This window comes from Lepus europaeus, chromosome 5 (assembly GCF_033115175.1).
Source record: "Lepus europaeus isolate LE1 chromosome 5, mLepTim1.pri, whole genome shotgun sequence".
Classification (NCBI taxonomy): Eukaryota; Metazoa; Chordata; class Mammalia; order Lagomorpha; family Leporidae; genus Lepus; species Lepus europaeus.
Window position 1 is genome coordinate 118,025,805 of NC_084831.1, and position 71,271 is coordinate 118,097,075.

Below are 71,271 nucleotides of genomic sequence, written 5' to 3' on the forward strand. Positions count from 1 at the left end.
AATGGCTGGAGCTGAGCTGATCCAAAGCTGGGAGCCAGGAGCTTCTTCTGGATCTCCTACGTGGGTGCAGGGGCCCAAGCACTTGGGCCATCTACTGCTTTCCCAGGTCATAGCAGAGAGCTGGATCAGAAGTGGAGCAGGGGCCAGCGTTACACACAGAGAGAAGGAGAGGCAGAGAGAGAGAGAGAGAGAGAGAGAGAAGAGGTCTTCCATCTGCTGATTCACTCCCCAGTTGGCTGCAGTGGCCAGAGCTGTGCTGACCTGAAGCCAGGAGCTTCTTCTGGGTCTCCCATATGGGTGCAGGGGTCCAAGGACTTGGGCCATCTTCTACTGCTTTCCCAGGCCATAGCAGAGAGCTGGATTGGAAGTGGAGCAGCTGGGACTCAAATCGGGGCCCATGTGGGATGATGGCACTGCAGGCCACGTCTTTACCCACTATGTCACAGCGCTGGCCCCAATAAATAAATCTTTTTTAAAAAGATAAAAAAATTAGTTTTTTTTTAAATTAAAGTAGCAATCACACATAATTTAGTCACTCCCCCATGGAAGCAAAAAATCAAGCCCAGTCCCTCCACCCTGCTCCATCTTCCACTCCCACAGAGTCAATCATGTTAAACTGGTTTCTTCAGCTTTTACAAATGTGCTTAAAGAGCCCCTTTTTGATTTTGTCAGTACTAGGCTTAGACTTGACAGAGCACACAGTTTCCTTTCCCTTACTACCAATTCCACATTTTTATCTTGAATCAAACCTAGGAAACTTCAAATTAGACACACCAGAAGTAGGAGTTTTGTAAAAAGTCATGTGTTCTGTGATTAAATGCTTCAGAGTTTTATTATATATTGGAGCAAATGCTTCCTTGAGGAGCATTGCAACTCAATCCCAGCACTGGGGGGCCTTAATCCTGGCCTTCCAAACTCTGGGTCTTCCATTTGGAGATTTATTTATTGCCAACTTTTTTTTTTTTAAAGATTTATTTATTTACTTGAAAGGCAGAGTTACAGAGAGAGAGGTCTTCCACCCACTGGTTCATGCCCCAAATGGCCAGAATGGCCAGAGCTGGACTGATCCGAAGCCAGGAGCCAGGAGTTTGGGCCATTTTCCACTGCTTTCCCAGACCATAGCAGAGAGCTGGATGTGAAGAGGAGCAGCTGGGACTCAAACCGGTGCTCATATGGGATGCTGGCGCTGCAGGTGGCTGCTTTACTTGCTACATCACTGCGCCGGCCCCTTATTGCCAGTTTTTCATGCCTGGTGTTTTTTGTTTTTTTTTTTAAGATTTAAATATTTATTTGAAAGTCAGAGTTACACACAGAGGAGAGGTGTTACCGGAGAACTGCGAGGGTCCTTGTCTTTTCGCAAGAAAGAATTCAGGCGTGAGACAGAGTTAAGTGGAAAGCAAATAGCAAGGTTTATTAGGGCAGGGACATCCGTAGGAACAGATGGGCACCTCTCCAGACAGAACCTGGGAGAGAGTGCCCAGTCGCTCAGACGGGGGGAGAGCGAGGTTACATGGTTGAGTGGAGAGAGTACACCTGGCCAGGCCGGGCAGGCGGCTCAGCAGAGGCAGAGGGCTGAGTGCGCAGTCCAGTTGAGGCCGGGGGCTTTTAAGGGGATGGGCCTTGCCTCCCCGCCTCTGCTCCTCCTGGAACAAGGGAGTTTTTGGATGTAAATACAAAAAATTTCTATCTGAGTTTTCCTTCTGAAGTTATCAGACAGCAGGAAGCCTGGCTGGTGTCGCCCCTGTTAGAGGAAGGATGGGCGGGACCCCCTGGAAGATCCATAGGATGTTTGGGCTGCACCTGGAAGGTTATCAGGCAGAAGGGGCGAGGACCCCCACCTGGCAGGTTATCAGGATGACTTTGAGATGCATATGCTGGGCCTAGATGTCAACTCTTTAGGCCTTTGTCACACACACACAAGCTCATATCTGACTTCCTAACTAGCATTGTCAGAGAGAGAGAGAAGTCTTCCATCTTCTATCTGCTGGTTCACTCCTCAGTTGGCTGCAACGGCCAGAGCTGTGCCGACATGAAGCCAGGAGCCAGGAGCTTCTTCTGGGTCTCCCACGTGGGTGCAGGGGCCCAAGGACTTGGGCCATCTTCTACTGCTTTCCCAGGCCGTAGCAGAGAGCTGGATTGGAAGTGGAACAGCTGGGACTAGAAACGTGCTCATATGGGATGCCGGCACTGCAGGAAGCAGCTTTACCTACTATGCCACAGTGCCGGCCCCTGGTGGTTTTGTTTAACAGTATCCTGGATTTTTTTTTTTTTTAATCACAAATAAATACAGTGTGCACTCAGGAAACAGGAGTCTCTCTTAGTTCAATAATGTTACTTTCGCTAACATCTTCAAGCACTACCTGCCTGGCACACCAGTCACTTACGGGGTTGCCTTGTTTGGGATCAGCTGTGCCACTGGCATCGTAATCCCCAGCCCTCCCTGCCTGCTGTTCACTGCTACATTACAAAGTAACCCAGATTCCAGGAGTTGAAAGTCTATCCTCTCACACCATCTCTGAAGGTCAAGACTCTGGGGAGAGGGTCATGGTGGCTCTGGCTCCGGGGCCCCTCGAGTGGTTGCAGGAGCTGCTTGTAGGGGCTGCTTTTCCTGCAGGCTCCCCGGGGCTGAAAACCAGTTCCAGCCAGGCGGATCCCTGCACTGGGCTGCGGGTGATAGACTTCTCCAAGACAAACTGTGTGTGTGTGTGGGGGGGGGGGGGGCAGAGAGGGAAACATCAGGATGGAAGCCATGGTCTTCCCGTAACACAATCTGATTTGGGAAGTGGCAGCCCATCACTTCTGCCATATTTTATTTGTTAGAGGTGAGTCATTATATCTCGCTCACACTCAAGGGGAGAGCAATTAAGCTCCGCCTTTTAAGGGGATGAACATCACATGATGTGTAGGCTTAAACACATCCACATTTCCCAACTCAATTGTTGAAAACTACCGCCTTTGGGCCAACCCTGTTTCTATCAATCAAGTTTTATTGGAACACAGCCAGACCTATTTATGTGGCTATTTCTGTGCTACGGTGCCCCAGCTGAATAACTGCGACAGAGACACGGTGTCCCCAGGTCTAAAATATTTTTATATTTACATAAGTTTCATATTTAAATAAGTTTAAATAAGTAGCACAGGGCTGGTGTTGTGGCGTAGCAGGTTAAGTCTTTGCCTGTCATGCCAGCATCCCATATGGGTGCTGGTTCATGTCCTGGCTGCTCCACTTCCCATCCAGCTCCCTTGGATGGGATGCCTGGAAAAGCAGCAGCAGATGGCCCAAGTGCTTGGGCCCCTGAACCCTCATAGGAGACCTGGATGGAGTTCCAGGGTCCTGGCTTTGGCCTCACCCAGTCTTTGATGCTGGGGAGTGAACCAGTGGATGGACGATCTATCTCTCTCTGTCTCTCCCTCTGTAATTCGCTTTTCAAATAAATAAGTAAATCTTAAAAATATATTTAAAAAACCCCAGCAGAACTGACTAGATAGAGTTGTGTAAGATATCTAAAAACTCTCCCAAAGTATTTCCTTCTTCATTTCATTCGAGGAAACAGTTGAGGCTGTATTAAGTGTTTGAGGGTAAGGCACGAATGGGGAAAGCGCCTGGTTCCTCAGGAGTGTGCCAAATACTTGGCTGTTGGTAAGAGTCAGGCCACAGTACCGAAAGGTTCTGAGAGTTCAAGTGAGAGGAGTTTGCAGCAGTAACAGGGACTGCCTGTGTAGCTCAGGGGGCCCCGATAAGGCAAGAATGGAAGAAAAGGAAACCTACTCAAGGTCTGCTCGCCACTGAGCTTTTGCTAAGCACTGAAACAGACGTGATCTACAAGCATGTCATCACAAATGCAAGATTGACACATTTCCCAGACCCCTTACTTTTTTTTTTTAACAACTATAATAGTTTTGTTTAATATCAATACAAATATCTGTTTTTGCTTTCAACAGAAAAGCTGCATACATACTGGTGTTTTAGGAGACATCACTGAATCTGGACATGTCAGGCCTTCCTGTACACTGGTACCATGGCTGACAAAGGACTTCTGGCGCTAAGAGTGTTAGTTCGGCCACTTGCTGGCTGTTTGCTACTATTTGCATTTTTCATTTTTTTACAAACAGATTTTTTGATGGAAAATGAATAAACTCACACATTTAAAATGGACAATTCAGGGGCTGGCCCTGTGGCGGAGCAGGTAAAGCTGCTGCCTGCAGTGCCAGCATCCCACATGCGCGCTGGTTCGAGTCTTGGCTGCTCCTCTTCCGATCCAGCTCTCTACTATGGCCTGGGAAAGCAGTGGAAGATGGCCCAAGCGCTTGGGTCCCTGCACCCATGTGAGAGACCTGGAAGAAACTCCTGGCTCCTGGCTTCGGCCTGGTCTAGCCTGGCTCTTGCTGTCATCTGGAAAGTGAACAAGCGAATGGAAGATCAATCTCTCTGTCTCTCCCTCTCTGTAACTCTTTCAAATGAATAAATAAATAAACCTTTAAGAAATAGAGTGTGCACTTCAGTGGTTATTGGTGTATTATGATGGCTTTTAGAAGTTGAGGTAAAATATACATACCGCATGATCACCTATCTCAACCACAGAGTGTAGGACTAAGTGGCATTAATTATACTCACGAAGTTGTGCCTCTATTACCCCTGTTTCCAGAACATTCCAGAGGCGCTGGACCTGTCACATCCACTTCCTGTTCCCCTCTCTCTCTGCAGCCCCTGGCAAGCTCTAAGCTGTTTTCTGTTTCTGTACATTTGCCTATTCTAGATATTTCTCATAAGTGGGCTAACACGGCCTTTGTCCTTTACTGTCATGTGCACTTCACTTAGGAGTTTTCCAGGCTTGCTCACATGTAGCAGGTATCAGAGCTTCTGCTCCTTTCGTGTGGTGTGTGTATGTGTGGTGTATGTATGGTGTGTGTGGTGTGTGTATGTATGGTGTGTGTATGTATGGTGTGTGTGTATATGTATGTATGGTGTGTGTGTGTGTGGTGTGTATGTATGGTGTGTGTGTGTATGTGTGCTGTGTGTGTGTGGTATGTGTATGTATGGTGTGTGTGTGTGGTGTGTATGTATGGTGTGTGTGTGTGGTGTGTATGTATGGTGTGTGTGTGTGTGTGTGCTGTGTATGTATGGTGTATGTGTGTCTGGTGTGTGTATTATGGTGTGTGTGTGTATTATGGTGTGTGTGTGTCACATTTGTTATCCTGTTCATCTGCTGATGGACATTTGGGCCGTCATGGACAACGCGCAGTAAACATTGGCATCCAGTGTCTGAGCCCCACCTTTCAGTTCCTTCGGCTCCATGGCCATGTAATTCTGTTGAGCTTTCTGAAAAACCACCAGGGCATTTGCACCATTTTACATTTCCACTGATTCGCCACATTCCTGCCAACTCTTATTTCCTATTTTGTCTTTTGCTTCAGTGGTAACCTTCCTGGTGTATGGTGCGTTTTCCATTGCTGTAACAAAATCCGCAAGGCTGGCTACTGTGCAAGGAAAGAGGTCTATTCGGCTCACAGTTTTCAGGTCTGGAAGTCGGAGAGTAGGTGGCTCCATTGGCTCAGCCTCTGCTACCGCTCTCGTGGTGGGAACATGCATGGTGAGACCGGAAGCCAGGGAGCTCCAGGAACCAGGCGGGCTCGCTCTCAGGGGCAAACAGGGGTGCCCTGTGCATCCCACCAAGGGCAGCACTCCTGCTGACCTAATCACCCTCCTCTGAACACTTCCCTGCTTTAAAGGTTGCTGCACTGAGACCAAACTGCCAGCAGGAACATCTGGGGGACAAACCATACAACACTGGGGGCCGGCGCTGTGGCATAGTGGGTAGAGCCACTGCCTGCAGTGCCAGCATCCCACATGGGCACCAGTTCGAGTACCGGCTGCTCCACTTCTGATCCAGCTCTCTGCTGTGGCCTGGAAAGCAGCAGAAGATGGCCCAAGTCCTTGGGCCCCTGCACCTGCATGGGAGACCTGGAAGCTCCTGGCTCCTGGCTTCGGATCAGCACAGCTCCAGCCATGGCGGCCATCTGGGGAGTGAACTAGTGGATGGAAGACTTCTCTCTCAGTTTTTCTGCCTCTGGCTCTCTGTAACTCTGCCTTTCAAATAAATCAATAAATCTTAAAAACAAAAGCAGAAACAAAAGCAAAAACGCAACTGGAAGAAGTAGAGTGGCATCTCAGCATCTCATTCTGGATCATTTTTGTAAAAATTCAGGTGAAATTTGTGTAACATACAACTAATGATTTTAAAGTGTACAACTCCTTGGCACTTAGTGCACAGTGTTGTGCAAACACCACTTTTTTTCCAGTTTCAACACGTTCACATCACCCAAGAACAGCACTGTTAGGAACCACTGTTCTGTCCCCTCCCTGCCACCCCTGGCAACCACTACCCTGCCTTCTGTCCCTATGGATTTGCTTATTTTGAATATCACCTTTTTGGGTTAATCTAATGTTTCTGAGGTCATCCAAGTTGCAGTGTTTCATTCCTTTTCAATGGCTGGATAACAGTCATTGTCTATATCCCACAATGTGCTTCTTCACCCTTCTATTAATGGACATCCAGGTTGTTTACAGATATTGGTTACTATGAGTGCTGCTGCTGCAATTTTTTATGCATAGACTTGGTTTCAACTCTCCTGGATTTATACCTACTAGAGGAACTGCTGGGTTATATGCTAATTCTAGGTTTAACTTTTCCAGTGGCTGCATTTTATATCTACCCAATTCCTATTTTTTCTACGTTCTCACTGACACTTGTTTTCTGCTTAAAAAATTATAGCCAGTTTAGTGGGTGTGAAGTGGTATTTCATCGTAGTTTGATTTTCATTTTCCTTGTGATTAGTAATGTTAAACAACTCCTCATGTTTTTGTGGGCCATTTGCATATCTTCTTTGGAAAAATGTCTACTTAAGTCCTTTGCCCACTTAAAAACTGGATTGCCTTCTTGTTTTTGAGTTGTAAGAATTTTTTATATATTGTGAACATAAAATATATTATTTATAATAATATAAACCTTTATTGGATATGTGATTTGCAAATACTCCATTCTGCATCAAGATTACCATGTGTTTTTTTCCCTTTTGTTCTATTAATGTGCTGTTATCACACTGATTGATTTTCTTATGTTGAAGTACTCTTGTATTTTTGTGATAAATCCCACTGGCTCTTATTGTGTACTATTTTTTTAAAAAATTTATTTATTTATTTGAAAGGCAGAGTTACAGAGAGGCAGAGACAAAGGCAGAGGCAGAGAGACAGAGATAGAGATGATGGAGATAGAGATAGAGATAGAGATAGAGATAGAGATAGAGATAGATAGAGATAGAGAAAGGTCTTCCATCTTCTGGTTTAACCCCAAATGGCTGCAATGGCTGGAGCTGGGCGGATCCAAAGCCAGGAGCCAGGAGCCAGAAGCTTCCCTCAGGTCTCCCACATGGGTGCAGGGGCTCAAGGACTTGGGCCACCTTCTACTGCCTTCCCAGGCGCATTAGCAGGGAACTGGATCAGAACTGGAGCATCCAGGACTTGAACCAGTGCCCATATGGGATGCCAGCACTGCAGGTAGCAGCCTTACCCGCTGCACCACAGCGCTGGCCCCTCCTTACTTACTCTTAATGAGCTGTTGGGAGTTGGTTTGCTAGTATGTTGTTGAGGATTTCTGCATTCATATTTATAAGGGATATTGGTCTGTAGTTTTTTTTTCCTTTGAGGTATCTTTGCCTGAAACCTCTCTAATTTTAAATCCATAATTAAGATGAGGAATAAGCCAATTCTTCATTTCTAAACTGGCCACAGTAGTGGGAGACTAAGAATACTATCAAAAAATTTTAAACCTGAGACATAAAATCTATGACTCATTTTCACTGACTTAAATTCAAGAGATTTCTCTGTTGTCTCCACCATAGAGATTTTTGTTAAGATTTATTTATTTATTTATTTAAAGTCAGAGAGTGAGAGAGAGCACAAGAGAGATCTTCCATCTGCTGGTTCACTCCCCCAAGTGGCCACAATGGCCAGGGCTCAGCCAGGCATAGCCAGGAGCTTCATCCAGATCTCTCACATGGGTGGCAGGGGCCCAAGTACTTGGGCCATCTTCCAATGCTTTCCCCAGTCCATTAGCAGGGAGCTGGATCTGAAGTGGAGCAGCTGGGATTCAAATAGGCTTTCATATGTTGGCATTGCAGACTCTGGCTTCACCCACTAGGCTGGGCCCTAACTTAGAGAATACTGTATATTGGTACTGAAAGTTATGCGTGGGGCTGGTATTGTGGGGCAGCAGGTTAAACCTCTGCCTGTGACACCAGCATCCCACAACGGAACGCTGCTTCAAGTCCTGGCTGCCCTAGTTCTAATCCCGCTCTCTGCGAACGCACCTGGGGAAGCAGCAGCAGATGGCTCAAGCCCTACACCCACGTGGAGACCCAGATGGAGTTTCAGGCCCCTGACTTTGGCCTGGCTCAGACCCAGCTGTTGTGGCCATTTGGGGAGTGAACCAGGGATGGATGATCTCTCTCTCCATTCCCTAGCACTGTACCTTACAAGTAAATAAAACAAATCTTAAAAAAAAATTATGCTTGCCTAGAGTTCTATGATGGCGAGTTAATAGGTAGAACAATAATTTGGGTTTAAAATCCCCAGGAGGGAAGATCGGAGTATTTAGAAGGGGTGGAGGTGGGGAGGGATGTAGGAACCTGGCAGGCATGAGCTTCCTTAATACAGTGGAAACATTTTTCTTGACTTCATTTTGTTTCATTTCACCTTCCCACTAGAGAAAAAACTTTATTTTACATTATTTTCAGTTCTTCCAACAATGTATTTTTGTACATGACTGTCGTTATTGTGTTCCTTAGGTATTTAGAAACCTGGCAGTAAGAGTGAAAACCCACTACCTAGTTATGTTTGCACTGATAGCTCAAAAGTATTTTAACACTAACCATGAATTCCTAATCTTCACTCAAAATACTGCTTCCCATCCAGTGTAGAGCAGGGAAAACAGGCAGTGAGGAACAGTCACATCGGGTCAGCAGGGCTAGAGGGAGTTGGCAGCAACTCTGACTACTCCTTCCTCTTGACTGTTCACCTTCTGTACAAATACAACCAAAGAAACCATTACTCCTCCCTGATGACGGGGAGACTGCGTTACCAGCACCTGGGCTTCTCTCTTAGCTGGTCTTGTGTGGTCTCGCTTACGTGCTGCAATGCCCTCTGGGCGAGATCAGGCTTGGGTGAGAACTGGAACTGTACAAGTAGGTAAAAAAGGGAAAAATACGGATAGGGAGGTGTGAGCATCTTTAGAAGGAAGAAAAACTGGTCATCTGGCATTCTTTCAGTTAGGTTCTTTTATGTGGGGGAGGCCAGGTGTGCTAGAATAGTTTTGCACGCCCACTGGGATGGCAAATCAAATACGGAGGCTGAAGTACCCTCACTACATGAACTTACTTTTCTACAAACCAGACAGCAGGGCTGGCTCATTCCTTCAGTTCGTGTTTCTTAACATGCCTGGCTTCCATGAAAAGTGAGCTGTGAGTTACAGCCGTCTTAGGAGCCTGCTTGAAGGGAGACAGGGTTAAGGGGAGGTTATTTCCAGTTGTGAGAGCTCAGCCATCTCCCAAGGGCACTTTCCTAAGCTCTAAGCAGGGAGAAGGATCTGCCAGTTTCACTTCTGTAGCATTTCCCCCACCCCCACCTGCTGCACCCTTTCTTGTGGTTTAGGAACTGTAGGGGGCGATAAAGACAAAGTTCCCAGGAACTCGATTCCTCCTCTGACCTGGTCATTCTAGAGGAGGTTGGTTCTGGCAGTGGAGGACTCCAGCTGACCTTTTGGCTATGGAAGTGTTAGGTAGGAAGTCATATATGAGCTTATGTGCGTGTAACAGGTCTAAAGAGAAGACATTTATGTCCAGCATATGCATCTGCATCTCAAAGTCATCTTGATAATGTTTCAGGGGTAGCCAGGTATTCGCATCCTGCCCTACCCCCTTCTACCTGATAACCTGCCAGGTGGAGGTCCCCACCCCTTCTGCCTGACAATCTTCCACAATCTCCCAGATACAACCCAGTAGCTGTATTTCAAACACCTTGCTCCGGATCCCCATTCTCTAGGGGTTCCTCCTCTGAACCCAGGATGGCGCCAGCTAGCCTTCCTCTGGTCTGATACCTTCATGGGAAAACTCAGATAGGAGCTTCTTAATATTTACAGCCATAAAATCCTTTGTTTCAGGAGGAAATGTGTGAAGACAGAGACCCATCTCCTTAAAAACCCCGGCCTAAATATAGACCGGGCACTCTCTCTCAGGTCCTGTCTGGAGAGGTGCCCATCCGTTCTTGCAGATGTCCCTGCCCTAATAAACTTTGCTACTTTTTACTTCCCACAACAACACCCCATGTTTTAGTCCACTAACTGCAGCTTCCTTTGCTGCCACGTACTTCTTCAAATGCACACTACTGAAAATTCCCAACTTAGCGTACACCACTTCTCTGGGTGCCTCCCTCCCACAGGGGGGATATACTTTGTCTGTGGGACTCTTGCTTACCAATGCTTACCTTCTAACTGGACAGGGCTCTGTACCCTGGCCTATGTCCTGTCTACTATATCTATTGCTAATGCTTCAGCCCCCATACCGATTCCCTTACACACTACTTCTCGACTCTCCAAGAGGATTCCCCCTCAGATCCCCATCCTGGTAGGGATCAGCACGGTGGCTGGAGTGGCAGGAGTTGCTACAGGCACAACAGGGGCAGTATCAGCAAACAACATGTATACTAGCTTCTCCTCCAAACTGGCTGGTCTTAACACCCAGATAGCAGCATCTCTCTTCACTCTCCAAAATCAGATCAACTCTTTGGCTGCAGTTGTTCTCCAAAACAGACGAGCGTTGGACATGCTAACTGCCGCTCAGGGAGGTGTCTGTGCCATGCTCCAGGAAGAATGTTGTTTCTGGGTCAATCAGACTGGACAGGTACAAACCCAAATTCGTATTTTCCTGGACAAAGCCAAGCACCTCCAGGAACAGGCCAAGCAGGGCTGGGATTTCTGGCCTGACATCTGGTCATGGAAATCTTGGCTATTTCCTCTCCTTAGCCAAATAACTTCTGTAATCTTGCTGCTTTTCTTTGGACCGTGTGTTTTTAATGCCCTTGTTCATTTTGTCTCTAACAGAATAAAAGCTGTCGAACTCCAAATGGTCATCAGACAAGGCTTCCAGCCCATTCCATTGGACGAACTGAGCAGACCTCTGGACCGAGCAGGACAGTCTTTCCAAGGCCACTGTTGCACACCATAAGACAGATGGCAAGAGGAGATACCCAAATCCTCTGCGACGCCCACATGCCAGCTTTGAAGAAGTTACAGAAAACGGAACTCCACCCATAATCCCAAAGAAGAATTTTGAGTATTTGCCTCTTGAGGGGGGAATGTTAGGTAGGAAGTTAGATATGAGCTTATGTGTGTGTAACAGGCCTAAAGAGAAGACTATGTCCAGCATATGCATCTGCATCTCAAAGTCATCCTGATAATGTTTCAGGGGCAGCCAAGTATTCGCATCCTGCCCTGCCCCCTTCTACCTGATAACTTGCCAGGTGGGGGGTCCCCACCCCTTCTGCCTGACAAATCTTTCACAATCTCCCAGATGCAGCCCAGTATCTGTATTTCAAACACCCTGCTCCGGATCCTGATTCTCTAGGGGGTCCTGCTCACCCTTCCTCCTGATACCTTCAAGGGAAAACTCAGAGAGGAGGAAATGTACCTTCAAGGGAAAACTCAGAGGAGCTTCTTAACATTAACATCCATAAAATCCTTTGTTTCAGGAGGAGATGTGTGAAGACAAAGACCCATCTCCTTAAAAACCCCCGGCCTCAACTGGACTGTGCACTCAGCCCTCTGCCTCTCTGCTGAGCCATCTGCCTGGCCTGGTCAGGTGCAGTCTCTCTACTCAACCATGTAACCTCGCTCCCCACCCCTTCCAGTCCCAGCAACTGGGCACTATCAGGTCCTGTCTGGAGAGGTGCCCATCTGTTCTTACGGATGTCCCTACCCTAATAAACTTTGCTACTTTTTACTTTCCACTACTCTGTCTCACGCCTGAATTCTTTCTTGCACAAAGACAAGAACCCTAGAAGGAAATCTAGGTAGGGTGATACAGGCTATCCCTAAGTTATGAGGTTGAAACAGTAAACTGTTGATGTTCAATCATCCCACACTTCAAAAACGGCAATTTCACATGGTTCAGCCTAAACGTCTCATCGGGGAAAGAAAACCAAGAAAGGAAGCCCAAAGAATCTACTGCCTGGGGCTGGTGCTGTGGTGTAGCCGGCTAAGCCTCTGCCTGCAGTGCGGGCATCCCGTAAGAGCGCTGGTTTGTTTCCTGGCTGCTCCGCTTCCAATTCAGCCCTCTGTTTGTGGCCTAAGAAAGCAGTGGAAGATCGCTTAAGTGTGTTCTTGGGCCCCTGCACCCACGTGGAAGAGCCAGGAGCTGATAACCCAGCTCTGGCTATTGCAGCCACTTGGGGAGTGAACCAGCAGATGGAAGACCTCTCTCTGTAACTCTACCTCTGAAATAAATAAAAAATAAAAAAAGAGACACTTAAAGAAAATAATCTAGTGCCTACATTAGCAAACAGAATGTTTTCCAGAATATTAATCTTCCAATTAATTTTTAGTCTTGTCTGAGGCTCTTCTGTGGGCTGAAATATGTTCCTTCCAAAAGGATAGGATGATGTCTTTATTTCCAGGACCTTGTAATGTGACCATATTTGGAAACAGGGTCTTTACACAGGTAGTCGAGGTCATTCAGATAGACTGCACAATATGACTGGTGTTCTTCTAAGAAGGAGAACTCTGGACACAGAGGCAGATATGCACCAAGGAAAGACAATGTCAAGTCACACAGACTGTCACACAAGATGCCAGATTGCAGTGATATTATCTACAAACCAAGGCATGCCTGCGGCTATCCCAGCTGGGAGAGAATGGAACAGATCCTCCTCCAGCACCTTCAGAGGGAGCACAGCCTTGTTAAGTCCTTGATTTTGATCTGGCTTTCATAATTATGGAGTTTTTGTTGGTGTAAGCCATCCTGTGTAGGGTACTTTGTTACAGAGCACTTCCACTGATGAGAGACTATATAGATGGGGAGATAGGACAGCACAGCCTATGTTAAGAATGGCAGTTTTTTTTTTTTTTTAAAGATTTATCTGAAAGAGTTACACGGAGAGAGAAGGAGAGACAGAGGTCTTCCATCTGCTGGTTCACTCCCCAGTTAGCCACAAATGATGGAGCTGTGCCAGGAACCAGAGCTTCTTCCGGGTCTCTCACATGGGGGCAGGGGTCCAAGGACTGGATCGGAACTGTTAGGTAGGAAGTCAGAAATTTAGTCTATGTGTGTGTGAAACAGGCCTGAAGATCAGCACCTACTGTGGAAGCTCCAGAAGCCCAGCATTTTGTACTTCAAAGTCCTGCCCAGACCTTGATAACCTCCCAGGTGGTCCCAGCCCGTCCCCAAGGAAAGCTCCCAGGAATTCTCTCTCCTCAGGACCAAAGGGGTTACCTGACCTGATAACATGGGGCAATAAAACCTTCACAGATACCCTAATGGTAACCCCTTTGCCCAGGCCCAGGAAATCTGGGGAGGAATTTGCTAATTTTCACCCAACAAACCCTTCTGCGAGGACTTGGCCATCCTTTGTCCTGGAGGAGAAGGTGAAGTGGGTAAACGGACTCCCTTAAAAACCTAGGGAGTCCAAACAGTCTGCCGCTCACCTCTCTGCCTCTCTGCCGAGCGGTCCACCTGGCCTGCCCAGGTGCATTCTCACCATTCAACCATGTAACCTTGCTCTCCCACAGTCTGAGTGACTGGGCACAGTCTCTGTCCCTATTCCCAATTAAGCCTTATCACTTCGCTCTGTCTCATGCCTGAACTCTTTATTGTGTGAAGACAAGAACCCCATGGCTTCCATGGCCTTTCCTCTGGTGACAGAACTGGCGCCCATATGGGATGCTGGCACTGCAGGATTACCTGCTACGTCACAATGCTGGCCCTGAATGGCAGTAGTTTAATTCCTAGAAACCCGGAGAACAGACTTGAGGCATCCATGTCTATAGGAACTGTTTCCTACTCTGGCCAAAAGGACTTGTTCAGATAACCAAAGCCAGCTTTGTAGCTTTCAACGTGTGTGCATATGCCATACTCACTGCACTCCCATATATTTGCTCCTTCATTTGGTTTTCTAGCATTTCCAAATTGTTGTAAAAGTTTCAATACAATCCTTTCTTCAGTCTGCGGTGGGGCAGATGTCCCTCTTGCACAGCTTCGAGGAGCCCGCACACATCTCAGCAGTCTTTCTGGTGGAAAGTGAGCTCCTCCTGTCATATTCAGAAGTCTGTTCAGGAAGGCCAGTGTTGGCAGGCTTCCTCCTGGGGGTTCAGCAGAGGGTGAGCAGGCAAGAGTGGGGGCATCAGTTTCATCTGAAAGAGGGAAGGCCTGATGCACAAAAGTGTGGAATTCACCAAGAAGATTTTTTTAAAAAAGATTTATTTATTTGAAAGGCAGAGTTACAGAGAGAGGCAGAGGCAGAGAGAGTCTTCCATCCGCTGGTTCACTTTCCAAATGGCTGCAACAGACGGAGCTGGGCTGATCTGCAGCCAGGATCCAGGAGCTTCTTCCGTGTCTCATATGTGGGTGCAAAGGTCCAGGACTTGGGCCATCTTCTGCTGCTTTCCCAGGCCATAGCAGGGAGCTGGGTTGGAAGTGGAGCATCCAGGACTTGAATCGGTGCCCATAAAGGATGTTGACACTGCAGGCAGCAGCTCTACCTTCTATGCCACAATGCCAGCCCCCACCAGAAGATTTTTTATTTCAGGCTTTGTTAGGATCCAGCTTTATAAATAAGCCTAAGCAAACAAAATAACATAAGATTATGAGTCAGGTGGCCTCAGTCTGGTGGAGCACTCCAAATACACACAAAGGGGGCTTTAAATTCATATCTGTGTCTTCAGTCTATCTTCCCACTCTTGTTCCGGGCACATTAAGAATCAATGCTTGACTGTCACATAGTGTATTACTCCCCCTAGGGGAGGAGACCAGGACCAGGCAACCAGATCCTCTACTTGGCCATTTCACGGTTCATTAATTAGCACTTCCATTAGAGATAGCAGGGAAATGAAAAGGAGTAAAACGACAACCAAGCCATCTGGTACCTTTGTGATACTAAAATTACTACAGTCAGGAATGGATTCAAATTATTCACGATATCCCTCCTGTTCCTTTTATTCTTCATTCCTGCAACAGCAGGTATTTAAGGGAAAAATGAATTTCTTAAACAAGACACAAAAAGCATTAACCACAAAGGGAAAAATATCTAACAAATGTAACTATATTAACATTAAAAATTTTATTCATAAAAGAGACCTTAAAAAAGAAGCTGCACTGGCAGGAGATATGTGCGACTTACACTCCAGCAAAAGGATTAGTCTGATATAGGATGCAGAAAGAACTCCTATAAATCAGTAAGAAAATGAGAAGTAGAAAAAGCTGAACAAACTGGAATTTCACACAATGCAAAATAAATGTAGACAGTAAACATGCAAATAAGTACTCAATCTGACAAGTTATCAGGGAAATGTAAATCAAGACCACACTGAGATACCATTTCATAGGGAAAAGAAAAAAGCTTGATTTTACTAATTGCTAGAGAAGACAGGGGTCAAAGACTCTTATATCTTGCTGATGGGAGTGGAATTTGGTACAGTTTTAGAAAATAATTGGACATACTTCTTTTTTTTAAAGATTTATTTATTTATTTGAAAGAGTTACAGAGGCAGAGGCAGAAAGAGAGAGATGTCTTCCATCCGCTGGTTCACTCCCCAAATGGCCGCGACGGCCAGAGCTGGGCCAATCCAAAGCCAGGAGCCTAGAGCTTCTTCCTGGTCTCCTACGTGGATGTAGGGGCCCCAGGACTGGGGCCGTCCTCTGCTGCTTTCCCAGACCATAGCAGAGAGCTGGATCTGAAGTGGAGCAGCCGTGACTCGAATCGGCACCCAGATGGGATGCCAGCACTGCAGGCAGCGGCTTTACCTGCTACACCACAGCTCTGACCCCACTGGACATCCTTCTTTAAAGTCGACACTCACATATCCTGCAGCCTAGAAACTCTGCTCCTAAGAATACGCCAAGCTCTCACCCATGTGTACCACCGAGAGACATGAACAAGGAAGTATACGGCAGCCCATTCACAGCAGTGAGCGGCCTGTCGTATGAAGAAGTTACACTGACTGTGGTATTGTCACACAAGCAGCATTACACAAGTGTAAATGAGCAAACTACACAGCCAGCAGCATGGATGCACTTCAGTCACATAAAGTGAGTGAAAAATGAAGCCCCAGAAAAGCATCTGTATCCCTTTTCTACAAAGCTAAAAAAGAAACTGAACAATGTGTTCCCTATACATACTTAGATTCTTGATAAGACAAAAACTGAAAATGAAAAGGTACGAGAGAATCCAAAACACAGGGCCACAGTTGTGCTGCAGCAGGTTAAGCTGCCACTTGGGACAGTGGCATCCCATACTGGAACGCTGCATCTGATCCAGCTTCCTGCTAGTGCACCCAGGAAGGCAGTGGATGATGGCCCAAGTACTTGGGGCCCTACCATGTGGGATACCCAGATGGAGTTCCTACCTACTGTTTTCTGCCTGGCCCAGCCCTGATATTTAGAGAGTGAGCCTGTTGGAAGATCTCTCATAATCTCTCTCTCTGTGGATCTCTGTCTTTCCCTCTCTGTCACTCTGCTTTCCAAATAAGTAAATAAATCTAAAAATCCTCCCACATCTCTGTTTCTCTCTCTCTCTCTGTAACTCTGCCTTTAAAAAAAAAATCTTAAAAGAATCCCTCCACAAAATGGTTACCTCTAAGGAGGTAGTTAGGATGTGAATGATAACTAGGCAGGGATAAAATATTTTTAAGATTCTAGTTTTGGGGCTGGCGCTATAGTGTAGCAGGTAAAGCTGCCACCTGCGGAGCTGGCATCCTATATGGGCACCAGTTCGAGTCCCAGCTGCACCACTTCTGATCCAGCTCTCTGCTATGGCCTGGGAAAGCAGTGGAAGATGGCCCAAGGGCCCTGCACCCATGTGGGAGACCTGGAAGAAGCTCCTGGTTCCTGGCTTTGGATCTGTGCAGCTCTGGCCATTGTGGCCAACTGGGGAGTGAACCAGCAGATAGAAGACCTCTCTCTCTCTGCCTCTCCTCCTTCTTCTCCACCCCCACCCCCCTTTTTAAAAAGATTTTATGGGGCTGGCGCTGTGGTGTATTGGGTAAAGCTGCTGCCTGAGGGCCAGCATCCCATATGGGCGCCAGTTTGAGTCCCAACTGCTCCATTACCTATCCAGCTCTCTTCTATGGCCTGGGAAAGCAGTAAAAGATGGAACCAACTCCCTGGGCCCCTGCACCCACGTGGGAGACCTGGAAAAAGCTCCTGGCTTTGGATCAGCCCAGTTCTAGCCATTTTTAAAAAAAAGACTTTATTTATTTATTTGAGAGGTAGAATTACAGATAGTGAGAGGGAGAGACAGAAAGGTCTTCTTTCCATTGGTTCACTCCCCAGTTGGCTGCAATGGCCGAAGCTGTGCTGATCTGAAGCTAGGAGCCAGGCGCTTCTTCCCAGTCTCAGGGGTCCAAGGACTTGGGCCATCTTCTACTGCTTTCCCAGGCCATAGCAGGGAGCTGGATCAGAAGTGGAGTAGCCAGGACTCAAACTGGCGCCCATATGGGATGCAGGCACCGCAGGCAGAGGATTAACCTACTGTGCCACAGTGCTGGCCCCTGCCTCTCTTTTTCTCTGTATTTAACTCTTTCAAATAAGTAAATAAATCTTTTTTTTTTTTTTCTTTTTTGACAGGCAGAGTGGACAGTGAGAGAGAGAGACAGAGAGAAAGGTCTTCCTTTTGCCGTTGGTTCACCCCCCAGTGGCCACTGTGGCCGGTGCACTGTGGCAGGCGCACCGCGCTTATCCGAAGCCAGGAGCCAGGTGCTTCTCCTGGTCTCCTATGGGGGTGTAGGGCCCAAGCACTTGGGCCATCCTCCACTGCACTCCGGGGCCATAGCAGAGAGCTGGCCTGGAAGAGGGGCAACCGGGACAGAATCCGGTGCCCCGACCAGGACTAGAACCCGGTGTGCTGGTGCCGCAAGGTGGAGGATTAGCCTAGCGAGCCGCGGCGCCGGCCTGTAAATAAATCTTAACAAAAAAGATTCTAGCTTTTATTTGATGGTAGGTCCCAGGGTATTTGTTTGCCATTAATTTTTTTTTTTAAGATTTTATTTATTTATTTGACAGAGTTACAGAGAGAAAGGTCTTCTGTTGGCTCACTCCCTAAATGGCCGCAACGGCTGGAGTTGTGCTGATCTGAAGCCAGAAGCCAGGTGCTTCTTCCGGGTCTCCTATGCAGGTGCAGGGGCCCAAGCACTTGGGCCATCTTCTACTGCTATCCTAGGCCATAGCAGAGAGCTGGACTGGAAGAGGAGCAACCGGGACTAGAATCGGCACTCATATGGGATGCTGGCGCTGCAGGTGGAGGATTAACTTGGAGCCCCACGGCACCGGCCTCTTGCCATTAAATTTTAAAGATAATTATACTAGAGTCAGCATTTCACCTAGCTGGGTGAATGCCCTCATCTGATTGCATGGGTTCAATTCCTGGCGTTGGCTCTTGGCTCCAGCTTCCTGGTACTGCAGATCCTGGGAGGTGGCAGTGATGGCTCAAGTAGTTTGGTCCTGGGGTCAGTGTTGTGGCATAGCAGATAAAGCCGCAGCCTGTGACTCCAGCATCCCATATGGACACCAGTTTGTGTCCTGGCTGCTCCACTTTGGATCCAGCTCCCTGCTAAAGGCCTGGCTAAAGCAGCTGAAGATGGCAAATGTTTGGGCCTCTGCCACTCACGTGGGAAATCTGGATGAAGCTCCTGGCTCCTGCCTTCGGCCTGGCCCAGCCCCGGCTACTGTAGTTATCTGGGGAGTGAAATGATGCATGGAAGATATCCATCTCTCCCTCCTTCTCTCTCTCTCTCTGTAACTCAATTCACCTCCCTGCTAATGCACCTCAGAAGGTTGCAGAAGATGGCCCAAGTGCTTGAGCCCCAGCCATCCACATGGGAAACCAGGATGGAGTTCCAGGTTCCTGGCTTTGGCCTGGCCCAGCTACAGTCATTGTGGCCCTTTGGGGAATGAATTAGGGGACAGAAGATCTCTGTCTCTCCCTCTCTCTGTAACTATGCCTTTCAAATAAATAAATAAATCTTGAACAAAACATGTATGTCCAACGTATCCAGTTCCTAACATCTGCAACTCCCTTCTCCAACAGTGTAAATCTGGCTTCTGTCACTGCTGCCAGCTGAACACACTTAACCCTCAACCTGTGTGGACTCTGACGCCCAGGCCACTCTGCATGGAACACCCTGCGATTGACCACTCCTCCGTGAGACATCTTCCTCACTCCACTCAGGCTGACTCTGCTGAGCCACTGTAGTCACCTCTCCTCATCACTGGGCCTACCCACCTGATTCTACCTAATGGCTTTTGGAAAAAATTACTCAGGAAGAAAGTAATGATGAAAGGAAAAGAGGAAGGAAATGGGAAGAGAATGGGGTGAAATTCTCTATTTTTTTCTACACTAATGATAACATTCTCTATTTACTGTCATTCATCTTGCATTCCATTCATATCTTAATGAGAGCTCCACATCAAAGTTCCCTCTTATTCATGGCAATACAATATTTTTCATGCCATTTCATACCCAATATAGTTTACGCACAGACTAGTTTTTTACTCATTCTTCTATTCATAGGTACCTACATTTTGACAATCTTTTTTTTCCAAATAATATTGAAACACAATTATTGGAACTCTATAGTGATACTTTCATTATGCACCTGTTAGTACATCCATGGGATAAACGGGCTAAAGGGTATAGAACTTTGCAATTTCAGTAGATTTTGGCAAGTACACTTTTACCAGAAATGTACAAGGGGTTTTCAAAGTGTTCATGGAAATGAGTATTATGAAAAACTATATATAGGTTTCAAAATTTTTTTGCATCAAGATAAACTTATCTTTTAATCCCATTTATTCATGAACTTTTTGAAGTACCCTTGCATAAAAATACCTTTAACTTGTTCTTGTGAGTGACAGGGATTTGAGAATTTCTGGGCATGTGTGAATTATAAACCAAAGCAAAGCAAAACAAAACAAAACAAAAACCCCAAACCAAACACAAACAAAACTCTAATGCAACCCAAATCAAAAAGAGAGAGAGTGGTGGCTTCTTACTCGTGGCCTCTGAGTAAAGCGTCTTCTCATCAACACTCCGAATATCACAGGAAATAAAATATTTCCTTCCTTCAATTTTATCAATTTGGCTGTTTATCACAACAACAGAACAAAGGGGGATAGGTCTGTAGAAATAAAAAAAAGGAAAAATAACATTTTGTCAGGATAATGTATCTATCAAGATGATCAAGTACATGGCCAAGGGTGGAAATTTATGATATCTGATAGCAATTAGCACAGGTTTCCCAAAGGTGACTGTAACCACTAGTCTTAGGTTAGCAATTAGACTGCCTTAAGGGCTCCAACACTGTGAGCTCTCATGCTCCTTTCCCCACGCCTCACTGCTCTGGGCATACACTCCTAGGTTGCCATTCTGGGCCTGGTTCAAAGAGATCACCAGGGATTCAGAGATGATTCTTTGTGGAGATTCAGAGGAAGTCTAAAGGGAGTTGAAATCCTTTAGAGAAGTAAAAACGAGAGACAGTCTCATTTCCTTTGTCCAATCCCCTTTAGAGAACTGTCATTGGAAAGGCATCTAATAATAACAAATTGCTGGTAACAGTTTGCTGTTCCAAGCCAGAGCTATCCAACAGAACTTTCTGTGTGATATAAATATACCTTATCTGAGTTGTCTGTCCAAGATGGTAGCCACATGTGGGCATTCCGCATTGGAAAAACAGCTACTGTGAATGAGAAATGGAATCCTTAACTTTAGTTAATTAATTTTAACCTAAGAATAGTGGTTACAGTCACCTTTGGGAAACCTGGAGGTACAGCACCATAATGAAAAAGATAACACCTGAAAGTGAGGTTTCAGTTAGCAGAAATAGGAGGTAGAGCATAGAAATGCATGTCTTGCCTCTGCAGTACCACTATGTGGACAAAGGAATTCTCTAGATGGAAAAGAAGTTATCAGCATGGCAGAGATTCCTAATGGCAGCCTTGAACATCTGTACCCAGCCACATCTCATTTCCCCATCACACTGGCCAATGTTTCCTTTTTTTCTTAAGCTACGTGAGTTAAGCATTCTATCCTTCACAACAGAAAGCCCCTGATTAGTAGAGAAGCTAAGAGAAAGGATCTCAGGAAATACATAATAATAAAGCAATTATGTTTATACAGTATAATTTTTAAATGTAACTAATATTTTGGCACAAATTAGCTTGGTGGGCACAGACAATAGGCTTTAGATAATTTATCTTCATCCAGCTTTGCCAGATAATCTAATTAGATTTATGGTATACTAATATGCTGCAATGTGAGATTCAAATCCACACCAGTCTGACTGAAAGTCCTGCTTCCCATTTGCATGTGAGCTTGTTACGCTTGTCACATGACTTAGGTGAGGTGGGTAAATTCATATCTTCCCGGGATAGAGCTCAATGCACACTGAAACAGTGGTGCTGGAGACTATCACCGCCATCACCATCACTGAGGAGATGCATCTGTTGGAGGAACTATTGAATAAAGAGAAATAACTTGTAGAAGCGATTTGGAGATTGATTTTGCTGTGAAATCATAAAAGTAATGAGAACTCAAAAGTATCAACTGAATTCCTAGTAAAAACACAGGATAGGATTTAATTGTGCATTTCAGAGGGAAAAGCTTCCAGAATGTGAAACCCAGTGACTGGAAAGTAAAGTTTCAGTGTCACCAGACTGTTAAATGATCTGAGCTTCTAGAAAAGAAAAACAGAATAAAAAGCCACCTAAACTCGAAAAAGCAAACAAAAAAATTAGCCTAAGGATTGCCCCATTTTTCCTTTTCTCTTGAAGAAAACTAATGAGTGTAGCTTTTAAAGGTTTGCTTTAAATCTTTGTGGTAGAGTAATACTTGGCGGATAACTTCAGTGTCATCCACCCATCCACCCACGAGAACTCACATTTGACTCCTTCATGCTCGCGCCATTCAGGCAGCAGTGAAACCTCTGTATACCCACACGATGGAGTAATTAGAGCAGGAAAACGAGAGAAAGAAATACCATTCCACAGCTCCTCAGTTTCTAAATAGATGGACAGCAAAGGTTTGCAGCTTTACCAGCCTAGCTTCTATGAGGGTAATTTCTTCAGCTCTATATTTCTTGTGTTTAAACAGACCTTTAACTTACTCATGGAAATGTTTTTGTTTTTAAACAATCACACTTTGATTTCTAAAAGTTCTATGAGGTTCCATGGCAAATTTGTTGCTTTTTATGATTCCATCATTTTTTTCCTTTAGGTACATGCTATGGGAGCTACTAGTTTTGAAGATGGAATGTCTTTCAGCTTTTCCTGTCTGCCACATTGCACGAAGAGGTCTAATCCAGAACTTCCTGCCTGATATCTCCTGAATGGGTTACAGAGATGGAGACACTGAACCTTTCAGCTGGCTAATCAATACTATGAGCCACTGTGTTAATCGTAATGTCATAAATAATGCAAACCATTAGACATATGTAAAGATGACAACTTTCCCCTTTACCTGAATTAACTTTTTTTTTTTTTTTAATTTGTTTATTTGAAAGGCACAGTGACAGGGAGAGACAGAGAGAGTGGGGGAGGGGGGAGAGTGAGACACAGACAGTGAGAGATCCTCCATGTGCTTCCCAAATGGTCACAACTGGGGTTTGGCTAGACCAAAGCCAGAGGCCAAGACTTAAGTTCTAGAGCCATCACCTGCTGCTTCCCAGGTAAATTAGCAGGAAGCTGGAAGGGAAGCAGAGTACCTGGGTGCTCCGATATGGGATACAGGTGTCCCAAGTAGCAGCTTAATCCACTGTGCCATAATGCTTCCCTTGACCTGCCCCAAATTAATCTTTAAAATCAATATAATTGCTATCAAAATCAGATTCTCTTTCTGGGTATATTTTGAAAAATTCATCCCAACATTCATCTGGTTCATTCAAGTGAACCATCAGATGTGGCTGATGAGACACAAATAATCTAAAAGGAGGTGCCATGACAGTCTGCATGAGAAGTTAAAAATCTAAGGCAGAAGAAAAGTATCTGAACATAATAAAGGCCATTCATTAAACCCTACAGCTAACCTCACTCTCAGTGGTGATGACTGAAAACTTCTCCTTTAAGATCAGGAACTAGACAAGGATGCCTGCTTTTGTCTCTTTTATTCAACAGGAAGTCATAGCCAGGACAATTAGGAAAAAAAAAAAAAAGAAATAATAAGTATCCAAATTGGAAAGGAAGAAGGCAAATGATCTGTCTACAGATGACATGATTTTATATGTAGAAAGCCCTAATGATTCCACAAAATCTACTAGAACTAATAAGTGAACTCAGCAAAGTTACAGGATATAAAATCAACACACAAAAATCAGTTGCATTTCAATACAGTAGTAAAGAACAATCCAAAAAGGATGTTAAGAAAACAATTTCATTAACAATAGCATTAAAAAGAATAAGACACTTAAGAATAAAAATAAAGATGCAAAGGTCTTGTATATTGAACACAAAAGAAAACACAGATATAAAGATATACCATGTTCATGGATTGGAAGATAATATAATTAAAAACCCATAGTACTATATGTACACCATGGGATACTAAATAGCAGTAAAAAAAAAAAAAATGAAGTCCAGTCATTTATAACAAAATGGATGAAACTGGAAACCATCATACTTATTGAGACAAGCCAGTCCCAAAGGGACAAATTCTATGTCTTCTGACCTGTGATAACTAACAGAGCACCTTAAAGACAACATGTAGAAACAAAATGGACACTTTGAGAAGCCTCTTAACTAGATTCTGGATTTTTCACTAAAGAAACCTATGAATTATTGAATTGGAATCCTCATGGGGAGGAAGGTCCAGGTCTTCCCATTCTGCCATTTTCTAACATCATTCCTGACTTCTTTTAAGGAAACTTCCTTAGGAGTACTAAACAATACATCCATTTCATCTCATTAGTAATAAAGCAGATTGAGAAATATGGTCTCTTTAACTGATGACATTATCACTTCAAATAAATTCAAATAAGTACAGCCAAAGACACACTAATACATCCAAATTTATAAATTATACAATATAGATGTTTTAAATACTGAAGTACTAAAACCATAATCAAATTTTACTAATCAGCAAATAGAATAACAAGCCTAATATGTGACCTTTTACTAAATGTCTCAAATGCAAAATTATCTTAATTATAGAAGTTACTATTTCACCTATACTTTACCTATTGAAATTTTTTTTTATCCTGGATTTGATTAATAACTTCATGGGCAAACCCAACAGAATGTTATTCAGCCTTAAAAGGAAATCTTACAGTATGAGATGACAAGGACAAACACTGAAGGCATGTTAAGTGATACAAGCCAGTCACAGGACAAACATGGCAAGACTCTACTTATAGGAACTATCAAAAACAGTCAAAGTCATAGAATCAGAGTAGAATGGTAGCTACCAGAGGCTGAGGAGTGGGTATGAAGGGAAAATGGGATATTGGTAATCAGTGGGCACAAAGTTTCAATTCTACAAGATGAGTAAGTTCTGGAGATCTGCTGCGCAAATTATAATGTTGACAATATTGTCTTATATATCGACTGCTTAAGAGGCTAAATCTCATGTTAAATGTTCTTACCATAACAAAATAAAATTTGAAAAAGAAGAGAAGAGCTCTTTTTCTCCCCTTTCTTAATCCTGCTGTTAAGGACATATGATGGCTCTTGATGCCATTCTGGACTTTGAAAAGATGAGAGAAGATGTCTGCATCTCTAGGAACCACAGAGCTGGAGCTGCTATACCAGACCAGGAAGCCTTCTTTCATATGATAAACTTCTACCTGACTCATGTTATTTTTATTTTGAAGTCACTATCACTGGCAGCTGGGGAGGAAAGTAGCTGCCTTGCAAGTCTGTGTGTGTGTAAAGCATGAGGAACAGAGGGAAATATCCTGGGGGAAAAGAAGGTAATTGATGCTGTCTAATCTCTTTCAGGTAGACCTCCAGGTAAATAAGTTGGGGGTTGGGGAAATATGAACACTGGCTAACTACTTTTGTGAATAAATTTTTATCGGAACAGAGCTACATCCATTTGTTTATGGATTGTCTATGGCTGCTTTTGTACTTTAATGGCAGAGTTGAGGTAGATGTGCCAGAAATCATTTAGCCAACAAAGCATAAAATATTTACAGAAATAGTTTGCTTATCCCTAAAATAAATTAGTGATATTTTCTAGGGGAACGAGTCTTTTTCTATAGAATGAGACGGAATATGTTTCACAAAGGATTGCTTATAGTAAATGATCTATGAAGCATGCTCCTAAACTCATGCTGTGCAAGCCAAATACCTCTCAGAAGTATAAAATGGAGATGTCTATAACTTCAATGCTCCCTCCCACAATACCTCACGTGGAGACCTCATCTATTGAGCTCTCTGTTCTCAAATTCTAGTCTGCTCTTTTGCTCTTTCTCTAATCTTGTGCTGGTCTCCTCCATACTACTTTATTTATTGTGGGGCATAGCTGAATGGCTGAAAATTAAATAAGGTCATGCTAAGCTTGCTTTTGATGGGTCCCAAAGTCATCTTACTGCCCTTTTATTTCTCTGAGCCAAGTTATACAAAACGTGTAGTGGATGTCCATGCTCCACCAAATGCTGCTGGAACCATCTTTTCCAATTTTTTTTTTTTTTGGGGGGGGAGGGGGTTTTCTATGGCCTGCTTTGCTCAAACTCAGAAAGCCTTATAAGTGCCTGGGAAATTATGGTCCCCAGAAAGGCCCTTATCCTGTGACTAATATGTACAAGTATATGAAGACCCAGCTCTCTTGCCTGAGGTAAAGACAATTCCTGAATCTTACTCCTTTCTCTATGATCAGGCTGAAGCTACCCTTTCTGGGACTTTGATAATTCAACCTTGGTTGGCTGCATGCCTTTCTTGTCTTGCTTCTTCTACTTCCTTGCTAGTTTCTTCTGGGTGCACTTCCTTAATATTCTTTTATTTTTAAAAAAGATTTATTTATTTATTTAAGAGAAAGCATAAAAAACAGAGAGAGTGAGAGACACATAGAAAACAGACATATAGAAAACAGTCTTCCATCTGCTGGTTCACTTCCCAAATGGCTGCAAAAGCTGGACCTGGGCTGATCCGAAGCCAGTAGTCAGAAGCCAGGAGCTTCTGGGTCTCCCCCATGAATGCAGGAGCCCAAGGATTTGGGCCATCTTCCACTGTTTTTCCAGGCCATTAGCAGGGAGCTGGATTGAAGTGGAACAGCCAGGACTTGAACCCATGCCCATATGGAATGCTGGCACTGCAAGTGGAGGCTTAACCTACTACACCACAGCACTCGCCCCAATTCCTGAATATTCAATTGCATAGAAATATGAGGGCACTTCAAAAAGTGTGTAGAAAATCAAAATTGAAAGATAAGTTTATTTGGGTGCAAAAAACTTTGAAATCCAGGCAATTTTTTAATACTATACATTTTTCCAATGAACTTTTTGAAATCTCCTCAAATTTGTCTAAGATTTGCTACTGGGGAATCTGACTTATGATCCCTAAAGAAAAGTATACAATTACTATGAGTTTACCTTCTAAAATTGATGTTTAGATTGGCAGTCATGGCATATCCTCCAGTTAAAACTGCACATGTACCAGCTGTAATATCAATCATGGTTGCAATGGCACCTCCATGAACATATCTAGTTACAACAAGAGAAAAGAAATGTTTACAGTTCTGAAAACAATGAACCTCTTCAAAGGGAGAGATTATTCAAATATCTACATACAATTTAATTATAGAAAGGCCACTTAATCCATTTTCAGAGTATTTCATGTCAAATAATACCCATGTCCCCAATTTTATAGCATAATAGTCTTAAATATGTATAATAAAATCAGATTATAAGGCCAGCGCCGTGGCTCAATAGGCTAATCCTCCGCCTTGCGGCGCCGGCACACTGGGTTCTAGTCCCGGTTGGGGCGCCGGATTCTATCCCGGTTGCCCCTCTTCCAGGCCAGCTCTCTGCTATGGCCCGGGAAGGCAGTGGAGGATGGCCCAAGTGCTTGGGCCCTGCACCCGCATGGGAGACCAGGAGAAGCACCTGGCTCCTGGCTTCGGATCAGCACCATGCGCCGGCCGCAAGCGGCCATTGGAGAGTGAACCAACGGCAAAAGGAAGACCTTTCTCTCTATCTCTCTCTCTCTCACTATCCACTCTGCCTGTCAAAAAAAAAAAAAAAAAAATCAGATTATAATAAAATAGTAATCAGATTATAAGCATGCAAAAGCCAAAATGTAATCTTTTAAAAAAAGTTTATTATGTTTTTATTTTTAAAAGAGATTTATTCATTCATTTGAAAGGCAAAATTAGAGGGGCAGAGAATCTTCCATCCCTTGTTTCACTCTCCAAATGCTCACAATAGCCAGGGCTAGAACAGACCAAAGCCAGGAGCTCAGAACTCCATGTAAGTTTCCCATGTTGGGACCCAAGTACTTGGGACATCTTCTGCTGCCTTCCCAGGTGCATTCGCAGGAAGCTGGATTGGAAATAGAGTAGCTGGGACTTGAACTGACACTCCACTATGGGAGTGCCACAATGCCCACCCTTATTATATTTTTATTAAACAAACTACACATATTCATTGTTCAAAAATTTAGGAAATTCAGATAAGTATAAAAAAGGACAAAAAAAAAGAAGACCCATAATACTATCATGTAGTTACTGACAAACCACCATTCACATGTTATTGATATGCTTTCAAAATATACGTTATTGCCCCATGTCCTTTCATAACACATTGGAAACATCTTTCCATGTCAGCAGGTAGACATATATCTACATTATCATTTTAGTGCCCTCACTGTGGCCCATGGCTACACAGGTGTGCTTAGGGAGTCACACTCCCAGGCTCCGATTCTTACCCATGGTTTCCTTGCAGATGAGGACCTCCTTGGAAAACACAAACTACTCTTTTCTCAGCGTCATTATGGAACATCACATATTCGAAGCCCAGGCCTTCCTCAAGGCTTCTTGTGAAGATCTGGGCCTTTGGCGTTTGTTCTTCCACAAACTTTGTGTCTGCAGGGAAATTAGGTGGATGGGTACATGGGAAACAGGTATGAGAGAAACGCCTTGACAGAATTAAACACCTATACTCTGCACAAATCAGATGTCAATGGAACATTGATCAAAATGTCAACTGGGTACAAAATGGCAAGGAATGGGAGCATCTCAAAGAAACAGTATACAGGATCTTTGCCCTTGCAGAATTAACAACCTAACCAGGGATAAACATAAATGAAATCCAAAGTCCTTACCCATATGTAGATATCAGAAAATATAGTCTATAATGCTAACATAATAAATTGATAAGGTTTAGACAGAAACCCTTCATGGAATAAATGGGATTTAAAGAAAATGAATGTGGCCGGCGCCACGGCTCAATAGGCTAATCCTCCGCCTTGCGCCGGCACACCAGGTTCTAATCCCGGTCGGGGCGCTGGATTCTGTCTCAGTTGCCCCTCTTCCAGGCCAGCCTTCTGTTATGGCCCGGGAGTGCAGTGGAGGATGGCCCAAGTCCTTGAGCCCTGCACCCGCATGGGAGACCAGGAGAGGCACCTGGCTCCTGCCTTTGGATCAGTGCGATGCGCTGGCTGCAGTGTGCTGGCCGCAGCGGCCATTGGAGGGTGAACCAACGGCAAAAAGGAAGACCTTTCTCTCTGTCTCTCTCGCTCTCACTGTCCACTCTGCCTGTCAAAAATAAAAAAATAAAATTAAATTAAATTAAAAAAAAGAAAATGAATGTAATAGCAAGGAAAAGGTTTTCCTGGCAGACACGAATTTTACCTATCATTTACACTGAATCAGAAACAGGTCCAGTTCAGCCCAATATTCAATGTGATTGTGACCCAAACTGATAAAACAATTAGGGTTCATGAAATCAAGTTAATGAGTTTTAATGAGACTTTAAGAAGAAACAGAGGTAGGCACTGTAACTCAATGGGCTAATCCTCTGCCTGTGGTGTTGGTACCCTATATGGGTGCAGCTACGGCCGTTACGGCCATCTGGGGAGTGTACCAGCAGATAGAAGACTTCTTTCTCTCTGCCTCTCCTCTGCTCCTGCCTCTCTGTAACTCTGCTTTTCATATAAATAAATAAATTAAAAAAAAAAACAAAGAAACAGAAGGGGTTGGCATTGTGGCACAGTGGGTTAAGCTGCCACCTGCAACATCAGCATCACACATGGGCACTGGTTTGAGTCCCTGCTGATCCACTTCTAATCTAGCTCCCTCCTAATGCACCTGGGAAAGTAGTGGAATATGGCTCAAGTGCTTGAGTCTTTGCCACCCATGTGGGAGACCTGGATGGAGTTCCTGGCTCCTTGTTTCGACCTGGCCCAGCCCTGGCTGTTGCAGCTATTTGGGAAGTAAACCAGCAGATGGCAGATGGGAGACCTCTCTGTCATTCTGCCTCTCAAATAAATAAATAAATAACTCTTAAAAAAACAAACAAAAACAAAAACAAAACAGAATACTTCATACATGTCCTGTATAATACTAGTGCAGTTGCTCTTTTGTCCCATATAATTTTCTATATAATGAGGACATAAACCTCTAAGATCTCTTCCAGCTCTGACATCAGGATAAGATAAACATCAAATCCTTCTAATTTTTTACTTAGGAGTTCAAAATTTCTGGTCTGGATTATTAAACTTTGATGTTATCTCATAAAAATGAGAAAAATAACAATGGTAGTAAGTTTCCTATCTAGCTCCCTGGGAAGGCATTGGAAGATGGCCCAAGTGCTTGGGCTCCTGCCCCTACATGGGAGACCTGGATGGAGCTCGGCTCCTGGCTTTGGCCTGGACCAGTCTTGGTCATTGTGGCGATTTGGAGAGTGAACCAGCTCATGGAAAATCTTCTCTTGCCCCATTATTCTGCCTTTCAAATAAATTAATATATTTTTTAAAAAGATTTATTTATTTATTTGAAAGTCTATGTTAGAGAGAGAGGGAGCGACAGAGAGAGAAGAGTGAGAGACAGCTTCCATCTGCTGGTTCACTCCCCAGATGTCCGCAATGGCCAGGGCTGGGCCAGACTGAAATTAGGAGCCAAGAGCTTCATCCGGGTCTCTAGTGGCAGGGGCCCAAACACTTGGGCCATCTTCTGCTGTTTTTCCTTGGCCATTAGCACAGAGTTGGATTGGAAGCAGCTGGAACATGCATCAGTATCCATATGGGATGCCAGCTTCACAGGCAGAGGCTTAATCCACTCTGCCACAACACTGGCCCCAAATAAATAAATCTTTTTTTTTTTTTTGACAGGCAAAGTGGACAGTGAGAGACAGAGACAGAGAGAAAGGTCTTCCTTTGCTGTTGGTTCACCCTCCAGTGGCCGCCGCGGCCGGCGCCCTGCAGCTGGCACACTGCACTGATCCGAAGCCAGGAGCCAGGTGCTTCTCCTGGTCTCCCATGGGGTGCAGGGCCCAAGCACTTGGGCCATCCTCTACTGCACTCCCGGGCCATAGCAGAGAGCTGGCCTGGAAGAGGGGCTACCGGGACAGAATCCGGCGCCCCAACCGGGACTAGAACCCCGTGTGCCGGCACTGCTAGGCAGAGGATTAGCCTAGTGAGCTGCGGCACCGGCTGAACTAAAGTCTTAATGAGACCTAAGAACGGTTCCCAAGGGGTCTTTGAACAAGTAAGCAGGAAGGAAAAGATTGTGGTTGGAAAACAGCATATCTAAATATGCAGATTTGGAAGCTGTGCACTTTGTGAGGAAGATGAGGCAAAATATGCTCATGGGAATGTGTGTGGCTGGGACTGGGGGAAGAGAAGTTGATGGGTGAGGAGGAAACCAGTGAACTGAGGCGCCACCATGTGGATGATGGAGTCGGGTACAGGGAAGACCAATCAGTGCTGAAACAGCACCAAGGGAGAGGTGAGTAGATGATAGGTAGAGGGGAAGAAGGTGATAAAATCAGACAGTATATAAGCTGCAAACAGAGAGTTTTCTAAGAAGAGGGGAAGTAATGTTTGAAAGCAGGGACTGGTAGCAAAGCCCAATTTAAACTCTTCTTGATTCTGAGAGGGCTAAGTTTCAGTTAAGAGGGAAGTGGGGGCTGCATGGGGGAAACAATAGAATATTTGAGAATGGAACCCTGGAAAATATTGACATTTAAGGAACAGACAGAAATGGAGTGGGAAGACTGGTTAGCGAGGCTTATGAAAGCCAAAAGAAAATCATTTCAAGAATGAGAGGGCTGGGCTGTGGTGTAGCAAGTAAAGCTGCCGTCTGCAGTGCCGGCATCCCATAGGGTCACCGGGTTGAGTTCCTGTTGCTCCACTCCTGATCCAGCTCTCTGTTGTGGCCTGGGAAAGCAGTAGAAGATGGCCCAAGTCCTTGGGCCCCTGCATTTGCGCGGGAGACCCGGAAGAAGCTCCTGGCTCCTGGCTTCAGATCAGTACAGCTCTGGCCATTGTGGTGAACCAGTGGATGGAATATCTCCCTCCCGCCCTTCCTCCCTCTGCCTCTGCCTCTCTCTGTAACTCTGCCTTTAAAATAAATAAATAAATCCTTTTTTTCTTTAAAAAAAAAAAAAAAGAGGAATGAGTATATAAGTACAGTGAGGGCCAAATAATGCTCATGGAATTTGGCACTGGGGTCACCAGTGGCTTCAGTGCAGAAATTCTGGTCTAGTTGTTAGGGTAGACATTAGCACTGACTAAGGACACTTACGTGGTTAACAGAATGAAATGGAATCAGTAATACAAATTAATTACATTTTTAATTACAAAATCACATTTAAGTAATTTAATAATTGAAATAATTTAAAGAGATAAATTATTTTTTCCTTTCATTTTATAAAATACAATAAGTCATCTCTATATAACAGAGATTCTATAAAGAAACTTAATAGCTCTCTATCATTTTCTCTTAGTTACAGTAGTTTTATCATTGTTTCATTTCTTCCTTTAGCAACACTGAAGTATCTACTATGAGGAAACTGAGATACAGAAATGTAGAGTACTTGCCCAAGGTCACAGAGCTTTAACTTGTTGGAGCCAGAATCTGAACCCAGGCACTAAATTTCGACCATTAAATTAGGAAGCTGTTGGCTTCTGAATGGCTCTGAGGCCATGAACTGAATGTGACCGAAGAAGTACAGAGAGGAAAGCAGTACAGTATTGAGGAATGAGACACAAGGCTATCCTTACATTAAGAGTTTGTAGATGAAGAGGAATTGGCACAAACTGGTAACCAAAAGGAGAATGTGACGGTCTAGAGGTCAAGTTCAAGGAGGAAGGAGTGTACTAGCTGTGCCAAAAGCTGAGAAGTTACTAGGTTTCACAAGCTGACAATCACTGGTGCCCTTGACAGGAGTAGTTTTGATGAGTGGTGGCAATCAGAGTCTGATGAGTGGTTTCAAGAGAGACTGGGAAGACAAGTATACTGCAGCATGTCTACACACTGATGAGAAAGACCTGCCGGAGAGGGATGTCCAGTGTGGACCTAAGGGGATGAAATGCAGTGCCCAAATGGAGGGCGTGCCCTCCCCTAAGAGTACAGTTCATTCACAGCAGGAAAGAAGCAGAACGTCAGGCACGGATACAGGAGGTAGCAAGAGCTTGGGAGTTCTTAGTGAAATAAGAAGCAGGATCAGCTGAGCTGAGAATGGGTAGACAGAATCAGAGGCTCAAGAGGAAAGAACATGTATGTAGAGGAAAGGAGAGATATGCAGACTAGGGAAACATGAAATACAGGCAACACTAAGGACCGATTTGGGTCATTTTTCAAAGGTCATTAACTCCCCTAAAGGTCTGTTTAGATGATTAAAAGCTAGTAAGTATCTCAGAAATACCTGGATAAGCTCCGTGACAGCAGAGACTATCTGTGTAGTGAGGTATAGTTCACGAATACAGTGCTTGGCAGAGCACCAATGCTCCACAGATATTTGCTGAATAAATAAACACTGCATGCTGTAAGTTAGAAAACAGAAAGTTTTTTTTTTTTTTTTTTTTTTTAAGATTGATTTATTTATCTGAAAGGCAGAGTTACAGAGAGGCAGAGGCAGAGACAGAAAAAAAGGTCTTTCTGGCCGGCGCTGCGGCTCAATAGGCTAATCCTCCACCTAGCGGCACCAGCACACTGGGTTCTAGTCCCGGTTGGGGCACCGGATTCTGTCCCGGTTGCCCCTCTTCCAGGCCAGCTCTCTGCTGTGGCCAGGGAGTGCAGTGGAGGATGGTCCAAGTGCTTGGGCCCTGCACCCCATGGGAGACCAGGAGAAGCACCTGGCTCCTGGCTTTGGATCAGCGCGGTGCGCCGGCTGGCTGCGGTGGCCATTGGAGGGTGAACCAACGGCAAAGGAAGACCTTTCTCTCTGTCTCTCTCTCTCATTGTCTAACTCTGCCTGTCAAAAAAAAAAAAAAAAGAAAAAGAAAAAAAGGTCTTTCATCCGCTGGTTCACTCCCCAAATGGCCACAATAGCTGGAGCTGCGCTGCTCCAAAGCCAGGAGCCAGCAGCTTCTGGGTCTCCAATGCAGATGCAGGGGCCCAAGGATTTGGGCCATCTTCTACTGCTTTCCTAGGCCATAGCAGAGAGCTGGATTGGAAGCAAAGCAGCCAGGACTCGAACTAGTGCCCATATGGGATGCTGGCACTGCAGGCAGCAGCTTTATCCACTACGCCACAGCACTGGCCCCCAGAAAGGTTTTTATAAAAGTGAAGAATGCATTAGGTGCACATACTTGTACACAAAAAGTTCTTCAGTTAGGTTCAGTAAGTCAGCCACATAGGAACACTAAAGAGGAGACAAACAGTTCACAAGAGAGACACAGGGTATTCGTTGATTTTAAGTGGACAATGTGACGTGGCTCCTGCCTGGAAAAATCTTAATTTGAGTTTCAAACTTAGTTCTGGGAAGCACTAAGAAGGGTTCTAACAGACTAGAACATGCCCTGCAAAAATGCAAACAGGAATGTAAGGCGACTGAAATCCTAAAGGAGCAATGCTCAAAAAGAACAGAGGGGGCCAGTGCTGTGGTGCAGCAGGTAAAGCTGCTACCTGTGGCACTGGCATCCCATATGGGTACCGGTGTGAGTCCTGGCTGCTCCCCTTCTAATCCAGCTCTCTGCTATGACCTGGGAAAGCAGTAGAAGATGGCCCAAGTCCTTGGGCCCCTATACCCACGTGGGAGACCCAGAAGAAGCTGCTGGTTCCTGGCTTCGGTCAGCACAGCTCTGACCAGTGCGGCCATCTGGGGAGGGAATCAGCGGATGGAAGACCTCCTTCTCTCTCTGTGTGACTCTGACTTTCAAATAAATAGATAATCTTTAAAAAAAATGTGAGGTAGCTTCTTGTATCTTGTCTTTTTTGTATGTTCACTTCCCCTTACGCTTTCCAACATAAGTTAAAACAGTATAAGGCCCTCACCAGAAGCTAAGGAGATGTCAGTATTGTGTTCCTGGACTTCCCATTTTCCTGAACCATGAGCCAAAACAGTCATAAACCTCTATTCTTTATAAATTACCCAGTCTCTTGCTGTAATTTATTACAGCAACAGAAAATGGTCTGGGGCCAGCATGTGACACAGCTGGTTAAGGCACAGCCTGTGGCACTGGCATCCCATATGGGTGCTGGTTTTAGTCTCGGCTGCTCCACTTTGATCCAGCTCCCTGCTAATGTGTCTGGGAAAGCAGCAGAGGATGGCCTAGGTGCTTGGGCCCCTGTACCCACATGGGAGACCAGGAAGAAGATCTTGGTTCCTGGATCCTGGCTTGGAACTGGCCCAGTCTCAGTCTTCGCGGCCATCTGGGGAGCAGATGGAAAATTGCTCTCTCTCTGTCTCTCCTTTTCTCCCTCTGTAATACTGCCTTTCAAATAAATAAACACATATTTTAAAATAAGTAAATAAAGACAGACAGACAATGGGTAAAAGTCACAAGAGATTATAGCCCAATACAATATAAAGAAGAAATCACTAGGGGTTAGCATTGTGGCACAGAGGATCAAGCCGTGGCCTGCAGCGATGCTGGCATCCCATATGGGCGCTGATTGAGTCCCAGCTACTCTACTTCTGATCTACTCCCTGCTAATGTGCCTGGGAAAGTAGTGGAGGATGGCCCAAGCGCTTGGGTCCTGGCACCCATGTGGGAGACCAGGAAGACGCTCCTGGCCCCTGGTTTTGGCCTGACCCAGCCCTGGCTGTTATGGCCATTTTGGGGAATGAACAAGTGGATGGAAGACCTCTCTCTCTGTAATTCTGCCTTTCATGTAAATAAAGTAATTCTTAAAAAAAAAAAAAAAAAGAGTTAACGCAGAAAACAAGAGACATGGAAAACGTGAACCAGTAGTGGGTCCCAACCTTTCTTCCATTCCCCAACAACAGAAGGCAGCTGTCTTCTTTTCAGCATCGAGTCCAGTAAGGAAGAGTGCCCGGCTGTGAGCACTACACCAGTGGACACTTGATTTGTGTTCCTCACTGCTATATCCCGGTGCCTCTGCCTGCCACAGAGCAGGTCCTCGGTAAATATTCATGAAAGGAAGAGGCTGGTGACTCTAAATGAGGAAGAAGTACTGGAGACTAAGAACCACTCTGAAGTGATTCTGATGGCCCCTTGGTATTCCTGCACCAAATGATCTTCCATATCAGTTCTCAGATTCTGTTTAAAGTCATTTGATTTACTTTGTTTATTTGTTTCCATAATTACCCATACTTATAAAACTTTAAATTAGTGGGTCTTGGGGCCAGCACTGTGGCACAGCAGGTAAAGCTGCCAGCTGTGACTCTGCCATCCCGTGTGGGCATCAGTTTGGGTCCTGGCTGCTCTGTACCAATCCAGCTCCCTGCTAATGGCTTGGGAAAAGCAGCAAAAAATGGCCCAAATGTTTGGGCCCCTGCCACCCATGTGGGAGAATCAGCTGAAGCTCCTGACTGCTGGCCTTGGCTTGGCCCTGTCTGGCTATTGTGGCCATCTGGGGAGTGAACCAGCAGATGGAAGATCTCTCTCTCTCTCTTTCTCTCTGTAACTCTTTCAAATAAATAAATAAATCTTAAAAGACTAGCATACTTTTGCATTTTCATAATGCATAATTTCATAATGATAGGTGCTGCTAATTTTTGGTTTGATTTTAATTACAAAATTCTGATTTAACAGCCTAATTATCATTATGGCATCTTCTAAAATGGTAGGTGAAGGTGGACATTAACTCCCAGTGTTTGTAAGGCACTTAGTATATTCCAAATACTATTCTAAGCACTAGCAAACAAAACATACAGAAATCTCTGCCCTTGTGGAGCTTCTACTCCCAAAGTAAGATAAGCCACTGAGTAAATAAAACACTGAGTATTTCAGATGGTGGTAAGCGCTACTGAAAAGATAAATGCATGCTACATGGATATTACATATACATATACAGATGCTAATCTGAAAAGGCTCCACACTGAATGACCCCAATTATACTCCTATAACATTCTAGAAAAGACAGAATTATGAAGACAATAAAGAACAGAGTTTTTCAGGTGTTGGAGAGGAAGGAGGGAGAACAGGTATATTACAGGATTTTTAGGGTAGTGAAACAGTGCAGTATAATACTATAATGATTGATACATGTCATCATATACTTCTTAAAACCCATGGAAAATATGTGCATAACACAGAGTGAACTCTAATATAAACCATGGACTTTTGTTAATAATAATACATCAATACTGCTTCATCAATATTACAAATATATCACAGCAATGTATGATGTTAACAACAGGGGGAATTAAAGGCAGGAGGTGTCAGGAGGTATATGGGAGCTCTGTTTTCTCTGCTCATTTTTCTATAAGCCTAAAACTGCTAAAGACAAAAAGTGTGTTCATTAAAATAAAAATCAATAAAAAATTCCCCAGAAAGGTCTGCTCTGTGTGTGTGTGTGTGTGTGTACTGGGTTGAGGGTGGGTTGCCTTAAGGGTTTAGAATCTGGGAAATGAGAGGGTGACCCAAGTGTTTAGAGCTTCTCAGTGTGATGGATCCAGATTTCAGATAAAGGACAAAAGGAGATTAGTGATGACACGTGCAAGACAGGGAGGTGATGAGGGTATGGGACAGTGCAGGCTCTCTGGGGCCCCTTCTTCACTCCTAAAGGTGATAAGAACAGCAGAGTGGATGCAGTCTTATTCTTGACAATGGGCTTTATGTTCTCACATGCTCGGTAGAATTAGTTGAGATTCCTGGCCTAAAAACTGGGGACTAGAGAACTCCCACACTGTCTTCCTTCTCTCTTGAAGCAGTAATGAGTGCTTCAATCTGTTCTGAGTTTTATATCTGATGTTCCCATATTTTTTTTGAAGGAATATGGCTGTTTCTTTTCTTTTTTTTTTTTTCTTTTTTTTGACAGGCAGAGTGGATAGTGAGGGAGAGAGATAGAGAGAAAGGTCTTCCTTTTTGCCGTTGGTTCACCCTCCAATGGCCGCTGCGGCCGGCACATCGTGCTGATCCAAAGCCAGGAGCCAGGTGTTTTTCCTGGTCTCCCATGCGGGTGCAGGGCCCAAGCACTTGGGCCATCCTCCACTGCACTCCCGGGCAACAGCAGAGAGCTGGACTGGAAGAGGGGCAACCGGGACAGAATCCATCGCCCCGACCGGGACTAGAACCCGGTGTGCCAGCGCCGCAAGGCGGAGGACTAGCCTGTTAAGCCACGGCACCGGCCAGAATATGGCTGTTTCTACTGAGAAAAAGTTCCTGAAGTTTTGAACCCTTTGAGTAGACTTACATTTATATGAAGGCAAACGTTTCCAGGATCCATCTTCACATTTCTTCATGAACTGGTCATAAAGGAGTCTTATGTCCTTGGTCCAGCTGGGGTTAGGGAGCGAATAGTCCTTTTGAATGGCTTTCTCAGAAGAAAATGGCCTCTGAAAGACAGAAGAAGAGTGGGCGATGCATTCCCATTCATAATATATTCTCCCAGTTTTCAATGACTGTCTGATTGCCTTTTATTTTTTTCTCCAGAAGATTGTTACTTTTAAACAGAAGGGAACTGCAGGGATCACCTGGTCCAACATCCTTGGGCGAAACAGGAGATTGAGAGAGGGTAAGTGATTTGCCTGCTGTCACTCAGCTATCTCCTGGCAGAGCCAGCTTTCAGTCCACATCTACTTTCTTTCCAACTTTAATCAAGCACAGGTGATGAGTAAGGCGCTGGCACTAAGGTGAGATGAAGGACATCCTCTCAGACTGGGGGTCCAGAGAAAGTTCTTTGCTTGGATATTGACAAGAAGAACGTAGCCAGCTGGAAAGAGCACTGTAGGCAAAGGGTCGCTGTATACAAGCAAGAGGTGTGAAAGTTTGGAGGGGCCTTATTACAACTGGGTGATGTAGGTACTAATTATTACCCCCATTCTACAGGTGAGGAAGTTGAGGTATAAAAGTGAGGCACTGTCACAGTGCAAGAGGAGGAGCAGATGCCTGCAGAGATGCAGGCAAAAACCTCAACACTCAGCTAACTGGTTTGAATTATAACTGCAGGGCCCTCTGAAGAATTTTAAACAGGAGAGGGACAAGATCAGTTCCAGCTTCTTTTTATGGACTTGTAGGAATTAGAATCATTCTCTCAACTGTGGACTCCTTTACCTGATTTTCTCTTTTAACGTGTGGGATTCATCCAACAAGCTTTTTTTTAAAAAAAAGATTTATTTAGGCCAGCGCCATGGCTCACTTGGCTAATCCTCCACCTGTGGCACCGGCATCCCGGGTTCTAGTCCTGGTTGGGGCGCCAGATTCTGTCCCGGCTGTAGCGGCCATTTGGGGGGGGGGTGAACCAACGGAAAAGGAAGACCTTTCTCTCTGTCTCTCTCTCTCTCACTGTCTAACTCTGCCTGTCAAAAAAAAATTTTTATTTATTTATTTGAAAGTCAGAGTTACACAGAGAGAGGAGAGGCAGAAAGAGAGAGATCTTCCATCTGATGGTTCATTCCCCAATTGGCTACAACGGTCGGAGCTGTGCTGATCCAAAGCCAGGAGCCAGGAGCTTCTTCCGGGTCTCCCATGCGGGTGCAGGGCCCAAGGACTTGGGCCATTTTCTACTGCTTCCCCAGGCCCTATATAGCAGAGAGCTGGAAGAGGAGCAGCTGGGACTAGAACTGGCACCCACACGGATACTGGCGCTTCAGGCCAGGGTGTTAACCCCCTGCGGCACAGCGCTGGCCCCCAACAAGCTTTTTTGAGCCCTACTATTTGCCCTGGTTCTGTGCCAGGGATAAGTAGACAAAGAGAGAAGACCTACTCCTGCCTTTAAGTTTTAATAGCCTCAGATGTGAAAAATACAATAGAAGTAGACCCAGGTGCAGAAGGAATGACTTAGGGAAAACTGCAAAACGATAATATGATTTTTTTTTTTGTTTGTTTAAGATTTATTTATTTGAAAGGCAGCATTACAGAGAGAGAGAGAGAGAGAGAGAGAGGTCTTTCATCCTCTGGTTCACTCCTCAAATGGCCGAATGGCCAGGGCTGGGCCAGGAGCTTCTTCTGATCTCCCATGTGGGTGCAGGGGCCCAAGGACTTGGGCCATCCTCTATTGTTTTCCCAGGCGATAGCAGAGAGCTGGGTTGGAAGTACAGCAGCCAGGGCTTGAATTGGCACCCATATGGGATGCCGGCACTGCAGGTGGTGCTTTACCCGCTAAGCCACAGTGCCAGCCCCAGATACATGTCTTTAAAAATATTTTATATAGGAGCTGGTGCCGTGGCATAGTGGGATAAACCTCTGTTTGTGGCTCTGGGAACCCATATGGGTGCTGGTTCAAGTCCTGGCTGCTCCTTTTGGATCCAACTCCTTGCTAATGTACCTGAGAAGGCAATGGAGGATGACCCAAGGCCTTGGGCCCTGCACCCATGTGGGAGACTTGGAAGCAGCTCTTGGCTCCTGGTTTCGGACTGACCTAGCCCTGGTCATTGCGGCCATTTGGAGAGTGAACCAGTGGATGAGGATCTAGCTCTCTCTTTGTAACTCTGCCTTTCAAGTAAATAAATACATCTTTTTAAGAATTTATAAAATTCTTTTATAAGAATTTAGCATCAGTCCAAGGATAGACAGGCAGTAGTTAGACAAACATTCTCTCTCTCTTTTTAAAAAAGATTTATTTTGGGCCGGTGCTGTGGCTTAACAGGCTAATCCTCCGCCTTGCGGCGCCGGCACACCAGGTTCTAGTCCTGGTTGGGGCACCGGATTCTGTCCCGGTTGCCCCTCTTCCAGGCCAGCTCTCTGCTATGGCCCAGGAAGGCAGTGGAGGATGGCCCAAGTCCTTGGGCCCTGCACCCGCACGGGAGACCGGGAAAAGCGCCTGGCTCCTGGCTTCGGATCAGCACGATGTGCCGGCAGCAGCGGCCACTGGAGGGTGAACCAATGGCAAAAAGGAAGACCTTTCTCTCTGTCTCTCTCTCACTATCCACTCTGCCTGTCAAAAAAAAAAAAAAAAAAAAAAAAAAAAAAAAAGATTTATTTATTTGAAAGTCAGAGTTACACAGAGCGATGAAAAGACAGCGAGAGAAAAGAGAGAGATATCTTCCATCTGCTGGCTTTCTTCCCAAATGGCTGGGCTGGAATGGCTGGGGCTGGGCTAGACCGAAGCAAGGAGCAAAGAGCTTCTGCCAGGTCTCCCATGTGGGTGCAGGGGCCCAAGCACTTGAGCCATTCTCCGCTGCTTTCCCAGGCTCATTAGCAGGAAGCTACATTGGAAGTGGAGTGGCAGGGACTTCAACCAGTGCTTATATGAGATGCAGGCATGGCAGGCTGTGGCTTTACACACTATGCCATAATGGTGGCCCCTAATAAATACATCTTTAAAAATGTTTTAATATAAGATTTCAAAAGGACATATAAAGAGTATACCATCCTTGTAATTTTACAAATATTATTATTCAAGATGAAGCTAATTAAAGAAAGGGAATCTTTAAAGACTCGTGAAGGTGGAATTGTATGATAAAATGTCTTTTTCCATTATGGGGAGCCCTAAGGAATCTGAAGCAAGGAAGGGAGTAACATGAACATAAGTTTTAGAAAGGCCCTTCTACTGTAAAGAACAAATTAAAATGCAAGAAGCAATGGTGGTGAAATCAGCTAAAAGGCTGCTGACAAGGTCCTGGTCAGATATACTCAGAACCTGAACTAGGCTCAGAGGAATGAGAAGAAAAGTTTTAAGAGACATGTAAGACATTAGAACCAAGAGATGTGGAAAACTACTGACTACTGGGGAAGAGAAAGTAGAAGAGCCTTGGATGACTGCAAAGGTGTGGGTTCAAAGCTTGAGGTGGACAGAAGGGAAAGAAAGATTATGGTTAGCATGAGTGTGTGGGTGAGGAGAACAGGGGAAGTATTCATTTTAGTTTGGAGCTTACTGCGTTTGTTATCCCAGATGGTAACTGTGAGAAACAAAAATAAAGCTTCACTTCAAGGAGGTGAGAACTAGGAGATATCTGAAGGACATGCACTTGTGAATTCAAAGCACAAACTATACCATGAGGGTTGTTAGAATCATTCCTTTTGTTGCCATGAATAAAGGGAAGGTCTTGCTTGATCTTTATAAAGTGGGACTTGTTAAGAAGCATTATGACTTTTTTTTACATGTCTCCTAAAAATTAAGTTACTAAGCAAAACAGCATGACTAACAAAGCCTGTAAATACTAACACTTAGACAGGCAACACAGATTACAAGGCCCAGCATATAATTAAAAAGAAATGAATTCATCTTGGTTGTTATAAGATTAGCTCAAGATGTTCTCTTTTCCAGTGGGCAAGATGGCACAGGATTAGGGACCAATCCAGGCTCATTATCTTTTAAAAGAAAGCCACAGTAGCTCAGAGACACCGTCCTGGTAAGGTCCTCTTCCAGCTGCAGCACAGAACTGGGCTGTTCTGGCTGCTGTTTCATGACAGCACACGGTCCCTACCCTACTTTTGCAACCTGACGAGTGGTGGCAAACTAGACTGTGAGCTCCTTTGGGAGACAGCATTGTTTCTCACTCATCTGCTATCACCAGTAGCCAACGACACCTCGAGTACTGCTGAGGCTTAACCAATACTAACTGAATACCCCAATGAGGCAACGGCAGAGACACAAGAACAAGTAACATTTATTCAACATTAGGCCCCTGGCACCGCCAGAAACTTCCCTTCCCTTATCTCGCTTATTCTTTTAAAAATTTTTTAAAATTAAATATTTTATTTATTTGAGAGACAGAGAGAGAGAGAGAGAGAGCGAGAGGGAGAGATAGATCTCCCTTCTGCTGGCTCACTCCCCAAAATGGCCATAACCACCTGGTCTGGGCGAGGAGCTTCTTCCAAGTCTCCCACACAGGTGCAGGGGCCCAAGGGCTTGGGCCATCTTCTACTGCTTTCCCAGGTCATTAACACAGAGCCGTATCGGAAGTGGAGCAGTGACCCAAGGCTTGGGCCATCTTCTACTGCTTTCCCAGGTCATTAACACAGAGCCGTATAGGAAGTGGAGCAGCGACCCAAGGCTTGGGCCATCTTCCACTGCTTCCCCAGGCCATAGCAGAGAGCTGGATCGGAAGTGGAGCAGCCGGGACTCGAACCGGCGTCCATATGGGATGCAGGCACTGCAGGTGGCAGCTTTGCCCACCACCCCACAGCGCCGGCCCCTCGCTTGATCTTCTAACCAGGCAGTGACATGAGGAAAATGGCCTAGAGAGGGTCTGGTTCCCTCACAAGCAGATCCTCCCACGGCTTCCCGAGCTGGCCGTCATCCCCAGAAACAACACAGCCAGAGCCTTCTGGGGTTAGGCCATGGGAAGAGGTGCTCGGCCGGCCGTGGGGCTAGCCACGGCTCCGGCCCAGGCTGCCCGCGTGCAGACGCCGGGATGACCTTACTCTTCACCTCCGCGGCACCGGTGCTGACCGGCGCCAAGCATCCCGCATCCCGCCCGTTGCCTCCAAGCCGAGTCACCCTCCCGGTTCGCATTCTTCCCGTTCGACCCTCAGGATCGCAGCACCGCAGAGCCCCTGTCGCTGCTGCCGCCGCGCGGGGTCGGCAGAGGCGAGCGATACGCCGCTACTCGGACCCGGCGCCCACGCTGTCTGCCCGAGCTCCGCGGGGGCCCCTACGCCCACGCCGCACCCCACTCACCCGCGCGGGTCCCGGCACGGCCCCGAGGGTGCGCAGGCGCGCGGCGCAGCTCCTCAGCATGGCTCCCGGCGGCGGCCGACCGCGCGCAGCTCTGGCCCCGGAGGCTCGAAAAGGTCAACTCGCTTCCCGCCGAGCCCGCGCCTCCGGGTGGACGCTGTCGCGGGGGGCGGGGCGGGGGCGGGGCCTGGGCGGGAAGGGCGGGGCGCGGGCGGGGCCTCGTCGGGTGGGAGGGGCGGCACATTCCGGCAGGCTTCTGGCCTCAGCCCTTTAGTTCCGGGAGACTTTGCGCCTGGGGCGCTGCGAAGCCCGGGCAGGGCGGCTGGAGCTGCCCGGGTTCTGCCGTCGGCCTTGAGTAGATTAGCGGGCGCCCTTCCCGCCTGGCGCCGGCCGAATCCGGTGCTCCTGTGCCGGGGTAGATCTGGCTCCCGAAGACAGGTCCCTGGGGCGGACAGCGGTGGTTTTATGGAGTGATAGGGTTGCCGGTGTGGGTTTCTATAAAGAGCCTGCTGGGTGCAAAGGGCCTTATCCGTGCCCCTGCCCACGCCAGCACCCACGTGGGCTCACTGTTACAGAGTAGACTCTGAGTCAGGCTTTTTCACATCCTAGGACCATTTGGAGGATGCATGGGCTGACGACTAGCTTCGCTGTCAGACCTGAGATCACATCCCCTCCGCCACCGTTTATTGACATCTCGTGCAGACCCAGTCGCGGGGGCCTCTGTTTCATCATGTTTGTACTAAAACGCATGCATATCACGTTTTCCTACTGCCAGTACCGTCGGTTTCAGGGGAAGCGTGCCCAGGCCAGTGGTGCGATGGAGCTAGCTTGAGCACCTTGTGAAAGCCTGATTGTTAAAATTTCAGGAATTTGGCTAGCTAGTTCTTAAACACTGTCATTATTAAAACTGAAGTTATGTAAACTTACCGTTAGATTGCAGACAGAGGCACTTGGTGCTGGAAAGGAATAAGTACTATAGCTTTCTGCTTTTTTCTTTACTACATTTTACTGTTACCTGTGTCCTTGAGGTTGTTTACGTCTATCGTACTTGTATTTGTATGGTTGGAGTTGTCAACCTAGACAATCAGAGATTCTCCAAAGAATGAGTATTGATTTGGTTGCAATGGGAGAAGGGCACCATAGCAAACCATATATATATATATGGTTTATATTATTATATATTATTAATTTATATTATATATTATTATGGTATATATTATTATATATTATATTAATATATTATATATTATTATTGTTTATATTATATATATATTCGAAGAGGTTTAGGCAAGGGGAAGTTTTTAAAAGCAAAAAATGGAGACATTTACATAAGCCATTGGATACAAAGTTCATTGCCTTGGAAACTTGAGGCAGTAGTGTGGGTCAGCTCATTGGCCAAGAGGCCCTTGCTGGACAAGCCTGCTGTCAAAAGCATCTTGTCTTAATTGCTGCAGTCCTCAAAAACCTTTACGCTGGGGCTGGCATTTTGGCAAGGCAGGTAAAGCTGCTGCCTGTGATGGCAGCATCCCATTTAGGCAGAGGTTTGTGTCCTGACTCCTCCATTTCTGATCCAGTTCCTTGCTAATGGCCTGGGAAAGGCAGTGGAAGGTGGCCCAAGTGTCTGGCCCCTTGCCACCCATGTGGGAGACCTGGAGGAAGCTCCTGGCTCCTGGCTTCAGTCTGGCCCATCCCTGGCTATTGCAGCCATTTGGGGGGAGTGAACCAGCACATAGGAGATCTCTCTCGCTCTCTCTTTAACTCTGACTTTCAAATAAATAAATATGTTTTTAAAAAAGAAAATTTAAAGTAAAATTTGTTATGGAAATCTGTGCATATTTGACAGGTGTGCAAAGCATGGGTTGCATGTAAAACAAGAAGGAATCTCTTGGGGTTTCTAGAAAGCCCTTGAGAAAGTACTTAGGCAGGCGTGAGTTCTTACCCTTTGTTATCTCTTGGCTCTAGTTTTGTCTGGGTCTGACAATGACAGTTTTTGTCTTGGCAACTTTCATAGTATACTGGGTGCGTTTCTTCTCAGTTTCACATTCAATGACATCACAGTGGTACCTCAAAGCCTTTTCTGTAACATTAGCAGGAAGCTGGAATCATGCAGAACCAAGACTCAAACCCAGGCATTCTTCTTCTTCTTCTTTTTTAAAGATTTATTTACTTTACTTGAAAGTCACAGTTCCATAGAGAGAAAAGGAGAGGCAGAGAGAGAGAGAGAGAGAGGTCTTTCATCAGCTGGTTCACTCCCCAATTGTCCGCAACAGCTGGAGCTGTGCCGATCTGAAGCCAGGAGCCAGGAGCTTCTTCCGGGTCTCCCACACAGGTGCAGGGGCCCAAGGACTTGGGCCATCTTCCACTGCTTTCCCAGGCCATAGCAGAGAGCTGGATTGAAAGTGGAGTAGCTGGGTCTCGAACCGACACACATTTGGGATGCTGGCACTGCAGGCAGTGGCCTTACCTGCTATGCCACAGCATCAGCAGCAAACCCAGGCATTCTGATATGGGATGTGGGCTGGGCCAAAGCCCACCACCCTGATAATCATTTATTGAATGAGGAAGAATTGGATGTCAGACTGTGAATTTACTGTGTTGGGTGCTGGATAGTTTTTGTATTCTTCTAAATCTTCTTGAGGTTTGCTCTAGATGTAGGTAAATCATTTGGAAAAAAGGAAAGACAATTTTCTTCTGTTGAAGAATACATTTAGCCAGCGCCATGGCTCAATAGGCTAATCCTCCATCTGCGGCGCCGGCACACCGGGTTCTAGTCCCGATCAGGGCGCCGGATTCTGTCCTGGTTGCCCCTCTTCCAGGCTAGCTCTGTGCTGTGGCCCGGGAGTGCAGTGGAGGATGGCCCAAGTCCTTGGGCCCTGCACCCCATGGGAGACAGGAGGAAGCACCTGGCTCCTGCCTTCGGATCAGTGTGGTGTGCCAGCTGCGGCAGCCATTGGAGGGTGAACCAACAGCAAAAAGGAAGACCTTTCTCTCTGTCTCTCTCATTGTCTACCTGTAAAAAAAAAAAAAAAAAAAAAAGTGCATTTGCGAATTGCGAGACACAGGATCAGCAGGAACAATGTAAATGTTAGGTAGGAAGCCCCCCTACTCTGCCCCGGTACCAGCAAATCTGGGGAGGAATTTGCTAATTTTCACCCAACAAACCCTTCCACCAGGACTCTCCATCCTTTGTCCTGGAAGAGAGGGGGAGGTGGGTAAACAGACTCTCTTGCTGGCCCCTGGGCAGAGTAGGGGGGCTTAGATTTGCTGGTGCCCGGGCAGAGTAGGGGTGTTCCGCATCTGAGAATTTATTACCCCACGTTATCATGTAACCCATTTGGTCCTGAGGAGAGAGAATTCTCCTGGGAGCTTTCCTTGGGGGGAGGGCTGGGACCACCTTGGAGGTCATCATGGTCTGGGCAGGACTTTGAAGTGCAAGATGCTGGGCTTCTGGAGCTTCCACAGTAGGTGCTGGTCTTCAGGCCTTTCTCTCACACACATAGGCTCAGTTTCTGACTTCCTACCTATCAACTCTGCTCTCTGTCCCAGCTTGAATTCTTTCTTGCGTGAAGACAAGAACCCCAAGGCTTCCATGGTCTTCCCTCCGGTAACATAAGGATAGGTGACAGGCCAATCAGTAGCTGCTTTACTTGGTGATCTGCCAGCAAGGAGACCTGACAAAGCCAGTCTACCTCCAGATAGCACCTGTTATCCATGCGGAGAGTCAGGGCACTGGGCAAGCTGCAACTGTCACAGCAGTTGGCTTCCAAAGAAGACCCATCTGCTCTGTCAAAAACCTGGCCACTGGAAATGGAACTGCCCTGGGGTTGAAGGATTCCCAGGTCAGAACCACAGACCCTGTTGGCCCTAAGCTACAAAAAAGCCCTTTGCTTTACCTGGCTTCCAAATGTTACCGGAGAAATGCAGGGTTCTTGTCTTCGCGCAAGAAAGAATTCAGGCGTGAGACAGAGTAGTGGAAAGTAAAAGTAGCAAAGTTTATTAGGGCAGGGACATCCATAAGAATGGATGGGCACCTCTCCAGACAGGACCTGGGAGAGAGTGCAGTTGCTCAGGCTGAGGGGGCGGGGGAGCGAGGTTACATATTGAGTGGAGAGAGTACACCTGGCCAGCCCAGGTGGGCGGCTCAGCAGAGAGGCAGAGGGCTGAGCGCGCAGTCCGGTTGAGGCTGGAGGGGGGGTAAGGAAATGGGTCTTGCTTCCCCCACCTCTGCTCCTCTTGGAACAAAGGGCTTTTTGGATGTAGAAAAACTTCTATCTGAGTTTTCCCCTGAAGGTATCAGACAAGAGGAAGGCTAGCCGGCACCATCCTGAGTTTAGAGGAAGGGTGAGCAAGACCCCCTGGAGAATAGGGATCCGGAGCAGGGTGTTTGAAATGCAGATACTGGGCTGCATCTGGGAGATTGTGGAAGATTTGTCAGGCAGAAGGGGTGGGGACCTCCACCTGGCAGGTTATCAGGTAGAAGGGGGCAGGGCAGGATGCGAGGGCCAGGCTGCCCCTGAAACATTATCGGGGTGACTTTGAGATGCAGATGCATATGCTGGACATAGATGTCTTCTCTTTAGGCCTTTATGTCACACACACATAAGCTCATAACTGACTTCTACCTAACACAAAGTAACCATTGCTATTGAGGGGACAGCCCAGGGTCAGTGATTTTATGGGTAAGACTGTAAACTTCCTTCGGGGCAGGCCAGGTAATAAGAGTCAATGGGGTGCCTTCCCTTAGGGGGTTCACATCTCCGTGTAATGCCTCTCCCGGTACCCCATGTGAACATCTAGATAAGCCTGGGCCTCACGCACACCTGGCCAGGCCTTAATGCCCACCTGATTATTCTTGAGACTAAAAACTCTCCTGGCGGTTTCTGTTTACCTTTAAATGGGTTAAGAAGTGGTGTAAAGTTCTGCTAACTTGGATAGGATTTATAGACAGCACCCACCTATTTGGATGGGTCCTTTGTGGAGGACCTAAAGGACCAATCTCTTGAGGGGATGGAGAGATGCTCTAAGATGTGGATGCTTTGCTAGTCTGTTTCCCCACCTGAGACTCCATTTTTGGACATTTGACTAGCACTCCTAACTTCTAGCAAAGCATGGCTACTGGGTGTCCAAGAAAAAGTACAACCAGTTTTTCAGGAAATTAACTGTCTGGGGCTCATCCTCAGCTCTAGGGAACAGAAACAGGCCCCCAGAAAGAACACAATCCATATAGCAATTCCTGTTCCTACAACCTTAAGACAGCCCCGACTAATAGGTTATGGATCTCTCAGTACAGGAACATAGCAAAGTTTGTATTTGGCTCTCAAGAGCAAGCCAGGGCAGGGTCCCCTCCCTGGGGAGAAAACAGAACACAGCCTTCATCCAGTGAAAGGCTGCCATGACTAGGACCTAGAACCCCTGTGCCAGGGTTGTTAAATCCAGTCCTTCAAAGCACGTAGGCAATTAGAGATGCTAACCGATGCCCAAGGGGGCATCCATGTCATGCTCTAAAAATGTCTTTTTTTTTTTTTTTCCAAATCAATCATACTGGACAGGTGCGGTTTCTTGGGTAAGGCCAGATAACTCCAGGACCAGGATGAACAATGCTGGAATTTTTGGCCCAACATCTGGTCATGGAAATCCTGGCTATTGCCACTTCTTGGTCCTATAGCTTCCGCATTCTTATTGCCTCTCTTTGGACCATGTGCATTTAATGCTCTTGTCTGTTTTGTCTCTAACAGAGTATAAATTGCTAAACTTCTGGCCTGTCCCTTCAGATGATATGCCCCTCCTTCAGGACCATGCAAAACAATTTCCCAGGCCGCCTCTGAGCACCACAGGACAGATGGCAAAGGAAGACTACCCATAAGCAGCTCTACACCCATATGTCAGCTTGAAGACAATACAGATGGACCTTCATCCATGCTACCCCCATAAGATTATGGGTGATGACTCTTGAGGGGGAAATGTTAAGGTAACTGGGCAGACATGAGCTTATGTGTGTGCAAGGGGTAGAAGAAAAATGGGAATTTCTGTGTGACAGAATAAGGAACAAGCCTTGGAAGCAAATCACCATTTACAAATCAAAGTCTCGCCATTGTTCACTAACCTGGTTAGGTGGATCGCAGCCTTCTCCCTGGGGTAGCTCAGGGGAATCTCGTCTGCCCTTCATGGAGCTACTGTGAAGTCCTGGGAGGGATTCCAGAAAACTCTCCACTCAGCAATATTCCAGAAAGGGTGTAGGGGGAGGAGAAATAGAGCCCACACCCAACATCCATAGCAATTCCAGTCTGAGGCAGACTGGGCTCTCAGTTCTCTGAGACGCTCACCTAGTCTGTCAGTTGTACTTTCTTCATTATGTATCTTCATTAAACTTTGCTAGAACGCTTACTGCTAAAAAAAAAAAAAGGAAAGAAAAAGAAAAACCGAGTGTTCTGCTCTGGAAAGTAGGACTGAGGCTTTACAAGGAAAGGGAGGGGGCTGTGCAGCTCAGCATCTCTGAAGAGAAGCACGTTTGAGTGAGTCAGGTGGTTGGAAACTGATGCAAACTAGGGTGGTTGGACTCTGTGCAGCTCCGTTGAAATATCCAAGGGTATTGAAAAGCCCAGAGAATTGTTTCATTTTCAGTTCTAGTCATAGGGTCTGTGTGGCAGCTTCTCCTGCCAGCAAGTGTGGAAGGCTCACCAAGGGATTTCTGCTTCCTCTCTGACTATTCCAAAGACTCTGTGGCTTTTATTTTATTTTATTTATTTTTTATTTTTATTTTTGACAGCAGAGTGGACAGTGAGAGAGAAAGAGACAGAGAGAAAGGTCTTCCTTTTGCTGTTGGTTCAGCTTCCAATGGTTGCCGTGGCCGGCACACCATGCTGATCCGAAGCCAGGAGCCAGGTGCTTCTCCTGGTCTCCCATGGGGTGCAGGGCCCAAGCACTTGGGCCATCCTCTACTGCACTCCCGGGCCATAGCAGAGAGCTGGCCTGGAAGAGGGGCAACCGGGACAGAATCCGGTGCCCCGACCGGGACTAGAACCCGGTGTGCCAGTGCCGCAGGCGGAGGATTAGCCTATTGAGCCGCGGCGCCGGCCTGTGGCTTTTATTTTAGCCATAGAGAATGTCCCACCAGGCTTGCAGAAGATTCACTAACTTTAGAAGAATAAACACATGGGTGGGTGTTGTAGCACAGCAGGTTAAGCCAACCCTGGAACACCCACCTTCCATACTGAGTGCTTGGTTCAAATCCCGGCTGTTCAGTTTCTGATCCAGGCTCCTGCTAATGTGATGCTGGAAGACAGCAAGTGATGGCTCCAGTGGTTAAGTTCCTGCTGCCCATGGAGGAGGCCTGGATGTAGTTCTGGGCCCCTGGCTTTGGCCCAGCTGTCACAGGCATTAGGGACTGAACCAGAAAATGCATGGTCTCTCTCTTTCACCTCTTTCTCTCTCCCTCTCTCCCCTCTCTGGCACTCTGCCTTTTAAATAAATAAAAATAAATAACGTTAGAAAAACTCTAGCTTTAGCCAGCGCCGCGGCTCACTAGGCTAATCCTCCGCCTTGCGGCGCCGGCACACCGGGTTCTAGTCCCGGTCGGGGCACTGATCCTGTCCCGGTTGCCCCTCTTCCAGGCCAGCTCTCTGCTGTGGCCAGGGAGTGCAGTGGAGGATGGCCCAAGTGTTTGGGCCCTGCACCCCATGGGAGACCAGGAGAAGCACCTGGCTCCTGGCTTTGGATCAGCGCGGTGCGCCGGCAGCAGCGCGCCTACCGCGGCGGCCATTGGAGGGTGAACCAACGGCAAAAGGAAGACCTTTCTCTCTGTCTCTCTCTCACTGTCCACTCTGCCTGTCAAATAAATAAATAAATAAATAAATAAAAAAGAAAAAAAAAGAAAAACTCTAGCTTTAATAAAGAAAAATAAGTGTAGTACACCAAGTTTTCTTCAGGTATTAATTACATACATTTAATTTATACTTATTCTAGTTTTATGTTTAGTTTAATAATGAATCATTCATTTTATTTGCATCAGTGTCTCTGACAGTTAAGGCTGACTGAAATAAAATTGCTGTTCAGCGTTCACAAAACTATGCATAAGTGTAAAAGCACTATAGGGGCCGGAGCTGTGGCTCACTTGGTTAATCCTCCGCCTGCGGCGCCGGCATCCCATATGGACGCTGGGTTCTAGTCCCGGTTGCTCCTCTGCCAGTCTAGCTCTCTGCTGTGGCCCGGGAAGGCAGTGGAGGGTGGCCCAAGTGCTTGGGCCCTGCACCCACATGGGAGACCAGGAAGAAGCACCTGGCTCCTGGCTTTGGATCGGCGTAGTTCCGGCCGTAGCAGCCATTTGGGGAGTGAACCAACAGAAGGAAGACCTTTCTCTCTGTCTCTCTCTCACTATCTAACTCTATCTATCAAATAAATAAATAATAAAAAAGCACTGTAAGTTTTCTATCTATGTTAGTATAAGGCAAAAAACATTCTGCAAATAAGATGGATTTAAGGACACATGTGTTAATGTCTAGGAACAGGCAAGCATTCCAGGCTGTATTCCAGAATTTCACAGCCGTGTAAGCCTAGCTCTCCAAACAGTAAAGGAAACCGGAACAAACAGAAGGTGTTCAGTAAGGCAAATGTACAACATGGGCACAGGGTGGGGCTGAGGACGGAGTGGCCAGCAGGACCGTGGGCACGCCCTCCTCGCTTGTCCTCTCCTCGGCCCTCAGGCACCAGCTGCGGCTTATCCACGCTCTCTGATGCAGCCCGGAGCTGTAGTCCAGAGTGTGCACCCTCAGAACTGGGCAGCTGCATGACTCAGACGATGGAGAACATTCTCTGTTTTCTGAAAAGCTATGGCTGAGCTTTGACTCAACTTTGTTAGCTGGTGACACCAAGCACCTTTCTTAATGTACCTGTGCTACCTGGTGCTGAAGCCACTTAGACCAAACCTCTAGAAAAATAAAGACTTTCTGGGACTGGTGCTGTGGTACAGTGGCTTAAGCTGCAGCTTGCAGCGCCAGCATCCCGTATGGACACCAGTTCAAGTCCCAGCAGCTCCACTTCCGATCCAGCTCTCTGTTAACATGCCCGGGGAAAGCAGCGGAAGATGGCTGTGTGGGAGACCCAGAAGAAAGTCCTGGCTCCTGGCTCCTGGCTTCTGCCTGGCACAGCCCTGGGTGCTGTGGCCATTTGGGGAGTGAAGCTAATGATTCATTACTGAACACTCACAGAACTATAAGTATAAATTACATGTACGTAATTAATACTTTAAGAAAACTCTCTCCCCCTCTCTCCCTCACTCTCCCTCTCTCTCTGTAACTCTGTCTTTCAAATAGATAACCAAACCTTTTAAAAATAAACAAATAAATGGATGAAGACATCCTAATGGTGAGGAACTGAGGGTGAACCCCCACGAAGGGTCTGTTGCTACTGTTTCCCGCATCCATTCCTATATGCCTCCATGAGGCTGGCTGGCTCTGAAGCCAGGCAGGAGAGGATAGAGGAAGGGGCGGGGAAGGTTAGGAGTTCCCAGGGAACAAGGGTTTGCTCTTGAGACTCCCTGACTAGCCATCTGCTGTGGTGGAACTAAAATCCCAAACCCAGTGATTCCCTGCTCCTGGATTGGCTGAGAGTTTGAGTTCTCTGAAGAGCCCTCCCCTGACCCTTCATCAAGAGCAACGCCCCCACGGCAGGTGTTCCTCAGCTGGGGCTTCCTTCCTGCAGGTTCGTGGGGAGAGCAGTGCTGAGCCTTGAGCGGCTGCTGCAGCCTGAGCTCTGTTCCCCTCCTGACGCGACTGCTGGTCTCGGATTCCACGCCTTCCTTAAGCAGAGAACTGCTGAGATGTGGATCCCACAGACAAGATCCTCTGAGTCTTTCAAAGAAGGAAAATCGGAAGCACTGGATCCCATTTAGAAATTAATAAAAAGGACAAAATCTCTGTTAATTGAAATGGAGAGTCTTATGATTCTTGGCCAATAAATGAACGTCCGAGCTTCCTAGACACAAGAAAGAGAGGAATGAGTCTCAGCCCCCCATTCTTTTCTTTTGGTTCTGAGTCCGGGCAGAGCCCTGAGAAGAAGGAAAGCTGTGATAGTTAAAGGTAAGGTTCCACCTGTTTGACCCGAATGAGCCTTCCAATCCCTCGCAATAGGTGCCAGGTCCAGACCTCAGAGAGGCGCTCCTGTGTGCAGTGAGACCTGGAACACGTCTCAGAGTTCTTGTTCTACCCACACATGGAAATGAGTGGGTGCTGCCCAGCAGATTCCACGTGAGCTGTCCAGAAAGGACTGCTGGTTGGCTTGCCGCTGGAACTTCTGTCTCCCAGCTCTGTGCATCCACTTTGACTTCCTGAGAGCCGTGATTCCTCTTCCAGGAAACTATCTTGTCTGTGCTTCACATGGTGGTTTTGAGCATCACCTGGGAAAGCAGATGGGAAGGTACTTTAGAAATGAAGCCGGGGCCAGCGCTGTGGCATACCAGGTTAATCATCCGCCTGCAATGCTGGCATCTCATATGGGTGCCAGTTCGAGTCCTGACTGGTTCACTTCCAATCCAGCTCTCTGCTGTGGCCTGGGAAAGCAGTGGAAGATGGCCCGAGTGCTTGGGCACCCACATGGGAGACCCGGAAGAAGCTCTTGGCTCCTGGCTTCAACTTGGCCCAGCCCCAGGCATTGTGTCCATTTGGGGAGTGAACCAGTGGATAAAAGATCTCCCTCTATCTCTCTCTCTGTATCTCTGCCTTCCAAATAAATAAATACATCTTTAAAAAATAAAGCTTTTTTTTTTTAAAAAAAAAAGTACATTTCCCTTAAAAAAAGAAGAAATGAAGCCATACACACATATCAACCTTGTTAATATTTATTTGAAAGGCAAAGCGACAGAGAGAGGGAGAGAGAGAGGAGACAGAGAGAGATCTTCTGTATGTGGGTTCACCCTCCAAATGGCTGGCCAGACGAAAGCCCTGGTCTTCCACATGGATGACAGGGACTCAGATACTTGGGGCCATCCTCTCAGGGAGCTGGATTGGAAGAGGAGCAGCCAACACTCGACTTGGTGCTCTGATATGAGATGCTGGCAGTGCAAGCAGTAGCTTAACCACAGTACCACAACTGCAGACCTGACCTTGTTAATAGCATTGACCCCTTGACCTTGTCTACTGATTCCTAGGTCTCTCAGAGTTTAACATCCAAAGGTCCCCCATAAAGGATCACCTGAATTGTCCCTATGCTTCTACTTTTATTATGTGCAATCAGCTTTCTTCGTTTCCCAGGTTGAAGAACTTGCAACAGGAAAGCAAATAAGGGAAGGAAGCTGCTGTTATCCTTTTGTTTTAAAAGATTTATCTATTTGAAAGGCAGGGAGAGAGAGAGAGAGAGAGAGAGAGAGAGAGAGAGAGAGAGAGAAAGAGAATCTCCCATCTGCTGATTCACTCCCCATATGGCTGCCATAGCTGACACTGGGCCAAGCCAAAGCCAGGAGTCAGGAACTCCATCTGGGCCTCCCTGTGGGCGACAGGGACTCAAGTACTTGGGTCGTCTTCCACCACCTCCCAGGCACATTAGCAGGAATCTGGATTGGAAGCAGGGCTGGGATGTGAACTGGCACTCCGATATGGGATGCCAGCATCGCAGGCAGTGGCTTAACCCACTGTGCCACTGTGCCACTGAGCCACTGTGCTGGCCCCAGGAAGCTGCTTTTTATTCTGATAAAGTGGCTAGTCTTTTCTTTCCTGGCCCCTTTTTAGGCAAGCTCTATGCATTCCAGGGAATAGTGCAGCCTGCCATAGTCATGGGAGGGTGGCAGTGAGAATAGGGTTGTGAATGAAGGCCTTGGGAAGAGCACACAGGGTGTGTCGTGAAGCCCTGTGTGTGGACAATGTGAAAGGGGTGGCAGGCTTTGGGTGGCCCCTCTCCCACTAGGTCAGCTGACCCTCCTGTTCTTGTCTGGTCCTGGCTAGAGCTTTGTTCCTCCTGTCTCCTGCAGCCCCAGGGCTGGCCTCAGGACCCCGTCTGCTTTCATCACCTGTTCTATGCAGAGCCCACCTGTGAGTGTGAGCAGAGCAGCAGCTAAGGTCAGGTGACGGCTGTCCTGGAATCCCTAGAAGATGCCACACCTGTGTCCCCTGCGCCTTCCCCAGCATTGGGGACTGATTCATCATTCACTGTGAACTCTGCCCTTGTAGCAATCCCCGCAAGAAGCCTGTTAACAGCTCCTGTGCCTGAGCCACCCCCAGGTCCCCTCTCCATTCCCTCACTCAACAGATCAGTTCCTTAGCAGGCTTTCTTTCACCCTCACACGTGGGTGACTCTGCCACCAAAGCCCATAGCTCCGTCGAGCCCAGATTCCCCGCCCCCAGCCTGCTGGGAGAGCACTAAAGTTTGTCATGGAGGAAAGGTGAGAACAAGGCGTCTCTGGCCCTGGCCTGGATCGTCCTCTCTTCCACCTCACTTGTGGGTACGGGCCCTGGGACACGCGCCCTCTGACATGAGTCTCGAACATGGGCTCGTTCAGGATATGCCAAGAATTATGGGCGGTAGGCAGCCTTTCTGCTCCTCACTCCCAGCACCACAGATGGAGCGGCCTGACCCACTGTGTCGCAGTGCCAGCCCCCCTCTCTCTTGGCTTCTAAAGGTTGACAAATTCCCTGAGCCCTCGTCGAGGAGTGGATATCACCTGCCTCCAAAAGCCCCCTCCTTCCCTGATGAAGTTGGAGATGCCCCCCCCTTCCTACCTCCTCTTATCAATGACATTGTACGCAGCCCACAGCCCCTCCTCACTGACACTGTCATATCCTATGAGCAGTAAGGAAGGTAGGTTTCGATGAGTGAAAAAGGGGGCAAATACAGTCATGATTTTCGCAATATAGTGGCTTGGCTTAGTCGTTAGAGAATGTTCTCAGTGACCAGAGGATCAGAGAAAGGTGAACTTGGAGTACAAGTCTTTGAGGGGTATTGTTGTGAACACCAGGGTGGTTGTGGCAGGGTCTAGGGTCAGGGTAGATGCCTCTTAAGAATATGTCATGGGGCCAGCGTTGTGGCTCACTTGGTTAATTCTCTGCCTGTGGCACTGGCATCCCATATGGGCGCCAGGTTCTAGTCCCGGTTGCTCCTCTTCCAGTCCAGCTCTCTGCTGTGGCCCGGGAGGGCAGTGGAGGATGGTCCAAGTGCTTGGGCCCTGCACCCGCATGGGAGACCAGGAGGAAGCACCTGGCTCCTGGCTTCGGATCAGCGTAGCTCCGGCCTTGGCGGCCATTTGGGGGGTGAACCAACGGAAGGAAGACCTATCTCTCTGTCTCTCTCTCACTAACTCTATCTGTCAAATACAAAAAAAAAAAAAAAAAAAAGAATATGTCATTTGAGGAATGATAATGTATTGGTGCAGCATGATTCGACCCTCCCACTGAAATTTTCTTAGTGGAAAGTCACCTTGAGGAAGTTGTCCCCCTCCCTAGCTATTTTTTCAGGATGCTTTGGAGGTGGGCATTGATTGTGGTGCAGTGGGTTAGCTGCTTAGACATCCGTATCCCATATCGGAGCACCAGTTTGAATCCTGGCTCCTCTGCTTCTGATCCAGCTTCCTGCTAATGCTCCCTGGGAAGCAGCAGATGATGGCTCAAGTACATAGGTCTCTGCCCCCATGTGGGAGACCTGGGTTCAGTTCTGGCTCCTGGTTTTAGCCTGGTCCAGCCCTGGATGTTGAAGGCATTTGGAAAGTGAACCAGAGAATGGAAAACCTCTCTCTCTCTCTCTCTCTCTCTCTGCCTTTCAAGTAGATGAAAATAAACATTTTACAAGCACAAGACAGATTGGTTGGCGACGCTCTGCAGTGACAGGAACATTGACCAGGCAGACATCCACCTCCCAGGGTAAAACAAAGCTGAGTAAGGAGAAGAGGCCTTTGACTGAATGGGCAAGCAGGCGGAGCTTGAGGGGGAAGGAGCGCCCTGGGTGGGAGGGCACAGGTTTAAGCTCCACCCTCCTTGCGTCATCACCCTGTCTTGTTGCTCTCTTTACCGGTCTGACCCAGGCACCACTTCCTTGAGACTGATCTGAGTGCTGCACAGGACTTTGATGCCACTTTGGCAAAAGTGTACCTGGGCTGTTCTTTGAGCACTAAAGTGTTACCTCCTGGGCTACTGTCAGGCGTGGCTTTACCCACTATGCCACAGCGCCAGCCCCACGTAATTCACTTTTTGTGCAGCTGACCACCCTTAAAATAAGGGACTGGTGGCCAGCGCTGTGGCCTAGTGGGCTAGGCCTCTGCCTGCGGTGCCAACATCCCATATCAGTGCTGGTTTGAGTCCCGGCTGCCCCACTTTCAATCCAGCATTCTGCTATGGCCTGGGAAAGCAGTGGAAGATGGCCCAAGAGCTTGGGCCCTACACCCGCGTGGGAGACCCAGAAGAAGCTCCTGGCTCCTGGCTTCGGATTGGACCAGCTCCAACCTTTATGGCCGTTTGGGGAATGAACCAGTGGATAGAAGAACTTTCTCTCTGTCTCTCCCTCTCTGTCTGTAACTCTACCTCTCAGATAATTGAATAAAATCTTTAAAATAAGGGTCTACGGGGAAGGCAATGCCACTTATACGGCCTGGCATCCAAAAATGAGCCGAGTTTCCTAGAGAGCAGTAGAGGTAGTTTTTCCTGAAAAATCTGGAAACAATCACCACAGTTCTCCTCTTCCTCTTCCTCCTCCTTCTTTTAAGATTTATTTGAAAGTCAGAGCTACAGGGCGGGGAGGGGGAGAGAATTTTCCATTGGCAAGGTCCAGGCAAGGTCTCCGTAGTTTCTCTGCTTCAGGGTCTCACAAAGCTGTGGTCAAGTGTCGGCTGGGGCAGAGTCCCACGTGGAGGCTTGCCTGGGGAAGGACATGGTCCATGTTCCCTAGGTAGCTGTTGACAGAATTCAGTTCGCCAAGGCCGATTGGCCGAGGGCCCCAGTTCCTTGCTGGTGGTGGGCTGGGCTGGAGACGGCTGGAGACCACCCTCGGTTCCCACGGGAGCCTCTCCAATGTGGCAGCTTGCGCAATCACAGCCAGGAAAGGAGGGTCTGCAGGAGGCGGAGTCGTCGTAGTGATCCGAGAGGTCTCCCTAACAGGAGGTCTCTTCTTGGATACCTCCCTCAGTCCACTGGAGCCAAGTCGTCAAGCTGGGTCCTCGCTCCCGTGTGTATCCATAGCACCAAAGCCGAAGCTGTTTAATTGCCAGTGGAGTGGTAGCAACAGCACGCGGTCCTCCTGCTCACTTCCAAGGCAGAGGTATCTTGCGTTCTGGAGGGCCACGTCTGCTTGGGATGGAACTCCCTCCTAGCGATGGCCCTGGCTGAGCTCGAGCTCCGGACACCACCAGCTTGTCATGCAGCAGGGACCAGACCTCGCCAGGGCAAGGGGCTCAGGGAGTGCTGGGAGGTGAGCTGGTGGCTCAAGGAGGACAGCTGGGCCAGCCAGTCCTGGAGCCAGAGGCCCGAGTCTTGCGCTTTAAAGATTTGTTAGGAAACACTAGAGCAATGATTAGCCCAAGGGAGGGTTTCTCAGCCTCACACTACGGGCATTTTGGACCAGGTAATCCTTCGTGGTGGGCTGTTCTGTGCGCTGTGAGATGTGTAGCAGCATCCCCACCTTCCCCCACCAGAAGCTGGTAGCACCTGCTGGTCCTGGAAATAAAAAATATCCCCAAACCTAGCCAGATGCCCCCTGGGGCAGCGCAGCAGAGTCAGTCGTGGTGGAGAACTGCTGGGCTAGGGCTGATTATTTCTCACAACCGAGGAGAGGCCTTCTTGAGTACTGTCCCTGCTGCCCTGCAGCTCACGAGGGTTTCCCATCCCGGTCCTGTTGGAAACGGGCTCTATTCTCAGCCCCAGCGACTCCAGGCACTGTTCTCTCCAGCAGTCCTTTCCTCGGCAGCGGCAGGTTCCTTGCACATGTGCGCGATCTACACTCTGCTGAATGCCCTCTGCAGCTCTCCGGAGTCCTGCCTCTGTGTAGGCCTCTCCTCTCCAGGGCTCTGTCTTGCAAACACCAGCATGCGGGTCACCCCAAACTCAGCGGCACTTCCGCAGCTCCCTGCGTCCTGTTCTGTGCCCAGCCCGGACCCTTTTAAGGTAAGCGTAGGATCGTGTCCTCATTTGCTCTCCTACTCTCAGGGGTCACGGGATCACTGTCCTTCACAGCCGGGTGTTCATCGGCTTGAGCATTGCTGTTTCATAAGATATGGAATCAACCCAAGGGTTGATTAATGAATGAACAGATGAAGAGAATGTGGAAAAATAGACCCAGTGGAATACTACTCAGCCTCAAGAAAGATGGACATTCTTCTGTTTGCAACAACCTGGATGAAACCGGAAGACAGTATGTTAAGTAAAATAATCTAGGCTTGGAAAGGCAAACACGGTGTGCTGCTGCGTGTGGAATCCCACAAAGCCCAAACTCGCAGAAGTGGACAGTAGAATGGTGGTTACCAGAGGCTGGGGCATGGCTTGGGATTGGAGAGGTGTTGGTCAGAGAACGTAAAATTTCAGTTAGCAGGAGGAATAAGATTGTGTTCAACATGGTAATTGCAGTTACAACACATTCTGTGCTTGAAAATTGCTAAAAGAGCAGATTTTAAGGGTTCTTACCCCAAAAAAGGTAAGTGTATAACATAATGCATTTGTTAAGTGGCTTGATTTAGCCATTCTACAACGAATACCTATTTTAAACCATCATGTTGTACATCATATTTATATACACACAACTTCTATTCATTAAAAATAAATTTTAAAGAAAACCATTTGACATATTTTGTGAGTGTGAGTGTGTGTGTGTGTGTGTGTGTGTGGTAGGACAGAGTGCTCTTTAAGGTGAGAGGGTAAAATCCAGTTCTGTTATTGCATCTTGGCCCAAGCACATCCTTTAATTTTTAACCTTGGATTGAGTGCCTAATTCCCTTGCAACTTTTCACATTACAGTTTTTTTTTTATATAAAGATTTATATATTTGTTTGAAAGTCAGAGTTACACAAAGAGAGAAGGAGAGGCAGAGAGAGAGAAATCCTCCATCCACTGGTTTACTCCCAACTGGCCACAACGGTTGTAGCTGTGCCAATCTGAAGCCCGGAGCCAGGAGCTTTTTCCGGGTCTCCCACATGGGTGCAGGCGCCCAAGGACTTGGGCCAGATTCCAGTGCTTTCCCAGGCCATAGCAGAGAGCTGGATTGGAAGAGGAGCAGCCAGGACTAGAACCAGCGCCCATGTGGGATGCCGGCACCGCAGGCGGAGGATTAACCAGCACCATGGTGCCGGCCCCTAAAACTCTTGTTCTTGACAACTGTTTCAATATCTCGCAAACCTCTGAATTTCCCAATGTTACCATAAGATACCAATCTCTGCAAAACGCAGTCAAGTATAACTGAAGTACAACATAATGGCAGGCTTCTGCAGCCAGTCTTCCCGTGGCTGCCCACCACGCACATACACGAATTTGGAGAGATCCCAAACTTGTGTTTCCCTGTTAGAAATCTGGGAGTCACCCTTGACCTTTCTTCATTCTACAGATCCCCCTGTTACCCAGGCAGGAAAAAATTTTGGATTTGCTATGTAAACTGGTTGTTTCCACAATTTTTTTTGTTTATGCTTGTGTAACCTTCAATTTTGAAGAACTATTACTCTTGTGTATCTTATAGCTGATATCTAATTTTCTTTTAATAAATGTAAATAGTGGAAAAATTTAAAATTTTCTTTCTTATAGAATGAATATGTACTTTATATTTAAAAACATAACTTTGAAGATTTAGGTCATTCAAGTTTTGGAAAATGTATTTGCCATGGGAACTAACTGGCAAAACCAACCCTTACTGGAAAATCACTCACTCAAATCAAACTGTTAGAAAAAGTTTGCATCTTTCAGTTCAAATAAATGCTGTCAACACACACACACACACACACACGTATCCCTCTGTTAACCATTTCACATCTGACTTAAAATTTAAACCCTGGACCTTATATTGATATGAAACCTGAATGGCAACAGGATGCTCTTCCCTTGGGCAGTTCCTGCTGGAGTTCTCTCTCTCTCTCTCTCTCTTTAAGATTTTATTTATTTATTTGAGAGATAGAGTTAAAGACAGTGAGAGGGAGAGACAGACAGAAAGGCCTTCTGTCTGCTGGTTCACTCTCCAAATGGCTGCAACAGCCGGAGCTGTGCCGATCTGAAGCCAGGATCCAGGAGCTTCCTCCAGTCTCCCATGCGGGTGCAGGGGCCCAAGGACTTGGGCCATCTTCTACTGCTTTCCCAGGCCACAGCAGAGAGCTGGATTGGAAGAGGAGCAGCCGGGACTAGAACCGGTGCCCATATGGGATACTGGCACCACAGGCGGAGTATTAACCTACTGCGCCACAGTGCCAGCCCCTGGAGTTCTCTTGATTCTGTTGTCACAGGACTCTCCCTTCAGAAGGATGCCTTGTTGAATTCTTATCAGCAGGGCCATGGTCCGAAGTGCGATTCTGGATGGGTGCAGCGTACATCTTCCTTTTGAGTCTGGTAGAAAAAGAGGCTGAAAAGTGGTGCTGTGATGCCAGCGCTGTGGTGCAGTAGATTAAGCTGCCGTCTGCAGTGCCAACATCCTATATGAACTCTGGTTCGAGTCCTGGCTGCTCCACTTCTGATCTAGCTCCCTGCTAATGTGCCTGTTAGAGCAGCCGAGGACGTCCTGAGTCCTTGGGCTCCTGCATCCACACAGATAGCCCAGAGGAAGCTCCTGGCTCCTGCCTTCAGCCTGGCCCAGCCTTCTCCGTTGTGGCCTTTTGAGGGGTGAAGCAGCAGATGGAAGAGTTCTCTCTCTCTCTCTCTCTCTCTGTCTCTCCCTCTCTCTCTGAAACTCTGCCTTTTAAATAAATAAATAAATAAGCAAATCTTAAAAAACAAAAAAAAAAAAAACAAAAACAAAAACAAAACCTTGACCTCTTGACCTGCAGGCTAATTTTCAGGCTGATGCAATTAATTTGCACCATCAGAATTTTGATCCACTATTTAGAGTTTTGTGTGCTTCCTAACGTCATTTTCTTTTCTTGTTTTTTTTTTTCTTTAATTTATTTTATTTACTCATCAAGGGGAGAGATATATTTTCCATCCGCTGGTTCACTCTCCAAAGGGCCACAATGGCTGGGGCTGGGTCAGGCCAAAACCAGGAGCCAGGAGCTTCTTCTGGGTTTCCCACATGGGTGCAGGGGCCCTAGCACTTGGACCATACTTCACTGCTTTCCCAGGTGCATTAGCAGGGAGCTGGATTGGAAGTGGAGCAGCCAGGACTTGAAACAGCGCTCATATAGATGCTGGCACTGCAGGATGCTATGCCACAGTACCAACTCCAATTGCCACTTTCTTATTGAAGACTCTGAGCGAAGTGTTTACTATGTGTCAGACATCATGCTTTGCATACGATTTCATTTCTTCTGAATTAGAGTCTCATTAAGCTTTCCCATCATAGCTGGGATTTTCCTTTAATAGATCATCAGAGTTCAGGGGATGGCCTTGTGGCATAGCAGGTTAAGCCGCTACCTGAGATGCCCATAGGAATGCTGGTTTGAGTCCTGGCTGCTCCACTTCTGATCCAGCTCTCTGCTAATGTGCTGGGAAAGCAGTGGAAGACGGCCCAAGTTCTTGGGCCCCAGCACCCACATGGGAGACCTGGAAGAAGCTCCTGGCTCTTGGCTTTGGTCTGACCCAGCGCTGGCTTTTGAGGCTATTTTGGGGAATGAGCCAGCAGATGGAAATTTCTCTCTGTTGCGCGCGCGCTCTCTCTCTCTCTCTCTCTGTGACTCTACCTTTCAAATAAGTAAAATAAATCTTTTTAAAAAATGATGCCAGTTTGCATTTGGGTGCTGCCTGTCCCCCCCAGGAGACTACAAGTCTTCCCCTGTCTCCGTGGCTTACCTCTGCCTTCCCAGCGCCTGGCAGCCAGGGTGGCTGCTCAATGGGCAGGGGAAACACCTGGGCGGAGGACCGGGCTCATCTTCTCTCCCAGCCCTCTGGGTTATTTCATCAGTTCCCATGGTGCGTGCTGATGACTCCCAAATTTTTATCTCCAGTTCAAAGTTCTTTTCACTTAATCATTGGGGTAATCGGAAGAGGTAACCATTATTATCCCCACTTTATAGCTGAAGTACCCGGGGATAATTATATGTTCTCATGTCATCAAATGCAGGGTTTCAAGGATGTTGCTGTAGATTCCTAAGAAAGTCCTACTGTAGCCCCACTGCAGAGTGCTGGCTTCGTCTTCCTCATCGTTGCCTTTGTTGAACTTGGAGTTAAAGACCACAGTACGATCCACTTAGGAAAAGGGCAAGGGACCTGAGTAGACAGTTCTCTAAAGAAGAAATACAAGTGGCCAACAGTTATATGAGGAGTACTCAATTATCACTAGCCATCAGGGAACTGCAAACCAAAATCACACTTCACCGCTGTCAGAATGACTGTTATCCCAAAGACAGAGCAACAAATGCTGGCTAGGATGTGGAGAAAGGGGAATTCTCACACACTGTTGATGGCAATATACATGAGTGCAACCACTGTGGAAAACAGTAGGGAGAATTCTTAAAAAACTAGAAATAGAGTTGCCAGAGGGTCCAGCAATCCCACTACTGGGTATACACCCAGAAGACGTGAACTCATCCACAAAATACTCCACCATTTTTATGGCAGCACTACTCACAATAGCCAAAATATGGAATCAATCAAGGTGGCCATCATTAGATGAATGAATAAAGAAAATGTGGTGTATAAAGATCATGGGATTTTTAAAATTTTTTATTTATTTTTTATTACCTAGAAACCTTTTATTTAAGGTATATAAACTTCATGCATTTCATAAATACATATTTAGGAACATAGTGATTCTTCTCACCCTACCCTCCCTGTCACCCACACTCCCACCCTTCTTCCTCCTCTCTCTCATATTTCCATACACTATGGAATAATATTCAGCTAAAAAAGAATAAAATTCTATCATTTGCATCAAAATCGTTAGAACTGGAAGACATCGTGTTGAGTGAAACAAGCCAGGCACAGAAAGATTCGATGATGAGTGGGGTGGCGTGAATGGAATAAGCAGTGTTCTGGCAGAATGCTGACATAAGGAAGCGTATTTTCAGGACCGGTCTTGCGGCACAGTGGAGTAAGCCGTTGTCTGCAGTGCCGGCAATCCACGTCAGAGCGCTGGCTCAGCTCTGGCTGCTCTGCTTCCAGTCTGGCTCCCTGTCAATGCGCCTGGGAAGGCAGTGGAAGGTGGCTCAAGTATTTGAGTGCTTGCCACCCATACTTCAGACCTGGAAGGAGTTTCAGGCTCCTGGTTTTGATCTGGCCCATCCCTGGCTGACGCGGCCATTTGGGGGAATGAACCAGTGAATGGAAGATCTGTTTGTCTCTCTGTCTCTCCCCACTTCTCTCTGTTACTCTGCCTTTCAAATAAATGAAATAAATCTTTTAAATACAAAGGAAAGCTTATTTTTGCCTTGGTGCGCTATGCCATGTGCAAAATAGATTTTAAGTAACCAACATGTGACAGAAGAAACAAATCCACTTCCATGGTGATGGGATTACTGGGGGCGACCCTTCTTTTATTGCTATCCAAATCCATTTGGGAATGAGGCTAATCCAAATGCCCAAAGATCCCAGAAAAAGAAATGCTACAATAGATGAATAATGAAACTGTGCCCTTGTGGTGGACTTAACCCTTGAGCAGGTGAAGTCTGAGCTGTATGGGCAAGGGGCAATGAGGCAAGGGGGGCGCTACAGGTGCCAGGTGTCCGGGAGTGATTCTCTGTGCCGAAGGACAGCATGGGGTTGTTTGGGAAGTTCAAGGACCTGCTGGACGGTCTCTCTGGGGGTTGGGCATCTGTTAGGAGGGAAAGGTGGTCCGAGATGAGGCTGGACAGGCTACAAGGCCTGGATGGACCTTACGGCCCCTACCCCTGGCGTCTTCACTGTGGACTTTAACAGGCCTCAGTATCCCTCCCTCAGCTTGCAGTTCCTCTGCTTTCCCTTTGATGATTGCAAAATGATTCCTTGCTAAAGATTAACTCATTAAATGAAGGGAGTGGTGCAAAGGCAGAGCCAGAGCCAAGATCCTGAATCACAAAGACTCAGATCAGCCCTGGAGTTAACACCTCAGTGCCAGCCTCTATCCTGAGAGCTTCGCAGGCCTGGCTGGGGCTGATCAGACAAAGCACTGCACAGTCTAATCCTAGACCCCGGGCAGACCAGAGCCCACCTCTGCTGCTAGCAAAGAAATGGAGGGCCGTGAGCCCTGGGCATAAGCCAGAGGCCCGCAGACGAGCTTGACCCCCAGTTTGTAAGGTTTGCCACCTTTAATCCCTCCGGGAGCCCAGGAATTGAGGCCAGCCACTTGAGTCCTCACTCTGCACACGGCAAACGAACTGCTACTTCCTTCTACCATTCCAGGGCCGCTAAATGCCTTGCTGCACATTGGCTGAGCAGACCCAGTTCGTTCGTTCTTTCTTTCCATCTTTCTTTGAAGAGGACAACAATACTAATTTAAAAAATTGTATTTACTTAGAAGCATTCAGAATTTTTTTTTTTTTGCAATTACAGAGTGGTATTCAGTTAACAGAACAATAATTGCTTTGCATAAACTGCATCAGAGACAACTAAAAATTAAAAAAAAAAAAACCTACTGTCCCCATATAGAACTAATTTGTGCTGTGCACCAAGAACCTGCTTTAAATTTCCAAGCCAGGGCTGACCCTGTGGCATAGAGGGTAAGGCCATCAGGGTGCCACTTCGAGTCCGAGCTGCTCCACTTCTGATCTAGCTCTCTGCCATGGCCTGGGAAAGCACTAGAGGTTGGCCCAAGTCCTTGGGCCCCTGCACCCACATGGGAGACTGGAAAGAAGTTCCTGGCTCCTGGCTTCGGATTGGCACAGCTCCGGCCATTGCGGCCATGTGAGGAGTGAAGCAGCAGATGGAAGACCTCTCTCTGCCTCTGGCTCTCTGTGACTCTGCCTTTCAAATAAATAAATAAATCTAAAAGAAATTTCCAAGCCAATTTTTAAAGAAGATTTTTTATTTGAAAGGCAGAGTTATAGCCATAGTGCCAACACCTCCAAGCCAATTTACAACCTCCACACTATACCAGAGAAGGTCAGTGCCATTGAAAATATCACTAGCACAGGGCTGTCTAAAGACACATTCAGTAGCATGTTAATGGTACAAAAAAGACTCTGTACAGGTTTTTTAAAAAATCTACCACAGCCTTACATTTAAATTGTTTTCTTTAAAGGGAGTGAGTTGTGTACAGGAGGGTTAAATGCTTTATAGACAAGAAAAAAAAAAAACTGTTCTAGAACCAACTCATTCATCATCATCATTCCCCTCCTCCCCATCTTCTTCATCTCCCTCCTCTTCCTCCAATTTCTTGAGCAGACCCAGTTTTGGGGCTCTATAGCAGTTCTTCCCACCAGCTCTGGGGGTGTTCTCTAACACACCCGCACAAATGTGCTGGGGGATTACTCTGGAGGCAGTGGGGGCCCCGGAAGGCAGTTGGCAGAGGCGCCCGGTGTTGAGTCTTGTGCACTGAAAATGATCCCGGTAGAGGCTGGGGGGGGGGGGATCTCATCGCTAGCAGGAAACACTGAGCGCTCTGGGTGGTGGGTGAGAGCGAAGGGGTTTGGTAATGGATGAGAGAGAGGACTCAGGACGTATCCAGGTTCCTTGGGTGGTCCTCTGTAGTGTGGGAAAAGGAGGAGCGATCTTGCAGCAGAGGGGAGGAAAGTGTGTTGTTTTAGATGTGTTGAATTGGAGGCACCTGCAAAAAAAAGATAGAAACATTTTAAAGACCTTTAAGGACTTGGAAGCGTTCCTTGATTTTGGACACAGGACATATTAGAGACTCAGCAAGAGCTGTTGAGGCGGGGATGTGCGTCTGCAGGCCAGATAAGAGGGGCTGGAGGGAGGAGGGAGAGGTAAGCTGATGCAGACAGTAGGAAGAGACCTCTTAGAGACCCCTCTGCGGAGCACAGAGCCTCAGCTGGAGGGCATCGCTTTTCAAAAAGAGGCTCCTTATTTATTCTTTTGCACTTTTAAGAGATTATTTATTTATTTATTTGAGAGGCAGAGTTACAGAGAGAGGGAGAGACAGAGAAAGGTCCACTGGTTCACTCCCCCAAAATGGCCACTATAACTGGAGCTGGGCCAATCTGGAGCCAGGAGCCAGAAGCTTCTTCCAGGTCTCCCACACCGGTGTAAGGGCCAAGCTTTCCCAGGCCATAGCAGAGAGCTGGATCGGAAGAGGAGCAGACAGGACATGAACTGGTGCCCATATGGGATGCTGGCACTGCAGGCAGAGGCTTAGCCTACTATGCCACAGCACCAACCCCAGCATTTTGTTTTTTAAATAAAGAGAACCAAGGGTATAAGGAGAAATTTCCCATTGATCTCAGTGTACACATGACCCTCTCCTAATTTTAATATAAAAGTAGCAACTGTCCTTGCTAAGAAAATCCAAACAACTGGAACAAAGGAGCTGGTAGTCTCCAAACACAAAGAAAAGAGAAGGAACTGGAAAGGCTGTTTGCCTGCCATGGTTGGTTTAAGCTAAGTGTTCACATTGAAATGTTGCATTGTACTGCTTAAGAATGTGCAAGTTTACATGTCAATGCCAGATTCAACAATAAATTGAAAAAAAAAGAAATATCCAAACAATATAGAAGTCATAAGATTACTGCTTTTGAGCAGACTCCTGAGCTGTGAGGCCTGGAACCCACAATTAAGCATTTTCTATGTCTGGCCCCTGCCTGCCTCCAAACGCTCCAACCTCTTTCACACAAAACAACAGTAGTGACAGCAGAAACCTTCACCTCCTATCTCTCCTTCATTGCTACCCTCTCTCTTTCTATCACAAGGTTCTCAAAAAACCAACACACATTTAAAAATCTCACTATGTTCTGACCCCACAGGCTGCTGAGTTGTCATTCACAATGGCCAACGCCAGTGGATCCTGGTGCGGCCTCATCTGTATAGTACAGTAGGGTCTGTACCGTACTGATTGCTCTTCTTTGAATTTCCTGTTCTCTTGGTTTGCACACCAACTCATCTGAGTTTAATTCCTTCATCTCTGGAGCTTTGCTTCTTTGTGTAATCATCTACTTTCTCATTAAATCTTGGACATCCGTCCTTTGCCTTCTCTTCCCACGTGGCAGCCTTAAATACTCTTTAGCTGATAAAGAGCTTGGCTTTCGTCGTCGGACCAACTGAGTGAATGGTTTTTCCAAATCACAATCAAGCCTCTGGGTTTCTGGCACCGACTGAGTGGGCTAAAGTTCAATTGTATTCTGACACTAATTTACCCTGAGTTGGTGCAGACCCGTTGTTAATCCAGCATTCAGTCCCCAAGACTGACCTCACTTCCGACGCCAGCCACGGGTACGGTGTGCAGACTACCCATACTCCTGCTAGGCCAGCTGGAGAGTCCGGGCTTCCCAGGACCCCTTCTTTTTGATAACTGCTTGGAATGACTCACAGATCCCAGGAAAGCACTATACTTAGGCTGCCACAGTCTTATTAAAAAGGATATAACTCGCTGGCAGTCAAAAAGAAGAGATGCATGGGGCCAAGGATGGCAGAATGGGAGGGGGTTGCAGGGGGCACGGAGCTTCCAGGCCATGTCTCCTAGAGAGGGTCACTGCCTCTGCCCAGTCTCGCTCCCATGAGGCTGGTGCTCCAGGAAAAGAAAGGCTTGATTGTTATCACTCGTGAGCAGGCAGGCACAAGAAATAGGTCTCCAATCTGCCTCCCCGACTGTGGGGTGGGGAAAAGCTTTTAGGGATTAGGCGGGAGAAAGCTGGAACGCAGACATGCCCAGTGAGGCAGATCTTGACTGGAGAGGCTTGGAATCAGGCCTGTGTGGTAAGACAGACTTTTAGTTATGGATTTCTGTGTTTGAAAGACATCTTGCTTCTGAAATGGCTCCAGTCTTCCCAAGTTCTGGTATTGTTCTGGCTTCTTTGGTGCTGCTGGCTGGATCTTCCTTCTTGCTGTGCACGCCTGGCTTGTGTGACACACACAGCTGTCCACTCCAGCTTGCACGACAGGCAGTTCCATTTGTGCACGCACAGCCATGTCCTAAAAAGCAGGCACCTAAGAATAAAATGATCAGACCCATCGTGATGGCCTGTGGTGGGAAAACTCAGGGACAGAACGGGGAAGTCTAAGAGGTTTTTATGCTTGGAGTATCAAGGAGAAACCAGGGACAGGCAGTCTGTTACCACTCCCAGAACCGCAAATTCGCCAACTTGGAAGTTGCCCAAACCTTGTCCTCTTGATTTTTTTTTTTTTTTTATGTTGAGGTTTCATTCCGTTGTCATAGTTGGTTGACTCATTGGCCATTGGCGAGTGACCAGGGGGTGGAGCTGAAAGTTTGCAGGGTTGCTGAATTAGCATGGGCTCAGGGTGGCTGGAATCTCAGGGGATTCCCTTCATGTCTGAAGAATCAGACTCTCCTAGTTCTTTTTTCCTTGTTTTTTTTTTTTTTCTTTTTTTCTTTTAACGATGTATTTATGGGCCGGCGCCGCGGCTCAATCCTCCGCCTGCAGCGCCGGCACACCAGGTTCTAGTCCCGGTCGGGGCGCCGGTTTCTGTCCTGGTTGCCCCTCTTCCAGGCCAGCTCTCTGCTGTGGCCCGGGAGTGTAGTGGAGGATGGCCCAAGTGCTTGGGCCCTGCACCCGCATGGGAGACCAGGAGAAGCACCTGGCTCCTGGCTTCGGATCAGCGAGATGCGCCAGCCGCAGCGGCCATTGGAGGGTGAACCAACTGAAAAAGGAAAACCTTTCTCTCTGTCTCTCTCTCTCACTGTCTAACTCTGCCTGTCAAAAAAATTTTTTTTAAAAAAAAGATGTATTTATTTATTTTTAAAGGCAGATTTAGAGAGAGAGAGGGAGACAGAGGTTGGTTCACTGCCCACTTGGTTACAGTGGCCGGGGCTGGGCCGGGCTCAAACCAGAAGCCTGGTTTGGGTCTCCCATGTGGGTGGTAGGGGCCCAAGCACTTGGGCCATCTTCTGCTGTTCTCTCAGGCACGTTAGCAGGGAGCGGGATTGGAAGTGGAGCAGCCAGGACTGGAATTGGCACTCCTATGGGATGTTAGCATTGTAGGTGGCAGCTTAACCCCCTATGCCACAACACCAGCCCCCTCTTAGTTCTACTTCTTCATGCACTACTTTTTAGTCTCCTTTGAAGGTCCATCCTCCTTTACTATGGCTTGAATGTAGGAAATCTTTCAAGACTTGCTGGGTTCATTCATTCATACATTCATTCTATTGAGTTTATTTGGTAAAATGATTACTGGTATCTCCTACAGTAGATTGGGATTTCCTCTAAGCCCTGGGGATATCGCAGTGCACAAACACAAGCATTTCTAAGAAGTCAGCATCTTGCAGATGTTACAATGCATTTCTCAGAAGGTTCTGTTCTGCGGTTCTCATCACACGGTCCTGGCGTGGTCTTTCCCAGTGTTGCTTTTGTGGAGAAAAAATGCAGCAGAAAAAGCAAACACAGAGCGCCAGAATGGTCGGAGGGGAGGGCGGGGCCTGGGTTACAACTTTAGAAGGATGGGCAGACGGAGGCCTTCTTCGACAGATGGTGTTTGAACATAGAGTTGAGGAAAAAGAGGGCGCTAACTGCCTGAGGGGGAAGCATCCTGTGGCCAAATCAGAGAGAATGACAAGGAAAGACTTAATAAAGGCCAAAGTATATAGAGCTTCTGTGAACGCGGAGCTTGATGGGGGCCAGGGACAAGACCTGACTTACGTGAGCTAACTGGACCTTAGCATTACCCTGGGAAATGGGCAGAGAAGAGGCCGGAGTGGGCCTTGTATCCCTCTGACCCCAAATGAACCGTTTCCTGTTCCCCACTTTGGAAAGCCCACTTATTCCTTTCTTTTTC

General features: G+C 46.8%; 1 protein-coding gene across 2 annotated transcripts; it reads right to left on the reverse strand.

Moving 5' to 3' along the window:
• Positions 1-14,541: 14,541 nt before the first annotated feature.
• Positions 14,542-43,497, reverse strand: THEM4 (thioesterase superfamily member 4). 2 transcript variants are annotated; one of them, XM_062192273.1, is made up of 6 exons: positions 43,376-43,491; positions 38,006-38,147; positions 28,168-28,324; positions 26,835-26,945; positions 20,311-20,435; positions 14,542-14,882 (listed from the first exon to the last, which is right to left on the reverse strand). In XM_062192273.1, exons 1-6 carry the CDS (start codon positions 43,433-43,435, stop codon positions 14,848-14,850), a joined length of 630 nt encoding a protein of 209 aa, XP_062048257.1. In that variant the 5' UTR covers positions 43,436-43,491; the 3' UTR covers positions 14,542-14,847. The 2 variants fall into 2 exon arrangements, with proteins under 2 accessions (XP_062048257.1, XP_062048258.1); XM_062192274.1 differs by lacking the exon at positions 26,835-26,945 and having other exon boundaries at positions 43,376-43,497.
• Positions 43,498-71,271: the final 27,774 nt, after the last annotated feature.

What these genes read in the sequence shown, in the direction of transcription:
- THEM4 (XM_062192273.1), bottom strand. Translation starts at nt 43,435, where the DNA reads ATGCTGAGGAGCTGCGCCGCGCGCCTGCGCACCCTCGGGGCCGTGCCG. An exon ending in CCGTGCCGGGACCCGCGCGG is followed by an intron (nt 38,148 to 43,375) that starts GTGAGTGGGGTG and finishes TCTGTCTTTCAG; the next exon opens with AGGCCATTTTCTTCTGAGAA. An exon ending in CATCTGCAAGGAAACCATGG is followed by an intron (nt 26,946 to 28,167) that starts GTAAGAATCGGA and finishes TGTTGTAACTAG; the next exon opens with ATATGTTCATGGAGGTGCCA.